Source organism: Triticum urartu, chromosome 7 (assembly GCF_003073215.2).
Source record: "Triticum urartu cultivar G1812 chromosome 7, Tu2.1, whole genome shotgun sequence".
NCBI classification, from domain to species: Eukaryota; Viridiplantae; Streptophyta; class Magnoliopsida; order Poales; family Poaceae; genus Triticum; species Triticum urartu.
In genome coordinates this window covers 709,633,135-709,705,223 of record NC_053028.1, presented here as the reverse complement: position 1 = coordinate 709,705,223, position 72,089 = coordinate 709,633,135, and the positions used below count along the sequence as shown (strand labels likewise).

The 72,089-nt window shown below is 43.3% G+C and overlaps 2 protein-coding genes and 1 pseudogene across 2 annotated transcripts; all 3 read right to left on the bottom strand.

The window, feature by feature from the left end:
- Nucleotides 1-22,511: 22,511 nt before the first annotated feature.
- On the bottom strand, nt 22,512-23,373 carry LOC125520912 (probable E3 ubiquitin-protein ligase ATL44). Its single transcript, XM_048685953.1, has one exon. It carries the CDS (start codon nt 23,264-23,266, stop codon nt 22,643-22,645), a length of 624 nt encoding a protein of 207 aa, XP_048541910.1. The 5' UTR covers nt 23,267-23,373; the 3' UTR covers nt 22,512-22,642.
- A 10,708-nt stretch (nt 23,374-34,081) lies between these two features.
- Nucleotides 34,082-43,691, bottom strand: LOC125519564 (probable E3 ubiquitin-protein ligase ATL44). Its single transcript, XM_048684330.1, has 4 exons — nt 43,676-43,691; nt 43,131-43,322; nt 39,747-39,750; nt 34,082-34,445 (listed from the first exon to the last, which is right to left on the bottom strand). The coding sequence occupies exons 1-4, from the start codon at nt 43,689-43,691 to the stop codon at nt 34,082-34,084; spliced, it is 576 nt and encodes a 191-aa protein (XP_048540287.1).
- A 16,090-nt stretch (nt 43,692-59,781) lies between these two features.
- Nucleotides 59,782-60,917, bottom strand: LOC125524300 (annotated as a pseudogene).
- Between the last annotated feature and the right edge of the window lie 11,172 nt (nt 60,918-72,089).

The following is a 72,089-nucleotide window of genomic DNA, read 5'->3' as shown; positions in this document are numbered from 1 at the left end:
GGGGAAAGTGCGATTGTTTAGTCCTCTTTAATTTGTTTTTCATAGGATGCATGATATTTTAATGAACTAAAACGCTTTGACTTATCGCATGATTTACAGCTAGCACAACGAAAAACACGCTAAATAAATTTGATTAGTAGCTTACTCCATCTCGGAGAGCGTGTCTTTGTATGTTCATCTACCACCAGGTTCAGAGTAGCATTTTCCATGTAGGAGACGTTTTGAAGTCAAACTTTTTCTTCCAGCGGGTCACCATTTTCGTCGCTAAACAACAATAAGAGGCTAAGAAGATGGAGAGGAACATATGCAAGTTGGAAGACACTTTTTGACCCAGTTGGCCATCTTTCTAGCTTGTGCTTGAATGATAATAATAGCTAGTCTTAATTAACAAGTCGATTAACTTAACAACTTATATCGTCCTGGTCGTGGAAACCAGTATCTATCTATCTATCTATCTATCTATCTATCTATATGATGAGTTGTCGTTTTATAACTCATCCATTGATCGCAAGTTATCTGTTAGGTAGTCTCTCCGTAAGTGCTTCATTTATTAATTAGTCGACTAATTTAGTCAGTCCTGCCGCTCCAGCCGACCGGCTGGCTACTCCCACTATGAGTACCCCCAATGCATCGACTTTGACTCGCTAGTGCGGCTGCATGTGATAAGACATGCATGCACGTATGCCGCACGTACGTGTGCTGAGGGTGCACAATACTATACTTTGGATTATTTCGAGTCAAACAATTGCCATGCACCTACCTAATCCACGAGCGCCATATAGGGCTTGTTTGGTTTAGCAGGTGTTAGCAGGGATTAGAGATTGGCCTCGAATTTAGCTCAATCGAACATGCACTTAGTTTCAACATCCCAATCGTAGTCGATTAATTCCTACCAAACCGAACATGACCTTGTTTAATTTCAACATTCCAATGAGCACAAGATTGCTAATTTGTCGCATCTTCCGGAATGTTGAGTGCTCACCTTCATCTGTCCTCCTTCGGGTGGACGAAGAGAGGATTTCCTGGGCGCTGGCTGGAGGACGGCATTTGATGCGAGAGTAGCTTTCTTGTTTCATCGCGTCTTTTTTCACGTCCTTTTCCTTTTTTTCTATTTCTATTTTTGGGGGTTCTCTGCTCCTGCTCTGTACAGTTGGCGTTTCTTTCGCCGTTCTTCTAATGAAATGCACAACTCGCATGCGTCCTTTCAAAAAACAATGATCTGCTGCACATGGATGCACTACATACACAAACATCCATACATGCTCTGGTCCCATAAACCCAAAAAACCATGGGCATTCCAATCACCAGCTAGCTGATGAATCTTTGTTCCAAGAAAAGGTGAATCTTTTGGGACCAGATGATACACATAAAGGCTATCCATCCATCATGAAAGCCAACAAAAGTGCAGAGATATTTAGAACGGGATGCAGAGTATGTATATAATATCTTGTGATGATCTTATCGCAAACATTAGCTGGCCAACTACTTTGCCAAAAAGTTCATGTTTCCATATTTCTTCCGCATTTATGCACATCATTCTACTGTACACTTCTATGTAGACATGGCAATCCTATTACAAGCACCTGGTTTTCTGTTCAATCCCACGGGGAAGGTGATTCCGCTTTCGCTGATTCTCCTTATCTTGGATGGCTTTTTTGACACAGAGAGGTGGAAAACCATGGATCAACAAGTGTCACTGCGTCAACGTCTCCATGGACTCACGGGGAATAAAGTCGCGTTGCCTCCTCAAGAACCAACAGCTCATAACATCAACCATGATTTATCAAAACGGTAGTATGGATTATAATACAAGTATTATAGATGAGCACTTCAGTTATCGGCCAGAGAAATATCCGTACGTCGTGCATACCTCCAGAGAAATACAAATAATAAGCATATGAAGAGAATTATCACGTTGGTAATCGCTAATAATAGTTTATCATATCCTAAGTTTCAGTAATTATTGTGGCACTCGCTGGCACTTGATCAACTGACTGAATCCTATCAAATACAGATAATTAACTTTGAATGGCGACCAAGTTACCCTCATGATGAGTTTTCTTTGCACCTGAACTCCACCTCCATCAGTCGAGCTGCTAGCATGTTGTACTCCAACCAATGGCCAATTGATTATGCTGGAAACTAAATGTTGCATTGGATGCATGGGTACCAAGAGTAGAGTACCCTAATCAAATCAAGAATGTCATGGCCTAAATGCGGTGCGCGCCATTCCACTATTCATTGCTTCCCGGGCTGTTATTGTATGTCTTCAAGAAACAAAACTAAAAAATTTCTCGCTGTATTTGGTTTGCCAATGTCTTGGTCCTGCTTACGATGACTACTATTATCTGCCCGCAGATGGGACCCGCGGTGGTATTCTTATTGCTTGGGACTCTTCCAAGGTTGAGGGAGATTCTCATATCTTTGGGGAGTTCTTAGTAACGGTCCGGTTTTCATATGGTGATTCCTCCCCCTTTTGGATTGCTTCATTTTAGAGACCACAAGAGGAAAGAGACAAAGTTTGCTTTCTTGAAGAAATTAAAAAAACACGCAGTACCGCGCAAGACTCTTGGGCAATCATGGGAGACTTTAATCTGATCCTTGAAGCCAAAGATAAAAATAACGGAAATTTAAATAGACTCATCATGGGTAAGTTCAGACGGGTGATTGATGATTTGCATCTCAGTGACACATTTTTAAAAGGGTGTGCCTTCACATGGTCGGATGATCAACAAAACGCCACCCCTTGCAAGACCGATAGAATTCTTGGGTCGGCGGAATGGCACACACAGTTTCCTGGCTGTTTTTTTAAAGGGGCTTTCATCATCTATGTCAGACCATTGTCCTTTGCGGCTAGCCACAGTTGTTAAGGCATATAAATGCAAAAGGTTCTGCTTTTATATCTTTTTGGGCACGAAAAGAACGCTTCCTGGAGATGGTTGAATATTCCTGGAATAACTCAATTGGAGGGGACATAACAAATCCTATTACGCGGTTTCAAACTAAGCTAAAACTGAAGGCCAGAGCTTTGCAAAGCTGGAGTGCTAAAATGTTTGGTGACATACAGGAGCAAATTCTTTGGGCTAAGACCATAGTGAACCTTTTTGATCAAGCCGAAGATGTTAGAATGATATCTTACAGGGAGAGATGGCTGAGGAGAGAGGTGAAGACGAAGTTGCTTCAGTTGTGCGCAATTGAAAGAACTATAGCCCAGCAAAGGTCCAGAATTACGAGGCTACATCTGGGGGATGCAAATACTTCATACTTTCACATTCAAGCTAATCACATAAGAAGAAAGAATTTTATTGGTACCCTATCTGATGGTTTATCGATTGTTCCTTCTCATGAGAGCATAGAACAAACTCCCTGTAGTCACTTTATAGAAAGGTTCGGGACGCCAACAGTTAGGCAAAGCATTTAGGTCCTCGATTTTCTAGGCATTAATTCAGCAGATTTGAGCAATCTCGAGCTTCCTTTTTCAGAAGAGGAAGTTTGGAAGGCGATCAAGGACACGCCAAAGAAAAAAGCACCTGGGCAGGATGGCTATAACATGGTTTTCTATCAGAACTGTTGGTAAGTGATTAAGAAACATATGATGGAAGTTTTTGACTGTATTCATTCACTCCATTTTCAGGCTTTTGACAAGATCAACAGTGCCCATCTTGTTTTGATGCCTAAACGTCAAGGAGCATGTGGGCCTAATGATTTTCGTCCAATTAGCTTAGTACACAGCCTGGCAAAAATAGTCTCCAAGGTGCTGCTCAGAAGACTGGCTAATGTCCTGCCAAACACATAGGCGAGAATCAGGGCGCGTTTATGACGGTGTTTGCATGATAATTTTAAGATGGTACGGGAATCAGTCAGGCTACTGAAGGAGAGATAGTGCAAGAGACTATTACTTAAACTAGACATCACCGAATCCTTTGACACGGTCGCCCGGCAGTTTTTGCTTGAAATTCTTTGAAAAGTTGGTTCTGGTCCAAATTGATGTGCCTGGATTGCTATGCTCCTCAGAACGGCATCGACTAGGATTCTTTTGAATGGCATTCCCGGGCAAACTTTTTGGCATGGTCGTGGTCTTAGACAAGGGGATGCCCTATCTCCCATGCTCTTTATTATTGTCATGGGCACTATATGCAAACAGTTCGACAAGGAAGAGGAGTATGGGATTCTTGAATCTTTTAATAACAGATATGCTATCCCTCAACGTATGACTGTTTATGCTGACGATGTTATTCTCTTCCTTAAGGCGACACATGAGGAAGTAGTGGCAGCTAAGTGTTTGTTGAACATCTTTGGATGTGCTTCAGGGCTGCACTGCAATCTCAGCACGAGTTCAATATCCCCTATTTGTTGTGATGAGGATCAGGTTGCAGATTATGGGAGCACCGTTAGTTGCAAAATTGCTCCCCTTCCAATTAAATATTTAGGGCTGCCTCTCAGTCGAAATAAGCTTCACACAGAGGATTTCCAGGGCTTGATTGATAAATTGAGGAATCAATTAGGGACATGGCGCACGGGTTTTCTATACCAGAGTGGTCATTTAGTTCTTGTCAAAGCGGTGTTATCGGCCATTCCCATTTTTCACTTAATGTCCCTTGATCCTCCCCCATGGGTGTTCAAGGCTATCGACAAAATCCGAAGAGCTTTCCTTTGGAAGGGCGCTGATGTGGTAAATGGCGGCCACTGCTTGGTAAGTTGGAAACAAACTTGTCGACCAAAAGCTAGCGGGGGACTAGACATTTTGGACCAAGAAATCATGAATGTTGTGTTGGGAACGCAGTAATTTCAAAAAAATTCCTACACACACGCAAGATCATGTTGATGTATAGCAATGAGAGGGGAGAGTATCGTCTACGTACCCTCGTAGACCGTAAGCGGAAGCGTTATGACAACACGGTTGATGTAGTCGTACGTCTTCACGATCGACCGATCTAGTACCGAAGATACGGCACCTCCACGATCTGCACACGTTCGGTTCGGTGATGTCCCGTGAACGAACGATCCAGTAGAGCTTCGAGGGAGAGCTTCTTCAGCACGACGGCATGCTGACGGTGATGATGTTTCTCCCGGAACAGGGTTTCGCCTAAGCACCGCTACGATATTACCGAGGTGGATTATGGTGGAGGGGGGCACTAGACACGGCTAAAGATCAATGATCAACTTGTGTGTCCATGGGGTGCCCCCTCTGCCGTATATAAAGGAGTGGAGGAGGGGGAGGGTCGGCCCTCCTATAGCGCGCCCCATGGGGAGTCCTACTTCCCACAGGGAGTAGGATCCCCCCCTTTCCATGTAGTAGGAGTAGGAGAGGGAAGGAGCAAAGAGGGAGAAGGAAAGGGGGGGCGCCCCCCCCCTTCCTAGTCCAATTTGGACCAGAGGGGGGGGGCACGCCCCTCCTCTCTTTTCACTAAGGCCCATAAGGCCCATTAAACTCCCCGTGGGGTTCCGGTAACCCCCCGGTACTCCGGTATATGCACGAACTTCACTCGGAACCCTTCTGATGTCCAAACATAGTTGTCCAATATATCGATCTTTATGTCTCGACCATTTCGAGACTCCTCGTCATGTCCGTGATAAAATCCGGGACTCCGAAATACCTTCGGTACATCAAAACACATAAACTCATAATACCGGTCGTCACAGAACGTTAAGCGTGCGGACCCTATGGGTTCGAGAACTATGTAGACATGACCGAGACATGTCTCCGGTCAATAACCAATAGCGGAACCTGGATGCTCATATTGGTTCCTACATATTCTACAAAGATCTTTATCGGTCAAACCGCATAACGATATACATTGTTCCCTTTGTCATCGATATGTTACTTGCCCGCGATTCAATCATCGGTATCTCAATACCTAGTTCAATCTCATTACCGGAAAGTCTCTTTCTCGGTCTGTAATGCTACATCCCGTAACTAACTCATTAGCTACATTGATTGCAAGGCTTATAGTGATGTACATTACCGAGAGGGCCCAGAGATACCTCTCCGACAATCGGAGTGATAAATCCCAATCTTGATCCATGCCAACTCAACAAATACCATCGGAGACACCTGTAGAGCACCTTTATAATCACCCAGTTACGTTGTGACGTTTGGTAGCACACAAAGTGTTCCTCCGGTATTCGGGAGTTGCATGATCTCATAGTCATAGGAACATGTATAGTTATGGAGAAAGCAATAGCAACAAACTAAACGATCATCGTGCCAAGCTAACGTATGGGTCAAGTCAATCACATCATTCTCTAATGATGTGATCCCGTTAATCAAATGACAACTCATGCCTATGATTAGGAAACATAACCATCATTGATTCAACGAGCTAGTCAAGTAGAGGCAAACTAGTGACACTCTCTTTGTCTATGTATTCACACATGTACTAAGTTTCCGGTTAATACAATTCTAGCATGAATAATAAACATTTATCATGATATAAGTAAATATAAATAACAACTTTATTATTGCCTCTAGGGCATATTTCCTTCAGTCTCTCACTTGCACTAGAGTCAATAATCTAGATTGCATTGTAATGACTCTAACACCCATGGAGTCTTGGTGCTGATCATGTTTTGCTCGTGAGAGAGGCTTAGTTAACGGGTCAGCAACATTCAGATCCGTATGTATCTTGCAAATGTCTATGTCTCCCTCCTTGACTTGATTGCGGATGGAATTGAAGCTTCTCTCGATGTGCTTGGTTCTCTTGTGACATTTGGATTCCTTTGCCAAGGCAATTGCTCCAGTATTGTCACAAAAGATTTTCATTGGACCCGATGCACTAGATATGACACCTAGATCGGATATGAAATCCTTCATCCAGACTCCTTCGTTTGCTGCTTCCGAAGCAGCTATGTATTCTGCTTCACACGTAGATCCCGCCACGACGCTCTGCTTGGAACTGCACCAAATGACAACTCCACCATTTAATAAAAACATGTATCCGGTTTGTGACTTAGAGTCATCCGGATCAGTGTCAAAGCTTGCATCGATGTAACCATTTACGACGAGCTATTTGTCATCTCCATATACGAGAAACATATCCTTAGTCATTTTTAGGTATTTCAGGATGTTCTTGACCGCTGTCCAGTGATCCACTCCTGGATTACTTTGGGACCTCCCTGCTAAACTTATAGCAAGGCACACATCATGTCTGGTACATAGCATTGCATACATGATAGAGCCTATGGCTGAAGCATAGGGAACACCTTTCATTTTCTCTCTATATTCTACAGTGGTCGGGCATTGAGTCTGACTCAACTTCACACCTTCTAATACAGGCAAGAACCCTTTCTTTGCCTGATCCATTTTGAACTTTTTCAAAACTTTATCAAGATATGTGCTTTGTGAAAGTCCAATCAAGCGTCTTGATCTATCTCTATAGATCTTGATGCCCAATATATAAGCAGCTTCACCGAGGTCTTTCATTGAAAAATTCTTATTCAAGTATCCTTTTATGCTATTTAGAAATTCAGTATCATTTCCAATCAACAATATGGCATCTACATATAATATCAGAAATGCTACGGAGCTCCCACTCATTTTCTTGTAAATACAGACTTCTCCAAAAGTCTGTACAAAATCATATGCTTTGATCACACTGTCAAAGCGTATATTCCAACTCCGAGAGGCTTGCACTAGTCCATAAATGGATCGTTGGAGCTTGCACACTTTGTTAGCACCTTTTGGGTCGACAAAACCTTCTGGTTGCATCATATACAACTCTTCTTTAAGGCATCCATTAAGAAATGCAGTTTTGACATCCATTTGTCGAATTTCATAATCATAAAATGTGGCAATTGCTAACATGATTCGGACGGACTTAAGCATCACTACGGATAAGAAGGTTTCATCGTAGTCAACTCCTTGAACTTGTCGAAAACCTTTTGCAACAAGTCGAGCTTTGTAGACAGTAACATTACAGTCAGCGCAGTCTTCTTCTTGAAGATCCATTTATTCTCTATGGCCTGCCGATCATCGGACAAGTTAACCAAAGTCCATACTTTGTTCTCATACATGGATTCCATCTCAGATTTCATGGCCTCAAGCCATTTTGCGAAATCTGGCCTCATCATCACTTTCTCATAGTTCGTAGGTTCTTCATGGTCAAGTAACATGACTTCCAGAACAGGATTATCGTACCACTCTGGTGTGGATCTTACTCTGGTTGACCAACGAGGTTCGGTGGTAACTTGATCAGAAGTTTCATGATCATCATCATTAGCTTCCTTACTTACTGGTGTAGGAATCACTGGAACTGATTTCAGTGATGAACTACTTTCCAATAAGGGAGAAGGTACAATTACCTCGTCAATTTCTAATTTCCTCCCACTCACTTCTTTCGAGAGAAACTCCTTCTCTAGAAAGGATCCATTCTTAGCAACAAATATCTTGCCTTCGGATCTGTGATAGAAGGTGTACCCAACAGTCTCCTTTGGGTATCCTATGAAAACACATTTCTCCAATTTGGGTTCGAGCTTATCAGGTTGAAGTTTTTCCACATAAGCATCGCCAGCCCCAAACTTTAAGAAACGACAACTTGGGTTTCTTGCCAAACCACAGTTCATAAGGTGTCGTCTCGATGGATTTAGATGGTGCCCTATTTAACGTGAATGCAGCTATCTCTAAAGAGTAACCCCAAAACAATAGCGATAAATCAGTGAGAGACATCATAGATCGCACCATATCTAGTAAAGTACGATTACGACGTTTGGACACACCATTACACTATGGTGTTTCAGGTGGCGTGAGTTGCAAAACTATTTCGCATTGTTTCAAATGAAGTCCAAACTCATAACTCAAATATTCACCTCCACGATCAGATTGTAGAAACTTGATTTTCTTGTTATGATGATTTTCCACTTCACTCTGAAATTCTTTGAACTTTTCAAATGTTTCAGACTTATGTTTCATCAAGTAGATATACCCATATCTGCTCAAATCATTTGTGAAGGTGAGAAAATAACTGTATCCACGACGAGCTTCAATGTTCATTGGACCACATACATCAGTATGTATGATTTCCAATAATTCTGTTGCTCGCTCCATTGTTTCGGAGAACGGAGTTTTAGTCCTCTTGCTCATGAGGCATGGTTTGCATGTACCAAGTGATTCATAATCAAGTGATTCCAGAAGTCCATCAGAGTGAAGTTTCTTCATGCGCTTTACACCAATATGACCTAAACGACAGTGCCAGAAATGAGTTGCACTATCATTATCAACTCTGCATCTTTTGGCTTCAATACTATGAACATGTGTATCAGTACTATCAAGATTTAGTAAAAATAGACCACTCATCAAGGGTTCATGACCATAAAAGATATTACTCATATAAATAGAACAACCATTATTCTCTGATTTAAATGAATAACCGTCTCGCATTAAACAAGATCCAGATAAAATGTTCATGCTCAACGCTGGCACCAAATAACAATTATTCAGGTCTAAAACTAACTCCGAAGGTAGATGTAGAGGTAGCGTGCCCACGGCGATCACATCGACTTTGGAACCATTTCTCACGGGCATCGTCACCTCGTCCTTAGCCCATCTTCGCTTAATCCATAGCCCATGTTTCGAGTTGCAAATGTTACTAACTGAACCAGTATCAAATACCCAGGCACTACTGCGAGTATTAGTAAGGTACACATAAATAACATGTATATCTAATATACCTTTCACTTTGCCATCCTTCTTCTCCGTCAAATACTTGGGGCAGTTCCGCTTCCAGTGACCAGTTCCTTTGCAGTAGAAGCACTCAGTCTCAGGCTTAGGTCCAGACTTGAGTTTCTTCACTTGAGCAGCAACTGACTTGCTGTTCTTTTTAAAGTCCCCCTTCTTTCCTTTACCCTTTTTCTTGAAACTGGTGGTCTTGTTGACCATCAACACTTGATGCTCTTTCTTGATTTCTACCTCCGCAGCCTTTAGCATTGCGAAGAGCTCAGGAATCGTCTTATCCATCCCTTGCATATTATAGTTCATCATGAAGCTCTTGTAGCTTGGTGGCAGTGATTGAAGAACTCTGTCAATGACACTATCATCAGGAAGATTAACTCCCAGTTGAGTCAAGTGGTTGTGGTACTCAGACATTCTGAGTATATGTTCACTGACAGAACTATTCTCCTCCATCTTGCAGCTATAGAACTTATTGGAGACTTCATATCTCTCAATCCGGGCATTTGCTTGAAATATTAAGTTCAACTCCTGGAACATCTCATATGCTTCATGACGTTCAAAACGTCGTTGAAGTCCCGATTCTAAGCCGTAAAGCATGGCACACTGAACTATCGAGTATTTATCAGCTTTGCTCTGCCAGGTGTTCATAACATCTGGCGTTGCTCCTGCAACGGGTTTGTCACCTAGCGATGCTTCCAGGACGTAATTCTTCTATGCAGCAATGAGGATAATCCTCAAGTTATGGACCCAGTCTGTGTAGTTGCTACCATCATCTTTCAACTTAGCTTTCTCTAGGAACGCGTTAAAATTCAACGGAACAACGGCATGGGCCATCTATCTACAACAACATAGACATGCAAAATACTATCAGGTACTAAGTTCATGATAAATTAAAGTTTAATTAATCAAATTACTTAAGAACTTCCACTTAGATAGACATCTCACTAATCATCTAAGTGATCACGTGATCCATATCAACTAAACCATGTCCGATCATCACGTGAGATGGAGTAATTTTCAATGGTGAATATCACTATGTTGATCATATCTACTATATGATTCACGCTCGACCTTTCGGTCTCTAGTGTTCGGAGGCCATATCTGCATATGCTAGGGTCGTCAAGTTTAACCCGAGTATTCCGTGTGTGCAAAACTAGCTTGCACCCGTTGTATGTGAACGTAGAGCTTATCACACCCGATCATCACGTGGTGTCTCGGCACGACGAACTGTAGCAACGGTGCATACTCAGGGTAAATAAGATGCAACCTTGAAATTTAGTGATAAATCATCTTATAATGCTACCGCCGAACTAAGCAAAATAAGATGCATAAAGGATAAACATCATATGCAATCAATATAAGTGATATGATATGGCCATCATCTTGTGCCTTTGATCTCCATTTGCAAAGCACCATCATGATCACCATTGTCACTGGCTTGACACCTTGATCTCCATCGAAGCATCGTTATCGTCTCGCCAACTATTGCTTCTACGACTATCGCTACCGCTTAGTGATAAAGTAAAGCAATTACAAGGCGATTACATTTCATACAATAAAGCGACAATCATATGGCTCCTGCCAGTTGCCGATAACTGTGTTACAAAAAATGATCATCTCATACAATAAAATTTAGTATCATGTCTTGACCATATCACATCACAACATGCCCTGCAAAAACAAGTTAGACGTCCTCTACTTTGTTGTTGCAAGTTTTACGTGGCTGCTACGGGCTGAGCAAGAACCGTTCTTACCTATGCATCAAAAACCACAACGCGGTATAGTGATTACTTTTTTATCTTCAGAAAGAACCCTGTTCATTAAATCGGATTCAACTAAAGCTGGAGATATAGACACCCACTAGCCACCTGTGTGCGAAGCACGTCCGTAGAACCAGTCTCGCGTAAGCATACACGTAATGTCGGTCTGGGCCGCTTCATCCAACAATACCGCTGAATCATGAATCTACTAGTGAAGGCAAGCAATATGTATATACCCACGCCCATAACTCATTTCTTTTCTACTCGTGCATATAACATCTACGCATAAACCTGGCTCGGATGCCACTGTTGGGGAACACAATAATTTCAAAAAAAATCCTACGCACACGCAAGATCATGGTGATGCATAGCAACGAGAGGGGAGAGTATCGTCTACGTACCATCGTAGACCGTAAGTGGAAGCGTTATGACAACGCGGTTGATGTAATCATGCGTCTTCATGATCGACCGATCTAGTACCGAAGATACGGCACCTCCGCGATCTGCACACGTTCGGTTCGGTGATGTCCCGCGAACTCACGATCCAGTAGAGCTTTGAGGGAGAGCTTCGTCAACACGGCGGCGTGATGACGGTGATGATGTTGCTCCGGGAACTGGGCTTCGCCTAAGCACCGCTATGATATAACCGAGGTGGATTATGGTGGAGGGGGGCACTGGACACGGCTAAAGATCAATGATCAACTTGGGTGTCTATGGGGTGCCCCCTCCCCCGTATATAAAGGAGTGGAGGAGGGGGAGGGCCGGACCTCCTATGGCGCGCCCCATGGGGAGTCCTACTCCCACCAGGAGTAGGATCCCCCCCTTTCCATGTAGTAGGAGTAGGAGAAGGAAGGAGGAAAGAGGGAGAAGGAAAGGGGGCGCCGCCCCCCTTCCTAGTCCAATTCAGACCAGAGGGGGAGGGGCACGCGGCCTACCCTGGAAGCCCCTCCTCTCTTTCCGCTAAGGCCCATAAGGCCCATTAAACTCCCCGGGGGTTCCGGTAACCCCTCGGTACTCCAGTATATGCCCGAACTTCACTCGGAATCCTTTCGATGTCCAAACATAGTCGTCCAATATATCGAACTTTATGTCTCAACCATTTCGAGACTTCTCGTCATGTCCGTGATCAAATCCGGGACTCCGAACTACCTTTGGTACATCGAAACACATAAACTCATAATATCGATCGTCACCGAACGTTAAGCGTGCGGACCCTACGGGTTCGAGAACTATGTAGACATGACCGAGACATGTCTCTGGTCAATAACCAATAGCGGAACCTGGATGCTCATATTGGTTCCTACATATTCTACGAAGATCTTTATCGGTCAAACCGTATAATGATATATGTTGTTCCCTTTGTCTTCGGTATGTTACTTGCCGGAGATTCGATAGTCGGTATCTCAATACCTAGTTCAATCTCCTTACCGGCAAGCCTCTTTACTCGTTCCGTAATGCTACATCCCGTAACTAACTCATTAGTTACATTGCCTGCATGGCTTATAGTGATGTACATTACCGAGAGGGCCCAGATATACCTCTCCGTCAATCGGAGTGACAAATCCCAATCATGATCCATGCCAACTCAACCAACATCATCGGAGACACCTGTAGAGCACCTCTATAATCACCCAGTTACGTTGTGACGTTTGGTAGCACACAAAGTGTTCCTCCGGTGTTCGGGAGTTGCATGATCTCATAGTCATAGGAACATGTATAGTTGTGGAGAAAGCAATGCAACAAACTAAATGATCATCGTGCTACTCTAACGGATGGGTCAAGTCAATCACATCATTCTCTAATGATGTGATCCAGTTAATCAAATGACAACTCATATCTATGGTTAGGAAACATTACCATCATTGATTCAACGAGCTAGTCAAGTAGAGGTAAACTAGTGACACTCTGTTTGTCTATGTATTCACACATGTACTAAGTTTCCGGTTAATACAATTCAAGCATGAATAATAAACATTTATCATGATATAAGGAAATATAAATAACAACTTTATTATTGCCTCTAGAGCATATTTCCTTAATGTTGCGCTTCAGCTTTGCTGGGCATGGAAGGCGCGTACATCCAATAATCAGGCCTGGGGCATCATGCTAAATCCCTTGGAGAAGCATGAGAGTAGTTTGTTTAATGCTGCAGGACGGGTAGAGTTAGGCAATTGGCGAAGATGTTTGTTTTGGACCGATAGATGGATAAATGGTACAACCATTGAAGATATTGTGTTGGATGTTTTCAGTTCGGTGCCGCCGGTCGTTAGGGAAGGAAGAACAGTAGCAGAAGCAATGATCAATGGAAGCTGGATTAAGGGCATAAAGGGACAGATTAATATTCACATTTTTCATCAGGTTTTAACCTTGTGGGAGGAGATCAGTGAAGTTCAGATCACGCAAGGGGTTGAAGACAAGTGGAGTTGGTTGTGGGGTTCTAAGGGAATCTACTCGTTGAAATCCGTCTATAAAGCACACTTTGCTCCATCAATTAAATGTAGCATGGACTGCACCATTTGGAAGGCTTGGGATCCCCTGAAATGCATTTTTTCCTTTGGTTAGTGGTCAGGGGGCGGGTCTGGACAACAGACCGCCATGCCAAGCAAGATTTAGCACATATTGATACATGTTGCTTCTGCAACAACACGCAAGAATCAACCCATCATCTCTTCATCAGCTGTAGCGTAATTAACATCATTTGGTGTTCAGTGCTTCATTGGGCAAATCTAAGCGAGGCCATTCCCCAAAATGCTGCCTCTCTCCAAAATTGGTGGAAAGAGGCCAAAACTTGAGTCCAGGACTCCAGCAAGAATTCCTTAAATACGATGGTACCACTAATTATTTGGAGCATTTGGAAAGAAAGGAATGGAAGAATATTTGGAAATTCCCATAGGCCGCATCAAAGAGTCATTGATCCAATCAAAATTGATGTGGGGCAATGGGCGGAAGCTAGTCTAGGTCGTTTTGTAATTCATTAGTTAGCTTTAGTTCTTTGTTGGTAGTCTGGTGGACGAGGCTAGGTAGGTTGTTTTGGTTTGCCATGACTTCACTGCTTCTCTCCTCTGGTTTGTTCCAATTTGTAAAAACGGATCGTGTGCTTTCTCTCTCTCTTCAATATAATACATGCAACTCTCCTGCATGGTTAAAAAAATAATCGAGAACGTCAATAGATTCCCTCCAGTTGATATTCAAAGAGACCAAATTAACCAAAGCTATTCTTACTCCAACAATACTCAATGGTATGTTCAAGGATGAACAGCAAGAACGAGCTGCCATTCGTTAAGTACAAGGTAGCATTTCTTTACAAAAAGAGAGAGGATATGATAGCATTGGAAGATCAAACTGTATGTTGTTATAGTGAATGCATAGGAGTATCCAAAATCTAAAACATCACCTGACAAAATGAACAAGAAAACTATAGAGGTTTTCCATATGAGAAAAGAAGTTCAAACCAGATACATTAATTGATTACAAGCTAACAAAATGATAGCAAAAACCAAGTGGTATAATAAGATAAAAAATTATGACAAGAACGCGGCATCCCTGCCATCTTGTCGCAACTCCCACACCAACTATTTTTCACCACCACCGCGACAACAATTGACGCCGTCGGTAGTTGCACCGCCGTGGGGTGATGACGGTGTGCGTCCAGAGCTAGGTGTTGACGTAGGAGAAATGAAATTAGTGGTCGTACCACAGGTGCACCCACAGGCCCTCCCCATCCATGAACTCTGGAATGCATATTCTGCACTCCGAAGACAGTAAAGCATGCTGATGCTGATTGGGTGGTTGGGGGAGGTGTGGACCGCAGATTGGGTGGGGGGGGGGGTGTCAGTGACCTTATTCTTGAGGCCCTTGGGGGGAGTAGGATAGTGGTCAAAAGAATAGATGCTTGAGCAGCGTCGTCGGCACGTCCAACGGAATATGGCAGCGAGGCCAAGATGAATACGAGGTTGCATGTCATGGATGCCCATATCAACACCATGTTTGTGTTCACCGCCATCACCGATACAGATTGTTGAAGTTCATGTTCCATGGGCATCATCCTCACTGGTCACGACCATGTCTCCTGGGCCAATTGCAACAAGCGTGGTGGTGTGGCACTGGAGGATCACAATAGCGTGTATGGTGGGGGTGGCAGCTACTTGTTGGGGTGTGGATTCTACGTGTCTCACTTTAACTCTGATTTGACTATGGTCGTGCATACGAGAATGTGTGCCAGTGGTGGATTTTCTATCCTGAGTGTATGCAAGTATTAGTAATGAAAGGGAAGGGCAGGGTTGCGAATAGGTTAGGAATGGAATGGTCAACTGTCAAGTCAAGGATGACTTCTTTGTCGGCAAAACGGTAGAGGGTGAAAGCACGCCAGTGATTTTCTATGCTAGTCTTCTTTTCTAATGTCTCAGGAAACTTGTCACCATAGATGACATCATCTTTTATTTCCTCTTCCTTACCAGGAAGGCACGCTTCTCTTATTCCTCCGGCCTTCACCTCCTTTCATGTTCAAAATAGAACCTATCCTCCTTTGTGATCTATTCATTTTGGCATGGAGGAGCGACCCATATCCTCCCTCCTCTTGGAAGCCATGTGTCGCCTAGACCGTTATCTCTTCCTTCGGTTTGGCTCCACGAAGGCACCGTCTAGACTAGAAGCTGCACTCATATTCAAAAGAGTCATGTGGTAGTGGCAGGCGCAGGTATGATCACTGCATGCATGCCACTTTAGGATGCTTCTTCCTGCATGCGTGGTGGGTTTCCTACGTGGAAAGTATTCAGTAGAATCTGACGAGTGGTGACACTCTAGGGAGTGAGTGGTACGCTGGTAGTTACTAATCTTCTTATTAGAGACCAACCACAACCATTAAGTATGTGAAAAGATGAGACATAATTAATTTAATCTATGATTTTGACTTGTGCTTTCCTTTATTCCGAAGAAACTTTGGTGCCAGCTTGTTTCCTACTGTAAATTAAATCTGTTAAAGGGGTGGCCAGTCTAGCTGAATTTGCATGTAATCTTGATTAAATTGCCAAAGATGCATATTTATTTACTGCTTTTAAAAGTTACCGATGCATGAAATCATCAAAACAATAAGAGATAGATGAAATTTTGAGAAGAAAAGGCGGCGCAGAAGCAAAGGTGTGCCCACTGACTGGTAGGAATGTGCCCACGTTGTAGTGGCAGGTGCTGCTGTTGGTCCTTCCACTCTACGATATTAGAGCATCTATAGTCGGGCCCCTCAGGCACCTCAAACCATTCTCAAACTCCTGGACAGCCTTTCTGGTCACTGGCCGGTCACAAAAATCTAACACAACATGATGCCTCAAACGGCCCTCAAATGCCCGCGCTGTCTGGCGCCCCTTATATCCAACTCAGATATGGGACAAATATAGGGTGCTCGGGCATTGCCCTCCGGAGGTCCAAGATGGACAAAGGGTAGCAATTTGGGATCGACCTCGGCTCTCCCCCACTGGCGCGGCGAGGAAGCCGGCGCTGGCTCCTCGCGGCCCGCGCTTGGCTCCAGGCGGGCTCCAAAGTCCATGCCTCCCCCCTGGCCCCTTCGTCTGCTGCTCCCCTGAGCGGGCAACGGTGGGCGCTTGTGTCTGCCCTGCCAGCCCGGACACGCACACCAGAGTTGGAGGCATGTGCCGCCCACCGTGAGATGCAGCGGGCAAGGGAGAGGGACGCAGCGGAGAGCTCTGTCCGCTGCCGCCGCAGGTAACCCGCGGAGCCCGATGTTGACAAGCGGCTCCTCGCGTGGGTCTACTGCTGGTCGCTTACGACAATGGAGACAGATGGTCGGTGGCTCCACCGGAAGAATGCGAAGGCTCTCCGCCTAGTTATCGAGCAGTCCGAGCGCGAGGCTAGGGAGAAGGCGACGGAGGTGGCTTGGCTGGGAAAGCTCAAGCGCCAGCAGGACCGGGTCATCCGGCGCCTCAAGGGCCTCATCATCGTCTCCTCTGACGACGGCGGCGGCTCCTCGTCTGATGATTTGGACAATCCTCTACCAGCCACCGACAGCTACATCTGCACCAGCGACCGGAAGGGGAAGGGGCCGGCCCAGAAGTGGTACAGATCCGCTTTCCTTCAATTTAATTTCAAATTTTACATTTAGTTTGAAGTTGTTCGTTGTTTATGTGAACTTTGGTGGTCGTTTGAACGTTCGGTCGTGATCTTTTGGTGAAAGTATTGTGCTTGATCTTTTGGTGAAAGTATTGTGCTTGCCTATGTCCATTTGCTGATCTACGTAGTTTGATCGACATTACATGGTTTAGTATGGATATAGGAGATCGGATATGAGATAAACTGATGTGGACGACTCTATTTGAGGAGTGTCCGGTCACTGCCCGTGAAGGCGTCCTGGTGCGTCCGCTATAGATGCTCTTATACTGACACTCGTGACAAGTTAACTATGATTTTTTAGTTAGTATTTAGACATATTTTAGAGTATAGATTCATCCATTTTGCTCCGTATGTAATCCATATTTGGAATCTCTAAAAAGACTTATATTTAGGAACGAAGGGAGTATATGATGAATTCCATCGGCAGTTAGTGCAGCTCGCACTACCTATGTACCAAAAATTACATTTATCTGAGTGCATGGGGATCGAAGAAAAGAGCTGAAATGGAAGGAAAAATGAAATCAAATATTTAACCATCACCATCTTATCTTATTTCATTGTTCGGGAAAGAGATAATATCTTAATGAGTGAAAACACTTGTTATTTTGCACAATTAGTTTCTTCCCCTTGCATATGCATAGAAGAGGGAAAAAACTAAGAGCGTCTCCAATAGATGAGGAGAGCCGCGTACCGCCTCGGGTCGTACCGCATCTCCAATAGACGACGACTTTAGCAATGGCATCATGCTGATCCAGGGCACGACGCGCGGTGGCTCCCGGTGGTTGTGCTTTGTGGCGTGGGTGGAGCTCCGCTGGGTATGGCTGGCGACCGGCTAGCCGTGGCTAGAGGATGGAGGAGGGGCTGGGCGTGGTCGGTGGCGGTGGCGGTAGCGGCGTCCAGCCAGGATCCGGTCTTGGCGGTGGCGACGACGATGGTTGGCTTGGATCCGGCCATGGTGATGGCGGCGTCTCCACTGGGGATGATGCCTAGGTGGTTGGTCTTTGTGGCAGTGCCGGTGGCAGCAGATCTTGCGATCCCATGTCGGGGCTCGTCACAGCATGCGAGTGGCGGCTGGAGCTACCACCAACGATTGCCGTTATATGGGGCGACAGTGACTGGCGTGACTGTGGGTGCTCCCTATAGTGCCCGAAATCGGGGTGGCAGCCCCTCTTCATCAATAGCGGCAGACTCAGTGTCATGTGGGTGACTCAGAGTCTGGATCTCGAGGTGGTGACGGCCTTCTGAGGCTGGTGGCGGTATGGAACGCCCCTTCCATCAACATATCGAGTTTGATGCGGCTCGGCAGGTGACACATGAGCCTCTTTCAGAGTTGTGGGACAGTGCCTATCGCCGGCAAGTGAAGCCGTCATTGGATGTGCTACGGGCGAATGCTACGCACGACGCCTTATGTCGTGACGTCAAGTCATGCCTGCCAACGGTAGGTGATGCATGGTGGCTTTGCCAAAGGTGGCATGTTTAGCCTGTTGCTATTGGGTCGAAGGTGGAGCGATAGTAGTGGGAGGCAGGCGGTATGGGACGTCATTGTATACAGGCCAGCTCCCTAAAGTGATCGACAGAGTTAGTATGTAGAGCTTCTTAAGTAAATATATATGTACGTAATTTAATCTTAATTGTCTCTGCCAATCAATCAACCTCTTTTCATTCATCTTTTCCGGCGTCGGTCCCTAAGATGGAAGCATATGGAGACACAAGCAAGAGCTTTTGACTCAACTGGTCATCCTTTTAATCTGTGTATCATGTAATTTAATCTCAAGAGTATTTACTAAGCGTTTTCTCGATGGATTATGGGATACATGATTAATGTGTGATTAGCTTAACAAAGCATATCCCATCAAAACAAAAACTTAACATAGCATACCGTGTCGTGGAAAGCAGCGATTATATGTCTATGGTGGGTGATGGATATAATGCTTATTACCCATCCCCTGTTATCGGGTAGGTTGTCTTTCTGTACATGGTTGATTATTTAGTCAACTAACTGAGTCAATCATGCCGCTCTCACCGGCCGGCTACCCACACTCTATACTTTTATCTATTGTGCATTCATTTTCATTTAGCTAGTGCGGTTGCATGTGATCAGACATGCATGCATGTCACACATATGTATGGTGTGCACCAGAACAACTACTCAAACTTGACGTCACTTACAAGTTTAATTTGAAATATTGTTGGGAGGTGTGCATTGAAATTCACAGGTGTCGAGTTAATATGTTGAGAAAATATAAGTTGAAATGGAATTCGTATGCATGAGGATAACTGAAATAGCAAAACCAAAAAATAGGGACATAAAGGACTAGGTGCGCCTAGTTTTCAACTCTTCAAATTTGAGGACTTATGGTTTGAGAGAAAGTTTTGGAGCATTAAGTTTTAGGAGAAGGGTTAGAGATGCTCTAAGGCCTCTAATAGTTGGTAATGTGATGGACTAATATATGGATGATATCACTTCAGTTACTGCTAAAATTATAGTCTAGTATTATGGAGCTACTCCCTCCCTTTCTAAATATAACTTCTTTTAGAGATTCCACTATGGACTACATATGGATGTATATAGACATATTCTAGAGTGTAGATTCACTCATTTTTCTATGTATATAGTCCATATTGAAGTCTCCAAAAGGACTTATATTTAAGAACGGAGGGAGTACCTTATTTATCTAAATATAAAATTATATACATGATTTATTTGTCACTAAATTTCCTCATTCTGTCATTGATATATTGTATCGTAGTATGATATCACTGGCATCTCTCTCATCTTTAATTATAGTGCCACATCTTCTTGATACTTGATATGTGCTTATGACACTACATTGGTATATTCGTTAATTAAGTGTCAAAATCCAGATGATTACAAAACCAGGTGCTATAAATAAGACGAATGCTGCATGTTTGTCTCTTGAAGCCGATCTCTTTGCCCCCCCCCCCCCCCCCCCCCTCAGTTATTGGTGTGCTGCACATGCACCACACTGTACATGCACGCTTTAGTCCCCAACACCCAACCAACAATGGTCATTTCAATCACCACATGATTAATCTTTGGCGGGAGAAAGGGGGAATCTTTGAGGCACGATAGTAAACCACACAAAAAGGCCTCATGAAAGTCGGCCAGGTGGAAAGATATTTGGATAACAGCAGATGTATATGCATCTTCTTATCCCCAACATTAGTTGGCCAACCACCTTTGCCCAAAGGTTTATGTTTCCACGGTTTTCCACATATATGCCCATGATTGCACTGTTCATCTACTATGTTATTGTGTAGATGTATCGGTCATCCAGGCACCTGGTTTTTTTTCTAGCTCACGGATATATAAACGTCACTTGACTTGAACATATTCCTTCTAAACGAATTGTAACCCGCCACCAAGTTGTATGGTCTTTGGCAAGCATTTCCATGGTACCCCTTGTCTCGAGTAGCCTTCTTGACCTCCATACTTCGATCGAGATATTGGGCATAAAATGCCATTCTTTAAAAAGGAAAAAAAGGAGATCCTAGCGAGAAAAGGCGGGGAACAGATACCCAATAGGATAGGATCCTTGGGAGGAACTTTTGGTAATGGCCTTGGCATCGAGAGGTGGAAAACTATAAAACAAGGTTTACTTGTCTAGAGCTCAGTTTTTCTCTGCAGCAAGACCCTGTTTAGAGTTTTGGTTGAACTTCTTTAGATATCAATTTGGGGCGTGTGCGTGTGTGTGCCTATGTGTGTGTGTGTGTTGTAGAGAATAAATGGCATACAGACGCGTCACCATTCTAGTGTGTGGTCCACCTGGTCAACACCGAGCTTGTGCTATTCAACTCTTGGGGACTGACAACTCCTGGTCTGGCGGATCATTATCGGGCGTAGAATTTCTTTTCTTCCCAAAGTATATATAAAGCTGCCACGAAGATAGAGATGGCACCCACATTGCCGGCTAGGACATGAATTTTGACACGCGACAAAGACTATTCTTTCAGGAACAACAGCAAAAAAAAGTGGATATGAGGAGTTGTTCTTACAGTTGGCACCTTGATCTCCATCAGTCGAGCTGGTATTGTGCCTGTTTGCTTCAATCAATGGGGGGATTGATTCTGATGGAGACTAAAAGCTTAATTGGCTGCATGCGGTCAGGGACCAGATGAAAACAAAAGAATTGACAACAAACAATAGATTCCTTTCCGCTCCTACCCACACAGACAAATGTAAGCTATTGTCACACTCGATTTATCATTTATGCCCAATGATTTCTTCCATACTTCCTCCATATCAAAATATAAAACATTTTTGTAGTTAGATTAGCCTAACAAACATCTTATACTTTGGTATAGAGGTAGTATTACAAAGAGACGGATGGCTGTCGCATAAAGGAAAAATTTACACCTACACGCTTTGGTTTTTATTTGAAAAATGCTTGGCATCAACTGGCTGATCGCATGCGAGCATCCGCCGGCTCACTCATACGACGCGTGTCCTGACCACGCAGTTATTTTTTTGTTCTTTCTTTCGGTCAACGTGGCCCCTGCTCATTGCTCAGTGATGAGTTTATATGGCAAGGTCTCTATTGCAAAATCTTTGTTGTAGAAAAATAAATTTACAATGAAACCTCTATTGCAGAAAAAAATTAACAAGGCCTCTGTTAAAAATTTCTTGCAAAAATTTGTGCAACATGATACGTGTTGCAGAATTTTTCTGCAATACAATCTGTGTTGCAATGATAAAGGTGACGCTCGGTCGCTCAATGCCTTAGATTCGAGGGCTCGCGGGGCGATCCACCGGCCTAGCACCTTTTTATTTAGAACAAATACACCCTTTAGTTCGTCACGTTGGTATTAAACAATGAACAAAAATGTATACACTTTACATCCAAGCTACAAAATTGAGCTATTCCAATGCATTGGATCGACGAACAGGCTACGTAACTACCAAAACAGCAGAAGAAGTAAAACAAAATGAAGCTCAAGAACTGTGTACAACAGACCTGAATAATTAATTATCAGCTGATAATAAATACACAACTAACTAAGACGTCATAACGAATTACTTAGCCTAACTAGCAAAACAAAAGGAAATGAAACATGATTAATTAAAATAAAGTAATTAAGGGAAGACCGTGGTGCTATCTTCACCACCAGCCGGCGCCGCCACCTCGCCGCACCTCCCGCACATGTTGTTTGCCGCCACTACAACCACCACCGTGGGTGTCGCCGGCGGCTGCACGGGCGCGGAAACGATGATGGGGGAACGGCAGGAGGGGCATGTGGCACAGGTCCGGAGCCAGGCATCGACGCATCCAACATGGAAGTGGTGGCCGCACCGTGGGAGCACCCGCAGGCCCTCCCCTTCCGTGAAGTCCGCCAGGCAGATCGCACACTCAGAGGACGAGCACGCCCCTGGCGTCGGAGAAGCGGCGGCGGCGAAGGAGACGGTGGGAAGCGCGTCGATGGCCTTCTTCTTGAGGCCCTTGGGCGGCGGAGGAGAGTGGTCGGAGGATGAGGCAGAGCGGCGTTGCCGGCATGCGCACCGGGAGACGAGGGCAAGGCCGAGGACGCAGACTAGCGCGCACAGGAGCGACGCCAGGATAACCGCCATGTCCGAGTTCACCGCCATCACCGGCGCCGTCTGCTCCTGCTGCTGAGGTGGTGACGACGACGACGACGATGTCTGGCCGGTGCCGGCTGACGCGAGGGCGGTCCGGTGCAGGAGGCTCGCCGGAGCGCGCATGGTGTCGCTTCTGCTGCTGGCTATGGTGCGCCGTATAGTCTGGACTGTGGACTCTGTATATTAGCTTAGCTTTGACTCTGGTCTCTGGCGTGCGGGTGTGCGATGCTCTGCTTGGGGTTTTATAGCGTGGAGGGGCCATGGAAGTGACCGTGGTGGTGGGAGGGGAGGGTCGGCCGGCGAACAGGTAACGCCGGGACCCACGGATTAGTGGCGGGCGCAAATGCCACTTTGGAGTGTTTCTTCCTGCATGCTTGGCTCCTTTTAGCTTACTACCAGTGCTACGCGGATTCGTGGAAATTAAGCAAATCATTGTTGTGACACTAGTGATCAGTGCTGGAGTTAGCAGCTAAGGCTCCGTTCGGAATCCCTCCGCTCCGTAACTCCGCCGCGGAGCGGAGCGGCATACAATACAAATACGGAGAGCGGCAAATTGGCTGCTCCGCGCGCTCCGCTTTCTGGTGACGGAGCGGTGGACTCCGAACACAACCTAAATATGTCAGCTTTCCTAGAGACCATCCATGCGTGCTTGTGTGTGTGAAAAGACGAGACACGCTTTACTTCTTTTGACTCGTGCTTTGCTCCCTAGAAGAAGAAGAAAACTGGTAGTGCCAACTCATTTCGTATTGTAAAGCGGATCGGCGAAAGAGATTTGAGACACCCCTTTTGACTAAAATTTGTATGCATAACATGACTACAAATAATGCATACTTCTATTGTAAGTAAGTTTATAATTTTAGGGACATAAAGGAATCTCCAAGGCTGACACTCAAACCAGACACCGCATCCGTCTATGGACCGATGGGGACCAGTCCACGGATACTAATGCGTGAGCCGACCATCCAAATCTAGCCGTAAACATCCGTTTCTATGTGTTTTAAAGCCCGCAAACTCAAGATAACTGCATATCAAGTTGTAGTTTATCTCAAAATGTTCAAATGCGGTAGTAGTTCTAGTTTAAATATTACAATCGAACATTGTTTTCAAATTAAAGTAGTTTAAATTTGAATTCAACTAGCACATATGTACTAGTTTTCTTCTTTAACCGCCCAGAGATGCTCAATCACATCTTCCTTCAATTGCTCATGAGTTGCTCAATGTCGAATTTGTTGATGCATTTGAACAATCTCATCAAGCATGGATTCCGCTCTCAAAGTTTGATAGGATCACCATGTTCTCAAAACAAGAGCTGAGGCAGCGTCATCACCCTCATCCTCCACGATCATGTATGATCACACAACATGTCATCATCTCCCACAAGGTTTCCGGGCCCATTGTTTAGTAGGTCCATGTACAATTGCAAAACGGGCATGGAGAACTCTGAATGCCTTCCCAACATTCTTTCTAGCCGCTTCTTGTCTTTGGGAAAATTAAGACCTTTTTTCTGACAAAGTGGCTCAAAGATAGTTTTGACAGAAGTAGCCCAAGGAGGAGATACCGTCAGCCAGATAGTAACCCATGTCGTATTCATGGCCAGTGACAATATAATTGCAAGAAGCCCTTCAATCGGCCTGGCAAACAATGAAGTTAGTTGCAGCATATTGATGTCATTGTCAGACCTGGGCATTCCAAAGAAAACATGCCAAATCCAGAAATCCTGTTATGCAACTGCTTCAAGAATGATGGTGGGAATTTTAACATGACCCTGGTATTGCCCTTGTAGAGCTATTGGGCAGTTCTTCCATCGCCAATGCATGTAGTCAATAGATCCGAGCAAACCTGGCCACCCTCTTGCTTCGGGCATTGCCAAGATCATGTCGGCGTTTGTGACAATTTGTTGCCTCAAGTACTCAGATCCAATCACCGAGATCATGGCAGTAGCAAATCTAACCATGTTATCTCCGCATGTGCTCTCAGACATCTATATGTATTCATCGCACGAATCAGCGGCCCTATCATATGCAAAAGAGCATCTGCAATGCGTCGATGCACTTATTGTAACCAGATAACCAGACCATCAAGATGAAGTAGTAATCAAAGTATCAGATGCCATAGTAGAGACGATCAAAGACATTTTTCGCATCCGAAAGCGCCGGTGAAAATTGTCAGCGAATAGAGCATCGCAGGCAAAGTAATCATCCATCGGTGTCAAATGGTTGCATGCCCTCTTCTGACTGAGCACTCGATGACCCTTGATCGATCTTTTTGAATTGAGAACATGACGTTCTGCACGCTCCGCGTTTGCCAGGACCGCCTACATCATCGCCGTCTCATTCACGTAGTCCTCCTTGTCGGACGACACAATGTTGTGCTCATATGTGTACTCAATATTCGAATTCATTGCTTCAAAGAAGAAGGGTAAAAATAATTAGCACGGGCATTTCACCAAAGACTTGTTGGGCATGGTGAGTACCATAGGGGCGGGTGATACCTGCGCAGTGGACGGAGGAGAGGTGTGGACTGGCGGCAAAGGAAAAGTGGCATGGGAACCAGGGTGTAGCAGTAGAGGTCATGGAGCTTCGGGAAGTGTTTGGCAGACGGCCTGGGAGGTGTTGTGGTGGCATCGGCGATAGGCAAAACAGATGCAGAGAAAGAGGGAAGGATGGAGATACGAGGTCCGGGAGGGGTTTTGGGTGAGCCGGTGGTGTCGGAGACCTACGTGGCTGCTGTCCAGACCGCCGTAAAGCCACCTAGTTTGCTTTCAGTTTGCGGGAAGAAGGACGTCCAAATGGGTCAGTGGACGAATACAGGCCCGCGTTAGATCGCAAAACAAGTCCGAACCATACGATCTGAATGGTTGTGGGCAGTTCGAGGGTCCAATTTAGAGATGCCCTAAGTTGTGTACTGAATTATCAGAAAAGGCTCGTGTGTTTTCAGAATGATGCGTGGCCACTGGCTAAGAAGAAAGTGCGGTAGAATCTAGCTACAGCTATCTATGAATGCAGGTCTAAGTGGCATTGCGCTAGTAACTAAAACAAGTGCATGCATGTATGCACGACGAGACACACGCATGCTTTTACTTGTGCTTTTTGACACTGGTGTGCTAAGAATAAGTGGCAGCGCTCTAGTCGTAACTTAATAGAGACATGCTTTAAATCCTCTTTTCAAATGTGCTTTTGTTAAAAGTGAAAGTGCAATGCGAAAGAGCAATCAGCTCGTTTCACCACCCAAGAGCAAAGACCATGGGGAAAACGATCAAAGTGTGGTAGTGGTACTACCTACCTATCGCCTATATATTGAAGATCTTATTATGCTTGTTGAGGTAATCTGATTAAGATATACATGATCCATTCATAGCTAGTGCGACAGCTCACCATCAGGGATTGTATAGGCGAGTTAGCTTGTGGAAGGAAAAAGGGAAGAATATTCGCAAAAAAAGGGGGAAAAGGGAAGAAAAGTAGGGTTGTTTAATCCCCTTTTACTTTATTTTACACAGGATGTATAGTATCTTAAGTAAAACACTTTGGACTTTTGCACATGAAAAACGCGCTAAATAAAATTGGTGAAATGCTTATTTCCATCTCAGAGAGTGTGTTTGTGTATATATATTCGATCGTAGACCCCAAGAATAACTGAGTGTAGCTCAGTGGTAGGGACATAGTCCTGTGTTCTAGGCCAGCCGATCCCCACCACAGGGAGCAGATATTTCAAACGGTGTTTCTCACTCCTATAAAAATATGCCAGGGTTTTTTCCTATGTTTAGACCCCGGATATGAGCATGTATAGTTGCTGCTTTAAATTGAAACTTCTTTCTCTCGCTGGTCGCCATTTTCGGCGCTAAACGACAATAGGGAGCTAAGAAAATGGACAAGAACATGCAAGTTGCAAGACGATTTTGACCTAATTGGCCATCATTTTAGCTTGCATGGATGATACTAGCAGCTACTCTTAATTAATCTGTCTAGTAACTTAACAAGGTATATGGTGCAGGTCCCGGAAAGCAGCATCTATGTATCTGTGGGGAGTTGTCGTTTTGTAAGTGATCGATCGCCTGTTATCTGTTACTCCGCTGCTCTAGCCGGCCGGCCTGCATGCTACTCCGACCATGAGTACCTCTCATACATCAACTTTTTTTAGCTTGCGGCTGCATATTTGGACATGCGTGCATGTATGCCGCACGCGTGTGTGTGTGCGCGCGCGCACGCGCGCGTGCAGTACTAGAAATTGGATTATTTTGAGTCAAACAAGTGTGAAACACCTACACAATCCATGCACCTCATTTAGGGTTTGTTCCGTTTCGCAGCTGTTAGCGAGATTGATAGGGAATTTAGCTCAATCGAACATGCTCGTAGTTCCAAAACCCCAATCCCAGCAGATTCTTACCAACCCGAACATGTCCTTAGTTAATTTCAACATTCCAATGTTCATAAGATTATTCACTTGACCATGATCTGCTGCACTTGCATGCACCAAGCAAACATACGTCCATGCCCAAGTCCCAAAAACCCCAAACCATCTCCTTTAACAGTAGCTAGCCGTACATTCCAATTACCAGCTAGCCGATGAATCTTTGGCCGTAGAAAAGGTGAATCTTTGAGACTAGATGGTACACATAAAGGCCATCCATCCATCATGAAAGCCCGCCAAAATGCAGAGATATTTAGACACGGGATGCAAAGCATATATACTATCTTCTACTTATGAACTTATCCCAAACATTAGCTGGTCAGCGACCTTTGCCAAAAGGTTCACATTTTCATGATTCTCTCAAATATATGCCCATCATGCCACTGTACAGTTCGGCAGTTCCTATAGGGACATGCCAATCCTAATGGAAGCACCTGGTTTTAGAAAGATGATTCCTTGTTTCGCCGGTTCTCCTCGTCTTTGATGGCTTTTCTGACACCGCGAGGTGGAAAACCATAGGTCAGCAAGTTTCATTGTGTCAACATCTTGATGGTCTTGCAAAAAATAAAGTAGCATTGACTTCCCAACCTCCAACGGCTGCAAAATCAACCGTGATTTAGCAAAAATATCGCCTGAACTGTAATGCAAGTATTATAGGTGAACCCACTAGTTATCAGCTAGAGAAATTTTTGTATGTTTTCTATCCCTCCACAGAAATGCAATTTTGTTGTTGAAAAAGGGGCAGACTCTGACCTCTAAATCATCATGATGCACACAACCATCTTTGTTAAAAGAAAAGGATAAAGTTCAACAAGTACGCAATAGCAATTAAAATGAGAAAACAGAAAAATGACCACAAAATGTCGTATTAAGATCACATGACTTAACCACATAATCTATTAGTGACATGCCAGCCAAACTAGTTGAATAACGATTGTGAAACCGTCTCCATACGGTTGCACCCATAGGCCATGAGCTCCCAGTGTCCCCGTTTTGAGGTGATGATCACATACGGATCAATGTGTTGGCCTTGCAGATAAGCTGCACAAAGTTAATAGAGAAAGACCCACTAAAAACATAGTCATTCCAGCAATTCCAATTTCCCCCAAGTAAGGCACAAACCCCTATACGGATATAACCCTTAAGGTTTTTGTTGATACCAACAAACCAGATTCCAAATAAATTTGGGATATTTGTTGGGAGTGACATATTACATGCAACAAGAGTCGCACGCCAAATCAAAGTTGTGAAAAGGCGGAAATAGAGAAATGTTAAATTATTTCATCTTGAACACAAAACAACACTTTATACATCTCTTATGGTTTCTTTTAGCCAAATAATATTTGGTGAGGATCACTTCGTCTGTACAAATCACATAAAATTTTATCTCTAAAGGAACTTTAATTTTCCAAATATTCTTTCTCTGGAACATCGGCCACATATTTACAAGATCTGCATACATAGTCCTCTGTACAAATCACATAAAATTTTATCTCTAAAGGAACTTTATTTTTCGAATATTTTTTCTGCGAAAAGTCGGCCCCATATTTATAAGATTTGCATACATAGACTTAACAACAAACACGTTGCTGGTCTTAACTCTCCACCAAAACATTCGGCACGTGAGCTAAGTTGACCAACATCATCATACAAATTAAAGGAGCCATGCATCAATTTATCACCAATTATGGCCCTCCTGAATTGGATGTCCATAGGTGTCGATCCAAAAACATATTGAACTGTACCATCTCCTTTAACACTATATTGTAAATTGAAGGGTACATAGTCGCAAGCGGATTTTCACCTAGCCAGGTATCTCCCAGGAACTCATCGATTGGCCATCACCAACTTCATCAAGCCCTTCCAAAATAGAGAATCGGTTGGTTTGGCATCCACTTCGGGAAGGCTTCCAAAACAGATATATTCTTGCAATATAAGTGTTTATTATGGAGGAGCTCTTGCGAGACACCCTTCCCCATTTTGTAGCTTGAATAGCTATTTTCTATGCAAGCACTTATTTTTAATTTTGATATTTTTGATGTTTCCGATGCATATCCATCCTAGGTCCTTTGGCCTACACAAGATATATGATTTAGCCAGTTGATACTTCCATTTGTGCTCATCATACATTTCTAGAAGAAGAAAAATATCATGTTTTTAATCGCTATTAATAGTTGATAAGATCCTAAGTTTCTGTAGTTATCATGGCACTTGTTTGCTCCTGATCAGCTAAATGAACCTTATTACCGTGCTGATGAATTGTCTTCTCACGTAAACTCCACATATGTTAATCGAGCCGCTATCATGTTGTGCTTGCGAAATAATTTTTCCATAGACTAAAATCTTCAGTGGATGGGCCCGAGAGGAGCACCCTAATCAAATCCCGAAAGGATGTAAATACCCTCCAATTTATGTTCATCCAGACCAAATTAATCATGAAGATCAAGAACAAAGAATCTGAAGTGCTAAAAAGCCATGATGTATTTTCACCAAGTTTTTCTTTATCTACATTTGTACACCATCTAGCTACACAATATTACTCTCTTAAACAGCACTTCATTGTACTATTTTATTTATCATGTATGTCACCAAGTCATGAAATTGACCAAATGATCTGTATTACCTACTATATTATTCTTGCTTCACTTACCAAAACCTGATAAACTATCAATAACAAATATGAGCAACAACATATGGCTAACGACGGGCTTAAGCTCGGGCGCGGCGTGCTGCCGCACCTCCGCCTGCTAGTATTCTAAAGGCCGCCAGGCCCATGTGGTAGGGGCGGGGTCTCAATGCATGCATGCCACTATAGGATGCTTCCTCATGCAGGTGTGTCATGTTTTTCTACATGGAAGGCAATAGTACAATATGGTGAGTCGTGATGCTGTAGGGAGTATTACAACGGGTTGTTACTAAACTTCTAATTGGAGACCAACCACAACCATAGTATGTTTGGAAAGATGAGGCTCTCTTAAGTTAATCCATGATTTTGATTTGTCTTACTGTAAAGTGAATCTATGAAAGAGGTGCTTCGTCGGCAAGCTGAATTTGCAGGTAATCTTGATGAAATTTCCCAAGTTGCACATTTGTTTACCATTCTTAGAAGTTACCGATGCACAAAACAAATCATCAGAAACATAAGGGATGAACAAAAGTTTGATAAGAAAAGGATGCGTCGAAGCAGTGGCATGCGCTGCTGCAGTTCATGCCACTTGGGGATATTTTGCTTGCACCCGTGACAAGTTAACTATGCTTATTAATTAGTGTTGCTCTGCCTAGAAAAGTACATGGTATAATCAAGCTTGTCACCACAAAAAAGTAAACCATACTATAGTGACGATACTATATGAGGAGTAAGTCAAGTAGCAGCCAAAACCAGTGCATGTGTGGAAGATTAGAGACAGACACACTTGTAATCTCCCTTTAATTTGTGCTTTTCGCAAAAGTGAAAGTGATTAGCCGAGAGCTACCTAGCTCGTCGTTTCACCACCAAATTAAAGACCACAATCAAGGGAGGAAATGCTCAAAGTGTGTGTACCTACCACCTAACGCTCAGTTATGCGCGCTGAACTGAGGTAGTCTTCATATCACTAATATATATAATAAGATACTATACATGATTCATTCCATACGGGGTTAGTGCGGCTCACACTGCCTATTTAGCCAGGATTACATATATCTTACTGCATTGGGGGTTGAAGAAAATGAGCTCGCTAGAAAGTAAATGTAGTGTCATTACATATTTTACCATCCCCAACTTTTCTTATTCCATAAGGAAAGACATAAACATCGTAATGAATGAAAACACTTTGCTTATTATCCCACTAATTAATTAATTTCTTGCACAAAGAAAGCGCTTAATTTTGCCCAATTTCATGCTTTGTGATGGATGTATGGGTGTCTATTCCATCACAAAGCTATGTAGCTAGTGTGTGTGCATGTAGTTAGGAGGTAAAGTATACAGGAATGCTCCCTAAAGATGAGTGGCTGAGTTAAGTATGTAAACCTATTTTTGGTGTCCTTGCCGATCGATGGACTACTTTTCATTCAATCTTTCCGGCACCGGTTTCCATTTTCGATGAAAGTCTCAAAGAGCCAAGAAGATGGTGGAACGCACCAGACCTTTTGACTCAAGTGGTTATACTTCTAATCTATGGATCATGTAATTAAAATAATATTTACAATGTGTTTTTTGACGGATCGTGGGATACATGATTGGTGTGTGATTAACTTAACAAATCATATCGGGTTGTGGAAAGTAGCAGCTATATATCTAAGGTGGGTGATGGATATAATGCAGATGATCCATCCCGTGTTATTAGTTAGGTTGTCTTTCTGTACGTGATTGATTAATTAGTCAACTAATTGAGTCTCTCTTATGCATCGACTTACATTTAGCTAGTGCGGTTGCATGTGATCAGACATGGATGCTTTCCACATGTGTGATGTGCACCAAAACTACTACATACATCACTTGGAAGTTTAATTCGAAACAATGTTGGGACGTGTGAAGTTTTGAATTACTATGATGTGTAAATATAAGTTGAAATGGAGTTTGTAGGCAAGAGGTTAACAGAAATAGCAAAAGAATGTTTTCTATTGACCTAAGTTTTAGGAGAAAGCCTAGGTGCGCCTAGTTTTTCACTCCCCAAATTTGACGAGTTAAGGTTTGAGAGGAAGTTTGGAGTAGTAAGTTTTGGGCGATGCGTTAAGATGCTCTAAGGTCTTTGACTATGGGTAATATGATAAAGAAATATATGCATGATACCACTTTAGTTACTTCTGAAATTATAGATTAGAGTGATATCTTATTTATCAAAATGATTGTGTATATGATTTATTTGTCACTAAGTTTCCTTTTCAATTGTTAAGATATTGTATCATAGTATGATATTATTAGCACCAGTCTCATCTTTAATTATAGTGCCACATTACTGGATATGTCCTTATGAGTTATGAAACTGTAGCGGGGAGGCCTAACTAACACAGTTTATTGATTCATTTAGTTTCATAACCCTGATGATCACAGAACTAGGTGCTAAGTAATTTACCCCGGAAATCCACTATCTATAAATGAAACGAATGTGAGACATTCATCGCTCAAAGTCACACTTAACTTTTCATACCATTTGATTGTTTGACAAATGACCCTGTTAGTTGTTCACTTGCTGCACATGCACCACACTATACATGGAGACTCTAGTTCCCAACACCCAGCCAGCCATGGATATTTCACAAAATAGATGATTAATCTTTAGCAGGAGAAAAAGTTGAATCTTGGAGACAAGACAGTACACTGCACATAAAGGCCTCATGAAGGCCGGCCAAGTGGAGAAATATTTGTATAGAAGCAGATGTATACGCATCTTCTTATCCCCAACTTTAGTTGGCCACCCACCTTTGGCAAAAAGTACATGTTTCCATGGTTTTCCACATACATGCCCGTCGTTGCATAGTGTCATCTACTATGGTATTGTGTAGATGTACCAGTCATGTAGGCACCTAGTTTTTCTTCTTCTGGCCCACATGATATATAGGCATTACTCATTCTATGACCAAACAAATAGTCACACTGAGTAGAATCAAAATCCTAGCTACCAACATATACAGTCTTTCGTAGTGTTTCTTGGGCACCGCCCGCCTCCATGAGCCCTCCTAACATCAAGATGTGGAACACTATGGATAAAAATTTGCTTTGTCCTTGTTTAGAGTTTAGATTTTTTTTTCAACAATGCGTAGTTTAGAGTTTAAGTTATTTTTTCTGATACTCATTATGTGTGTATGTCTTGATGTCGAGACTATGTCGTAGACATTAAAAGACCTACGGATCCATCGCAGTCCTAGTATGCGGTCGTCTGGTCAATACAGAGCTTGTTATGTTCCACTCCTGCGAATTCCTGACTTCTGATCCAGTGGATTGTTGTCCTGCAGAAATCATTCTTCCCTATGATTTGTCCTTGCACTTTTTCGTTCAATCTCCACCGGTCGAGCCGGTACCTAGTCCGTTTGCTTCAATCAATGGGGAATTGATTCAGATGGAGACTAAAAACTTAATTTGTTGCATGTTGCAATGATTAGGTTAAAACAAAACAAATTGATACCGACAATATATTGCTGCCACTCACACAGAACATATTAAAAGCTATTGTCGCACTCTATTTATGCCCAATAATTTGTTCAAGCATAATTACAAAGAAGAGATTTGATGTCGCAGAAAGGAAAACTATATGTAGTTCACACTTTAGTTCACCGTATGTGGTTGTATCGTATATTATGCACTTTACAACAAAGCTACTAAACTAGCTGGGTCGACATACAATGACTCATTTACCAAACAAAGTAGAGGAAGTTGAAGAAAATGAAGCACAAGAACAATACTGCTACTACTCTACTTAACTAAGTACAACTCATGTAATTAATTACTAGCTGATGGTAAATACTCGACTAACTAAGAAAAATTCAATTAATTCCATAGCCTAACTAGCAAACCGGTGGAAAAGAGAACAAAGGAGGAATAAGATAAACTGATTAAGGCAAGAACGTGCTATCTCCACCACCAGCCAGGGCGGCCGCCTTGTCGCACCTCCCGCACCTGTTGTTCCCTGCCACTATGACCACTAGCGTAGGTGCAGGGGCTGGAGCAGCAGCGATGGAGGCGCAGCAAGAGGGGCAGGTGGCGCAGGTCCGGAGCCAAGCGTGGATGCAGAGAACATGGAAGGTGTGGCCGCAGCGCGGGAGAACACGCACGCCCTCCCCCTCCGCGAACTCAGCCAGGCATATCGCACACTCTGTTGCTGCCGGCTGCAGTGAAGCGGCTGCGGCGAAGGAGATGGTGGGGAGCGCGTTGATGGCTTTCTTCTTGAGGCCCTTCGGGAATGGGTTGGAGGAGGAACTGTTGGGGAACGTAGCAGATATTCAAAATTTTCTACGTGTCACCAAGATCTATCTATGGAGAAACCAGCAACGAAGGGAAGGAGAGTGCATCTACATACCCTTGTAGATCGCTATGCGGAAGCGTTCAAGAGAACGGGGTTGAAGGAGTCGTACTCGTCGTGATCCAAATCACCGGAGATCCTAGTGCCGAACGGACGGCACCTCCGCGTTCAACACACGTACAGCCCGGTGATGTCTCCCATGCCTTGATCCAGCAAGGAGAGAGGGAGAGGTTGAGGAAGACTCCATCCAGCAGCAGCACAATGGCGTGGTGGTGGTGGAGGAGCATGGCAATCCTGCAGGGCTTCGCCAAGCACCGCGGGAGAGGAGGAAGGAGATATGCAGGGCTGCGCCATGGAGAGGTCCAAACTCGTATGATGGCAGCCCCAAATACCTCAACTATATATAGGGGAGAGGGAGGAGGGTGCGCCCCCTCTAGGGTTCCCACCCCTAGAGGGGCGGCAGCCCTAGATGGGTTTGAGGGGGGCGGCCAAGGGGAGAGGGGGGCGCCCCCTAGGGTGGGCCTTAGGCCCATCTGAGCCTAGGGTTTCCCCTTCTCCTCCTTTGCTGCGCCTTGGGCCTTGTGGGAGGCGCACCAGCCCACTCAGGGGCTGGTCCCTTACCACTCTTGGCCCATGCAAGCCTCCGGGGCTGGTGGCCCCACTTGGTGGACCCCCGGGACCCTCCCGGTGGTCCCGGTACGTTACCGATAAACCCCGAAACTTTTCCGGTGACCAAAACAGGACTTCCCATATATAAATCTTTACCTCCGGACCATTCCGGAACTCCTCGTGACATCCGGGATCTCATCCGGGACTCCGAACAACATTCGGTAACCACATACAAACTTCCTTTATAACCCTAGCGTCATCGAACCTTAAGTGTGTAGACCCTATGGGTTCGGGAACCATGCAGACATGACCGAGACGTTCTCCGGTCAATAACCAACAGCGGGATCTGGATACCCATGTTGGCTCCCACATGTTCCACGATGATCTCATCGGATGAACCACGATGTCGAGGATTCAATCAATCCCGTATGCAATTCCCTTTGTCTATCGGTACGATACTTGCCCGAGATTCGATCGTCGGTATCCCGATACCTTGTTCAATCTCGTTACCGGCAATTCTCTTTACTCGTTCCGTAACACATCATCCCGTGATCAACTCCTTGATCACATTGTGCACATTATGATGATGTCCTACCGATTGGGCCCAGAGATACCTCTCCATCACACGGAGTGACAAATCCCAGTCTCGATTCGTGCCAACCCAACAGACACTTTCGGAGATACCTGTAGTGCACCTTTATAGCCACCCAGTTACGTTGTGACGTTTGGCACACCCAAAGTATTCCTACGGTATCCGGGAGTTGCACAATCTCACGGTCTAAGGAAATGATACTTGACATTAGAAAAGCTTTAGCATACGAACTACACGATCTTTGTGCTAGGCTTAGGATTGGGTCTTGTCCATCACACCATTCTCCTAATGATGTGATCCCGTTATCAACGACATCCAATGTCCATGGTCAGGAAACCGTATCCATCTATTGATCAACGAGCTAGTCAACTAGAGGCTTACTAGGGACATGGTGTTGTCTATGTATCCACACATGTATCTGAGTTTCCTATCAATACAATTCTAGCATGGATAATAAACGTTTATCATGAACAAGGAAATATAATAATAACTAATTTATTATTGCCTCTAGGGCATATTTCCAACAGTCTCCCACTTGCACTAGAGTCAATAATCCAGTTCACATCGCTATGTGATTAACACTCAAGGTCACATCCCCATGTGACTAACACCCAAAGAGTTTACTAGAGTCAATAATCTAGTTCACATTACCATGTGATTAACACAAAATGAGTTCTGGGTTTGATCATGTTATGCTTGTGAGAGATGTTATAGTCAACGGGTCTGAATCTTTCAGATCCGTGTGTGCTTTACAAATCTCTATGTCATCTCCTAGATGCAGCTACCACATTCTATTTGGAGCTATTCCAAATAACTGTTCTACTATACGAATCCAGTTTACTACTCAGAATAATCTGGATTAGTGTCAAAGTTTGCATCGGCGTAACCCTTTACGATAAACTCTTTTACCACCTCCATAATCGAGAAAATTCCTTAGTCCACTAGTTACTAAGGATAACTTTGACCGCTGTCCTGTGATCCATTCTTGGATCACTCTTGTACCCCTTGACTGACTCATGGCAAGGCAAATTTCAGGTGCGGTACACAGCATAGCATACTGTAGAGCCTACGTCTTAAGCATAGGGGACGACCTTCGTCCTTTCTCTCTATTCTGCCGTGGTCGAGCTTTAAGTCTTAACTTCATACCTTACAACTCAGGCAAGAACTCCTTCTTTGACTGATCCATCTTGAACACCTTCAAGATCATGTCAAGGTATGTGCTCATTTGAAAGTACCATTAAGCGTTTTGATCTATCCTTATAGATCTTGATGCTCAATGTTCAAGTAGCTTAATCCAGGCTTTCCATTGAAAAACACTTTCAAATAACCCTATATGCTTTCCAGAAATTCTACGTCATTTCTGATCAACAACATATATTCATCAGAAATTCTATAGTGCTCCCACTCACTTATTTGGAAATACAAGTTTCTCATAAACTTTGTATAAACCCAAAATCTTTGATCATCTCATCAAAGCATACATTCCAACTCCGAGATGCTTACTTCAGTCCTTAGAAGGATTGCTGGAGCTTTGCATACTTATTAGCATCTTTTAGGATTGACAAAACCTTCCGGTTGTATCATATATAACCTTTCCTCAAGAAAATCGTCGAGGAAACAATGTTTCGACATCCTATCTGCAAGATTTCATAAATAATGCAGTAATCGCTAATATAATTCCAACAGACTCTTAGCATCGCTACGAGTGAGAAAGTCTCATCATAGTCAACTCCTTGAACTTGTCGGAAAACATCTTAACGACAAGTCGAGCTTTCTTAATGGTGATACTTACCATCATTGTCCGTCTTCCTTTTAAAATCCATCTGTACTCAATAGCCTTACGACCATTGAGCCGTTCTGCCAAAGTCTACACTTTGTCTTCATACATGGATCCTCTCTCGAATTTTATGGCCTCAAGCCATTTATCGGAATCCGGGCCCACCATCGCTTCTTCATAGCTCGTAGGTTCATTGTTGTCTAGCAACATGACTTCCATGACAGGATTACGTACCACTCTGAAGTAGTACGCATCCTTGTCATCCTACGAGGTTTGGGAGTGACTTGATCCGAAGTCTCATGATCAATATCATAAGCTTCCACTTCAATTGGTGTAGGTGCCACAGGAACAACTCTTTGTGCCCTGCTATACACTAGTTGAAGTGACGGTTCAATAACCTCATCAAGTCTCCACCATCCTCCCACTCAATTCTTTCGAGAGAAACTTTTCCTCGAGAAAGGACCCGATTCTAGAAACAATCCTTTATTGCTTTCAAATCTGAGACAGGAGGTATACCCAACTGTTTCGGGTGTCCTATGAAGATACATTTATCCGCTTTGGGTTCGAGCTTATTAGCCTGAAACTTTTCCACATAAGCGTCGCAGCCCCAAACTTTTGAGAAGTGACACCTTAGGTTTCTCTAAACCATAGTTCATACGGTGTCATCTCATCGAAATTACGTGGTGCTCTATTTAAAGTGAATGTGGTTGTCTCTAATGCCTAACCCATAAACTATTGTGGTAATTCGATAAGAGACATCATGGTATGCATCATATCAAATAGGGTGCAGTTATGATGTTCGGGCACACCATCACACTATGGTGTTCCAGGCTGTATCAGTTGTGAAACAATTTCCACAATGTCTTAATTCTGTGCCAAACTCGTAATTCAGATATTCATCTCTATGATCATATCATAGATATTTTATCTTCTTGTTACGACGATCTTTCAACTTCACCCTGAAATTACTTGAACCTTTCAATAATTCAGACTCGTGATTCATCAAGTAAATATACTCAACATCTACTCAAATCATCTGTGAAGTAAGAACATAACGATATCCACTACACGCCTCAGCACTCATTGGACTGCATACATCAAAATGTATTACTTCCAACAAGTTGCTTTCTAGTTCCATTTTACTGAAAACGAGGCTTTCAGTCATCTTGCCCATGTGGTATGATTTGCATGTCTCAAGTGATTCAAAATCAAGCGAGTCCGAACGGTCCATTTGCATGGAGTTTCTTCATGCATATACACCAATAGACATGGTTCGCATGTCTCAAACTTTTCAAAAACGAGTGAGCGCAAAGATCCATCAACATGGAGCTTCTTCATGCGTTTTATACCGATATGACTTACGTGGCTGTGCCACAAGTAGGTGGTACTATCATTACTATCTTTTGGCATGAACATGTGTATCACTACGATCGAGATTCAATAAACCATTCATTTTAGGTGTAAGACCATTGAAGGTATTATTCAAATAAACAGAGTAACCATCATTCTCCTTAAATGAATAACCGTATTGCGATAGACATAATCCAATCATGTCTATGCTCAACGCAAACACCAATCTCGATGGTAGAGGGAGCGTACGATATTTGATCAACCTTGGAAATACTTCCAACACATATCGTCATCTCACCTTTAGCTAGTCTCCGTTTATTCCGTAGCTTTTATTTTGAGTTACTAACACTTAGCAACCGAACCGGTATCTAATACCCTGGTGCTACTAGGAGTACTAGTAAAGTACACATCAACACAATGTATATCCAATATACTTCTATCGACCTTGCCAGCCTTCTAATCTACCAAGTATCTAGGGTAATTCTGCTCCAGTGGTTGTTCCCCTTATTACAGAAGCACTTAGTCTCGGGTTTGGGTTCAACCTTGGGTTTCTTCACTAGAGCAGCAGCTGATTTGCCGTTTCATGAAGCATCCCTTTTTCCCTTGCCCTTCATGAAACTAGTGGTTTCACCAACCATCAACAATTGATGCTCCTTCTTGATTCCTACTTTCGTGGTGTCAAACATCGCGAATATCTCAAGGATCATCATATATGTCCCTGATACATTATAGTTCATCACTAAGCTCTAGCAGCTTGGTGGTAATGACTTCGGAGAAACATCACTATCTCATCTTGAAGATCAACTCCCACTCGATTCAAATGATTGTTGTACTCAGACAATCTGAGCACAAGCTCAACAATTGAGCTTTTCTCCTTAGTTTGCAGGCTAAGAAAATCGTCGGAGGTCTCATACCTCTTGACGTGGGCACGAGCCTGAAATCCCAATTTCAGCCCTCGAAACATCTCATATGTTTCGCGACGTTTCAAAACGTCTTCGGTGCCTCAATTCTAAACCGTTTAACTGAACTATCACGTAGTTATCAAAATGTGTATGTTAGATGTTCGCAACATCCACAGACGACGTTCGAGGTTCAGCACCCTGAGCGATGCATTAAGGACATAAGCCTTCTATGAAGCAATGAGGACAATCCTCAGTTTACGGACCTAGTCCGCATAATTGCTACTATCAACTTTCAACTAAATTTTCTCTAGGAACATATCTAAATAGTAGAACTGAAGAGCGAGCTACGACATAATTTGCGAAGACCTTTTGACTATGTTCAGGATAATTAAGTTCATCTTATGAACTCCCACTCAGATAGACATCCCTCCAGTCATCTGAGTGATTACATGATCCGAGTCAACTAGGTCGTGTCCGATCATCACGTGAGACGGACTAGTCAACATCGGTGAACATCTTCATGTTGATCGTATCTACCATACGACTCATGCTCGACCTTTCGGTCTCTTGTGTTCCGAGGCCATGTCTGTACATGCTAGGCTCGTCAAGTTAACCTAAGTGTTTCGCATGTGTTCCGAGGCCATGTCTGTACATGCTAGGCTCGTCAACACCCGTTGTATTCGAACGTAAGAATCTAACACCCGATCATCACGTGGTGCTTCGAAACAACGAACTGTCGCAACGGTGCACAGTTAGGGGGAACACTTTCTTGAAATTATTATGAGGGATCATCTTATTTACTACCGTCGTTCTTAAGCAAATAAGATGTATAAACATGATAAACATAACATGCAATCAAAAGTGACATGATATGGCCAATATCATATTGCTCCTTTTGATCTCCATCTTCGGGGCTCCATGATCATCATCGTCACCGGCATGACACCATGATCTCCATCATCATGATCTCCATCATTGTGTCTCCATGAAGTTGCTCGCCAACTATTACTTCTACTACTATGGCTACCGGTTAGCAATAAAGTAAAGTAATTACATGGCGTTGTTCAATGACACGCAGGTCATACAATAAATAAAGACAACTCCTATGGCTCCTGCCGGTTGTCATACTCATCGACATGCAAGTCGTGATTCCTATTACAAGAACATGATCAATCTCATACATCACATATATCATTCATCACATCCTTTTGGCCATATCACATCACATGGCATACCCTGCAAAAACAAGTTAGACGTCCTCTAATTGTTGTTTGCATGTTTTACGTGGCTGCTATGGGTTTCTAGCAAGAACGTTTCTTACCTACGCAAAACCACAACGTGACATGCCAATTGCTATTTACCCTTCATAAGGACCCTTTTCATCGAATCCGATCCGACTAAAGTGGGAGAGACAGACACCCGCTAGCCACCTTATGCAACTAGTGCATGTCAATCGGTGGAACCAGTCTCACGTAAGAGTACGTGTAAGGTCGGTCCGGGCCGCTTCATCCCACGATGCCGCCGAATCAAGCTAAGACTAGTAACGGCAAGTAAATTGACAAAATCGACGCCCACAACTACTTTGTGTTCTACTCGTGCATAGTAACTACGCAATAGACCTAGCTCATGATGCCACTGTTGGGGAACGTAGCAGAAATTCAAAATTTTCCTACGTGTCACCAAGATCTATCTATGGAGAAACCGGCAACGAAGGGAAGGAGAGTGCATCTACATACCCTTGTAGATCGCTATGCGGAAGCGTTCAAGAGAACGGGGTTGAAGGAGTCGTACTCGTCGTGATCCAAATCACCGGAGATCCTAGTGCCGAACGGACGGCACCTCCGCGTTCAACACACGTACAGCCCGGTGACGTCTCCCATGCCTTGATCCAGCAAGGAGAGAGGGAGAGGTTGAGGAAGACTCCATCCAGCAGCAGCACAACGGCGTGGTGGTGGTGGAGGAGCATGGCAATCCTGCAGGGCTTCGCCAATCACCGCGGGAGAGGAGGAAGGAGATATGCAGGGTTGTGCCATGGAGAGGTCCAAACTCGTATGATGGCAGCCCCAAATACCTCAACTATATATAGGGGAGAGGGAGGAGGGTGCGCCCCCTCTAGGGTTCCCACCCCTAGAGGGGCGGCAGCCCTAGATGGGTTTGAGGGGGGCGGCCAAGGGGAGAGGGGGGCGCCCCCTAGGGTGGGCCTTAGGCCCATCTGAGCCTAGGGTTTCCCCTTCTCCTCCTTTGCTGCGCCTTGGGCCTTGTGGGAGGCTCACCAGCCCACTCAGGGGCTGGTCCCTTACCACTCTTGGCCCATGCAAGCCTCCGGGGCTGGTGGCCCCACTTGGTGGACCCCCGGGACCCTCCCGGTGGTCCTGGTACGTTACCGATAAACCCCGAAAAATTTTCCGGTGACCAAAACAGGACTTCCCATATATAAATCTTTACCTCCGGACCATTCTGGAACTCCTCGTGACGTCCGGGATCTCATCCGGGACTCCGAACAACATTCGGTAACCACATACAAACTTCCTTTATAACCCTAGCGTCATCGAACCTTAAGTGTGTAGACCCTACGGGTTCGGGAACCATGCAGACATGACCGAGACGTTCTCCGGTCAATAACCAACAACGGGATCTGGATACCCATGTTGGCTCCCACATGTTCCATGATGATCTCATCGGATGAACCACGATGTCGAGGATTCAATCAATCCCGTATGCAATTCCCTTTGTCTATCGGTACGATACTTGCCCGAGATTCGATCGTCGGTATCCCGATACCTTGTTCAATCTCGTTACCGGCAATTCTCTTTACTCGTTCCGTAACACATCATCCCGTGATCAACTCCTTGATCACATTGTGCACATTATGATGATGTCCTACCGAGTGGGCCCAGAGATACCTCTCCGTCACACGGAGTGACAAATCCCAGTCTCGATTCGTGCCAAACCAACAGACACTTTCGGAGATACCCGTAGTGTACCTTTATAGCCACCCAGTTACGTTGTGACGTTTGGCACACCCAAAGTATTCCTACGGTATCCGGGAGTTGCACAATCTCATGGTCTAAGGAAATGATACTTGACATTAGAAAAGCTTTAGCATACGAACTACACGATCTTTGTGCTAGGCTTAGGATTGGGTCTTGTCCATCACATCATTCTCCTAATGATGTGATCCCGTTATCAACGACATCCAATGTCCATGGTCAGGAAACCGTAACCATCTATTGATCAACGAGCTAGTCAACTAGAGGCTTACTAGGGACATGGTGTTGTCTATGTATCCACACATGTATCTGAATTTCCTATCAATACAATTCTAGCATGGATAATAAACGTTTATCATGAACAAAAAAATATAATAATAACTAATTTATTATTGCCTCTAGGGCATATTTCCAACAGGAACTGGGGCTGGAGTGTCGGCGTCGGCATGCGCACCGGGAGGCGAGAGCGAGTCCGAGGACGCAAACGAGTGCGCACAGCATGGACGGCAAGATGACCACCAGGTCTGAGTCCGCCGCCTGCTCTGGCGGTTGATGTGGTAAGGCAGGCGAGGACGCCGACGTCCCTCCCGTGCCGGAGGGGGCTAGGGTGGCCGCTAGGTTTTTTTATAGATGTGTTGGTCGATGTGTTGGACGGAGGTCGGAGTTCAGACGGTGGTAGCGGAAGGACCAGTGGGCCCCTGGACAGGTAACCGGGCCCATGTGGTAGTGGCGGTTACGGGTCCATGCATGTCAGTCCAGGATATTTCTCCATGCACGCGTGGCAACTTCGTTTGTAATATTATCCGTTTGGTTTGGTACATGGAAGGATATTTGTCCATGCCAATCCAGGATCTAGGGACACTGTTGTACTGAGTGGTAGTGATCAGTGGCGAAAATAGTACTCCCTCTGTCCGGAAATACTTGTCCGAGGAATGAATGTATATAGATGTATTTTAATATTAGATACATTCATTTATGTCCATTTCTTCGATATGTATTTTCGGACGGAGAGAGTAAATAAAAGTCTAATTATAGACCAACCACTGAACCACAGTATGTGTGAATAGATGAAACACGCTTTACCACTTTTAGATGGTGCTACGCTCCAAAAAAGAACTAAATTGTGGTGCTAAGAGCATCGCCAAGCGGGAACATTAAATCCTTTCCATATATCTGCATGGACAACCCCGGCAAGTGCCGGGACACGAGAGAGGAAAAAAGCTATCCAGCCAGACTCCCAAATCGTCTTCATATGTTCAGGATGTCCGCGCATATGTGAGGAGGAAATGAGGGTGTTGGGACAGGTCACCATGTTGAATTCAGACCACTCTTCTTCTTCTTTTTTCTCTCCTTTTTGTTTCTCCATCCCCACCAATTATATGTTTGTGTCTGGACAATTCGAGGGATGCAACTCCATCAACAGACAAATGAGGGTTCAATGTGTACATGCCAAACGTTGTCCGGTTGTCTCTGCAGACATGTAAGGAGTCAGATTAGGCAAGTCCGATTGCCGATGCTCTGTGTACTTTGCTTATTTGGAAGTGAAGCGGAAAAAATAGGTAGATTCCAGGCCCCCTTTTGACAAAAATCATGTGTTGATCATTTTCAATTAATTATTATTCTCCTTTTCTTTTTTACAGCGGTGAAGGGTGCCATTACACGCCTACATGCATGGAACTTCAAGGATTTGTTCGATTTAGTAAGGATTATGTGTGGATTCAGTGGGGGTTGGCAGGGAACTTAGCACGATGCTCTGCTAATCCCCTTTTTTTTAGTAGGCAAGGGCATATATTAAAATTGTCCAGCTCTTATTAAATCATCCTTACAAAAATAGAAAGTAACACATATATTTCTGGTTGTATTAGTGTCGTCTTCTTTCCACTCTCACCGGCGGCGTATCATGAGAAAAGCTTGGGAAGAACCTTGAAGCCAGGATAACATTGTTCATGCAGGCTCGAGGAAGTCGCCGTTGCGAGCCAGAAGATGTCGTCAACAATAAACTGGGGGTTTGATCGAAGTGGGGGTGGTTGGACAACCATCCTAGATATGTCTAGATAGAACCAGGGAGGCCTAACCTCGCTAGCTTCCCGACAAAACCGAAGTTGGTTGTGCTTCAAGAGGAAGCCAGAAGTCAGAAGGCCTATGTTGGTTTGGTATACTCTATGAAGTGATGGTACTTGTACGAGAGGAGTGAGTGGCATGGCTCTAATAGCTAAACGAGTGCATGAATGCATTCAAGATAACAGACACGCTTTAACTGAGGCTACTGCACGAGGAAGAAGAAGCCAAGTGGCAGATAGTGCTAGGTATCCAGTAACTGGACCAGGCGCATGTATGTGGAAGATCATGCTTTTGTGAAAAGTTGAAGTGAGATACGAAAGAGCTGTGGAGCTCGACGGCTTCATCCACTTGAGCAAAACAACGCATGGGGAAAACGATACAAAGTTTGAGCACACACCTAGCTATCGCCTATCGGCCGGAGATCCATATATATCATGCGCATTGAGGTAATCTTAATAGTTTATCACTAATTAAGATATACATGCCTGATCTACCCATCCATTCATAGTTAGTGCAATGACTCGCTGTCAAGGACTATATATCATCGATTTAGCTTACATGGCAAAGAAAAGGGAAAAGATAAAGGGATAGAAAGTACCGTCTTTCAACACCAACCGCTTGCTTCATAGAAATTAGATGCTTTGCTTGTCTGAATTTTACCCAAGTGGGTTTCTCTTACTGCCCCAGGGCTTGTAATAAAGTAGCTGATGCTTTAGCGTCGTTTGGTGTAGATATGGGTCTTGAATCCCCAGCCGTATGGCCAGATCAAGCTCCTGACTTTGTGCACGGATAATGGATTTGTTGCCAGTGACATCGCTGAGCTGTTTGGTTAATGGAAACAATGTTTTTCGTCTAAAAAAAAGCCGCTTGCTTTGCGGGATGGGAGAGATCTGGTATCTTAAAGAAAAAACTTGACTAATTATTCCCAGCTCCCACAAGAAAAACAAATTAACTAATTTGCAGAATTGCTTTGTGGTACACATATGCATAGTTGACCACTAGGATTGGTGAGTAAAGTTACCCTGATTGGTGAGTAAAGTTACACATATGCATATTATCCTTGATAGTTGTGTGGAAAAAGTAAATGCAAATAACCATGACAAAGATGGATGTTTCACCAACGTTGGGTATGCAAATTTGATAAGGAATTCTTTGAGCTCTTTGACTGCACCAAGAAAAAATACGAGCGCAGGCAATTTCATTATAATAGAAATGTACTAAAAAAGATTACATTTGTTGGAAGACTTTGAATCAAAACGCATCCAGATCAATGCTAAGTGGCCGCGTTAGTAGGAAGTAATTAGAGGCCTGCTTCAATCTAATTTTCTTGGTGCAGTACCAAAGTGGAAGTGAAATGCAATAGAGTTATCGAGCTCGTTTCAACTCCATGTACCCACCTAGGTATAGCCTACTGGAGATCTTATTATGCGTGTTGAGGTAATCTAAATATTGTTCACTAAGATATGCATGATCTATCCAGAATTAGTGCGACTGACTCACTATGGAGGATTACATATCTACCCATCTAAAGCATTGTTTAATCCTTCTTGTTAACTTTTTTCGGCTGGTCACCGTTTTCGGCGTTAGACAACAAACAGAAGAAGATGGAGGGAGAGGACCTTGTTTACTCAAATGGCCATTGATGATACTAGTAGCTTGGCCTAATTAATCAGTCGATCAACGTAACAATGTAGATATAGTGCAGGTTATGGAAAGCTTCTATCTCTCTATCTATCTCTGCGGCAACTGGTCATCTATAATCTATAATACTATAATAGTTCATCCCCACTAACCTATTTAACTAAGCATGCAGCCTATCCACATCAGCAACCATTCTTCTATGGACACATCAGCACTAACCCTCCATTTGCTAATCCTTTTGATTTTGCATGCATGCCATTTTTATTCTGCACTCATAATCCTTCAAGCCACCATAATTAAAATCCTGTAGTCGTTTTTGATTAGCCACGGCCCATGGGGTACTGGGGTAGCCCAATAGCGTTGGCTCCACTTTCCTTGGATCCTTGGCTCCCACCTCCCAGTGAGAGCAATTCACGTCTCCACACTAAGGAAAAAAAATCAACAGATTTCTCTGTGTGATTCTCTTCCGCTTCCGTAACCGAGGGATGAGCCAGTCTAAAGTCTAAACAGTTTCCTTCTTCAATTGGTCCGGTTTAATCCCAATCATAAAACCGCACAAGGGGCCGCATGTGGCCATTGGGTTCACCTCTTAATTCCCTGTCTCCTCTCCTCTCCAGATCCATCCATCCATATCTCTCCCATCTTTCTCTCCGCTCAAGCCCTCGACTACATCACGGTGCACCGCGCCTCTGCCCCCACCTCCTTCTGCCGCCCGCCCGCGCCTTGCCGCTAGGTTAGGTCACCCACGAACTACTGACGCACCACGCCGCGCCATCAACCTACGAATCTATGATCGCGGAGAAGTTGCAGATCATGGGAGAGAGGCCACGCTCTGCCTAGAGATGTCATATGTGGTGCCATCTTCTTGCATCGCCTGTGTGGAAATTGGTAGGTGGCCGATTTGGCCTTTCTTTTTGCTCCCGTGGTTTCAAAATTAAGCTCACCTTCTATCCTATTTCTGTTAGTATTTTTTGAATTGTCCTATTTCTATTAGTGAGTTTCGCGATTGACATCTTTGCTGATTCGCTTGGTACAAATCAACCAACAACAGATTGGTCGCCAGAGGCGGAGCTACCTCAAGTTACCGGGATGCACAGGCATTAGGGTCGGAAGAAAATCTTAGTACGGGTTACCATCTCTATAGTGTGTGCAGAAGGTAGTAACAATGACAGTGCATCAGGTGTAAAATTGCAAGAGAAAAACACAACCTCGTAAGCTGTGATAGTGGACAGCAGGTCTGATCGCTGGTGGGCAAGGCAGGTCTCGGCTCTGTACGACTGAAGGCTTGCTAGGCTAATTTGAGAATGAGGGTCACAGCGCGGCAGAACTGGATCCCTGTCAGGCTATAATTGGTACAAGATTGGCACGTTCGTAACCACAAAATTCGTTTGATTTCTCACAAAGTGGCACATGTTTGCGTGGATGCTTCAGCTCTCTATAACCTAGGTGACAGCAAGGCATCACATGGCCAAAGCACGGACGCTGCAGCCTGCACTCAATCCTACAGCGGTCGAGCATCCGTGCAGCGCCGACCTGGTAAGCTCCACCAGCAATCCTTGTCAAAAGACATCACAAAGAACACACCCTAATCATATTAATGATTAGTTAGAAGTTGTTTTTCCGAAGGTGTTTATATTCATACATTTTTTCCTACTTCCCTTCACAAACTTTTCGTGAAGTGGAGAATCCAGTTTATTTAATATTTTAGTGGAAGATTTATTTATTTAGTCTCTGCCAAATACAGGTACATCGGTTTTTTTTTTGCGGGGAAATACAGGTACATCGTTGATCACAAATGGACACATATCTTCCCAAACGAAAAGCAACATCACAAGAAGTCCAACCTCGCACTTTTGAATTTCCGTAACCATCGAGAAGAAAATAGCAGGAGGTTTATTCCCAGGTTACATTTATTATTTTCACTTCATAATTTGATGTCACATCTGGTTACTTTACATGTACTACTATGCTGGATTATAGGTAGGATGAATTATTCTACTACCGTCAACTTTCCCTTACGAGTGGCATCAATAATTGTGAGTGTATTAACTCAGTAAGAACTTGATCGTCCCTTATTTGTTATCATATGGTGGTGTGTCGTTTGTTTTTCTGAATTTTATATGCAAAGAATTTTTAAATACCTTACCGTCAGAGGGATTGAACTAAATATGTTTGCACCCTTGTTAAATTAAGTTGTGTACCAGGGTTGATTTTCTCCAGCTCGGCCCTGTTGATCGCCACTGCTGTACACGCAACCAGAATGTCTACCATGTTGACCGCCAACACCAGTACGCAAGAAGAAACCTTCCCCGGTGGCGGTGAGGAACATGACGAAGTTGTCGGTGCATGAGTGTATCTACGAAGTGAGGCCGGTGGGCTATAGCTTTGTGGTGATCTTTTAGCTGTAACTTCGAAGTTTTCTTCCCTTGCAAAAGAAGTGGAGCTGGTAGCCTACATATTATTTTTGTCAAATAAAAGACATTTGTTCATTGTTTTCCTAATTCTTTTATGAGAATTAATTTACCAAGTAAAACACTAAATTTAGGCAATATGTCCCGCAGCAACGCGCGGGGAATCATCTAGTTTTATATATGATTGATCCCCTGTTATCAGTTAGGTTGTCTCTCCATGCGTGCTTGATTAGTTAGTCAACTAATTGAGTCCATTCCGCTGCTCTAGCCGGCCGGCCTGCATGCTACTCTCACTATGAGTACCTCTCATGCACCAACTTTGACTAGTGCGGATGCATGTTGTCAGATATGCAGGTACCTCACAAGGGATAATTTGGGTTCGAATAAGACTGCAGACACCTAATCCATGGACACAATTTCGTGTCAAATATACCAATGATCACAAGATTGTTAATTTGACCATGACCCGCTGCACCTGCACCACACTAACATGCGTACATGCTCTGGTCCCCAATCTCAAAACCATGGGCATTTCAATCAACCGGTAGCTGACGAACCTTTGGCTACAGAAAAGGTGAATCTTTGAGACTACATAAAGGGCATCCACCCATCATGAAAGCCGGCGGAAGTGCAGAGATATTTAGATCGAGATGCAGATTGTACATAATATCTTCTTCCTATATGATATTATCCCAAAGGTTAGCTAGCCTGCCACCATTGCCAAAAAGTTAGAACCATGATAAGTGTCAAACGTGTGACACGAGTGCATGGCAACTCCAAACGTTTGTGATGCTAAGAATAGTGACGCGAGGATGGCAACTTTATTTGTCAAGCATGACAACTTTCTTTTTAGATGGCAAGTTTCAGTTTTTCTTTTCGGGTGGCAATTTTAGTTTAAAAACGTTAGGGCCAAAGTGTTTCGTATCACATCGTGTGACACTTATCATTTAGGAAAAGTTAAATGTTTCCATGTTGCTCCCGCATATATGTACATAATCCTACTCTATATCTATGTAGATATGCCAATCCTACTGCAAGCACATTCTTTTTTGTCCGCACACATGAGAAAGAAGATTTACTGTTTCGTCGGTTATCCTTGCGGAACACCATGGATCAATGAGTGTTTTGGCGTCAACGTCCAGGTGGTCTTGTGGGGAATAAAAGTCACACGAATCAATGAAGGCCACACAGCTCACAAAATCAACCACGATCTAGTAAAACACACCTAAATTGTACTGCAAGTATTACAGACAGAGACGAACCCACAAGTACTCGACGAAACCAGTAGGGCCACAAGAGAAATGCAAATAAGCATATATTTTTTAGAAAGAGGATGTATCTCCGGCCCCTACATCTGAACAATGCATGCAACTATTTTAGTAATTATTCACAGAAATCTTACAAAGTAATACATTAGTACGCCTAAAGCCACCATCCAGACAACACTTGTTGCTACTCATATCCCCTTTGATGAAGTGGTGCCGAATGTCCGAGCCAAATACCAAACAGACTTTGCACCAAAGCCTAACATCTAACGCCGGATACCCCAGCCTAGCCACATACAGGGACTGGGTCACACACCGGTTCAGCGCACTCGCAGCTATCGAGCTCGTTTCACCTCCAAGAGCAAAACGATACAAAGTGCATGTACCCACCTACGTATAGCCTACCGGAGATCCTATTATGTGTGGTGAGGTAAACTAAATATTTATCACTAATACTATATACATGGTCTATCCAGAGTTAGTGCGACTGACTTACTATCAAGGATTACCTATCTACCTATCTAGAGCATTGTTTAATCCTCATTATTAACTTTTTTCGGCTGGTCACCATTTTCGGCGTTAGATGACAAAGAGAAGAAGATGGAGGGAGAGGAACATATGCAAGTTGCAATAAAGACCTTTTTGACTCAAATGGCCAATGATGATACTAGTAGCTTGTCTTAATTAATCAGTCGATCAACTTGACGATGTATATATAGTGCAGTTTAAAGAAAGCTTCTATCTCTCTATCTATCTATGGTGCGGCATCTCGTCATGTTATATATGATTGATCCCCTATTATCGGTTAGGTCGTCTCTCCATGTGCTTGATTTGTTAGTCAACAAACTGAGTCCATTTCCACTGCTCTAGCCGGCCAGCCTGCATGCTACTCTCACTATGTGCATCTCTCATGCACCAACTTTCACTAGTGCGGCTGCATGCTATCAGACATGCATGTACGGATGTACCTCACATGGGATTATTTTGGGTCGAACAAGACTGCAGACACCTAATAATCCACGGAAGCAATTTGGTGTCAAAAATCCCAATGATCACAAGATTTTTTAATTTGACCATAACCCACTGCACTTGCACCACACCAATTAACATGCGTATATGCTCTGGTCCCCAAACTCAAAACCATGAACGTTTCAATCACCAGGTAGCTGATGAACCTTTGGCCACAGAAAAGGTGAATCTTTGAGACTAGACGGTACACATAAAGGGCATCCACCCATCATGAAAGCCGGCGGAAGTGCACAGATATTTAGATCAAGATGCAGAGTTTACATAATATCTTTTTCCTATATGATATTATCCCAAACGTTAGCTAGCCTGCCACCTGTGCCAAAAAGTTAGAACCCTGGTAAGTGTCACACGTATGGCACGAGCGCATGACAACTCTGGACGTTTTTTATGGTAAGTTTAGTGACGTGAGGGAACTTTAGTTGTCGGGCATGACAACTTTCTTTTCAGATGGCAAGTTTCAGTTTTATTTTCGGGTGGCAACTTTAGTTGTAGAAAACGTTAGGTCCGAAGTGCTTCATGCCACACGTGTGACACTTATTGTTTGGGAAAAGTTAAACATTTCCATATTGCTCCCGTATGTATGCACGTCATCCCAATCTACATCTATGTAGACATGCCAATCCAACTGCAAGCACATTGTTTTTTCTTTGCGCACATGAGAAAGAAGATTTACTGTTTCCTCGGTTGTCCTCGGCAGTGTCGGCACTGAGGAGGAACACCATGGATCAATGAGTGTTTTGGCGTCAACGTCCCGGTTGTCTTGTGGGGAATAAAAGTCACACGGATCAATCAAGGTCACACAACTCACAAAATCAACCACGATCTAGTAAAACAGTCACCTAAATTGTACTGCAGGTATTACAGACGGAGACGGACCCACAAGTCCTCGACGAGACCAGTAGGGCCACAAGAGAAATGCAAATAAGCATATGAAGAGAATCATCACTTTTTGTCATCATTAAAAACAGTCCGCGTACATCTCCGCGTCGTGTGGCAAAAGTAGAGGATCAGCTGTTAATTTTCAACAAGTGTCGTGATAGTTGGCTCTCGATCAACAAACCCAATCATATCGGCTATACATCACTAGTCATCAACCCATGCATCTGCACGGGCTAGCACTTCTTATATTAAATGCAACAAAGTGGGTACCTATTACAAATGTTGGATAATAATATAAAAATATTATAATTGATTGTTATTATTATATTGGTAGACAACATGTTTACGAATTCAGAACTTCACTAGTGCAGAACCGGGCAATAGCACCGGTTCGTAAGGCCCTTTAGTGCCGGTTCGGTAACCGACACTAAAGTGTGGACACTAAAGCCCCCCCCCCCCCCCCCCTTTAGTACCGATTCAGCACTAACCGGTGCTAAAGGGAAACTACGTGGCACGAGGCGCGCCATGGTCTGGGGGACCTTTAGTCCCGGTTGGTAAGTGTTTTTTTATTTTTATTTTTGAAATAAAGCAAAAACAGCCCGCCTACTGGGCCGACACAGCCTGCATACGACTAGAAATCCAATCTCTAGTTGGGCCAGGATGTAGGCCCGTACGGCCCAGTAGGCCCCACAGGGCAGAAGACTTGCAATAGGCCCACAAAGGCCTACTTAGAGAGGAGCTCGACATGGTAGCTGCGGTGGGGCTTATAAACCGGTACGAGCTCCTCTCAACTAGCGAGGTGGGACTAAACATTGTGCACTGCGGGTGGCAGCGCACCACCTTTAGTACCGGTTGGTGGCTCCAACCGGTACTAAAGACCCCCCCCCCCTTTAGTACCGGTTGGAGCCACCAACCCGTACTAAAGGCCACCACCTTTTTAGTACCGGTTCATGGCACGAACCGGTACTAAAGGTTCGCCACGAACCGGTACTAATGAGCGCCGCCCGCCTGGCCGTTGGAACCGGCACTAATGATCATATTAGTGTCGGCTCAATTACAAACCGGGACTAATGAGTTTTACATTAGACCTTTTTCTACTAATGCTTGTTGCATGTATCGTGTATTTGTTACATATAAGTTTCCAATAGGTATATAATCAAGTTCCCTGTTGTTGAAACTTAAACCCATTCGCTACCTGAAAAACATAAATCTTTGTTTTTGCCTCAGAATTAGGATCGAATCTTATCTTAAAACCACATCAGGGATTACATTTTATATGTGTACAACATTTAAGCAGAAGTCTTCCCTCGGGAACATTGGATTGCACCTAGTTTTATTTGATTATTAAAGAATTTGTCTCTATATAAAACGATGAAACAATGGACATAAATGGTTTTCTATCAACATATGTGAAACTGTAGCAAAAAATACATGTAAGAGATTCTATTTTCTCATACCATTATGAGCCATACATTATTCAGATTTTAAGTTGTGGTCTTAACCTATATATTCTTACAAAATTTCTTCTATGAATAACATATAGTAGGGGAACTGTGTGATAGATTATTCGGATTTAAGTTGTGCATACCCAAAAAATCTTAAAGAATTTATTTTATGATTGTGCATGTTTTCTTAATACTTTCTATTCCTACAATCATGTGTTTATATGAGATCTTCATGGCGAATGATATATCAAGATTTTTTTTGGTTACTGTAGTAATTACGGAGTTTTGAAGATGTGTTAATGGGTATAATTTTTTATTACTGATAGGGCCAAAACAAAAACATGCATAGACATACCGTAGTAATTACGCAGGTAATTCTTATTAGCAATCCACACCATGCGATGAATATCATGTGAATTGGTCTAATTCATCAATCGCAAGCATGCCATTCAAAGTAAATAATCAATGCAAGAACTGATTTAGCCTCTAGCGGCAAACAGGAGGAGCTCCTCAAGCCAATCGGTACACGCCATCACTTCATGATTAGCCAGCAGGAGCCGGCCACCATGTAGAGGAGTCCATTGTGATTTTGATTGGCAAAATATTGTTTTTTGAATACGCAGAATATTTTATTGATGGAAGCTTTTATGAGCAATCAGCAGGGTCATGTGGATTTATTTCTTTTTTTTTTTACTTTTATGGATGGAGGCTTTCCCTTTTTTCTGGACGTGGGACTTTCCTTTTTACTATTCGATTGAGGGAACGGATGATTTATTGTGTCCAAAATTTAAAAAGTGGCCGCGCGCTAATTGGAGAGAACGAGCGGCCGGGCTTTCTTGCCATGCATGAGTTGTATTTTTGTCTGTTAGTGCATGCTGTTATCAGTATTTAATGTGTTCACAGTGGTTAGTCCAATTTGAAAGAAACAGCTTCACGTACAATTATTTTGGTTTTCCGAATTTTTAAAAAGCTATATCTTTCAAACCGCGCGTTGGAATTCAGATCCGTCTTCACTGTTGAATTCTTTGCGACGAGATCTTTGAAACTAGATGACCCATGAGTATGTTTCGACGAAATTTTTTTGATGCCAACTTTGGCGCTATATTGTGCAACTTCAGTACTACTTTGTGCAAGTTTAGTACTGCATGGTGCATTTTTTTTCAAACCCAGTTTTTTGGAGCTGCATCCACAGTAGTTGTAGTTGCACACATAGTAGTCCTAGTTGGCACATGCATGGCCACGGAGTTGCATAATCTGGTCCGCATAGTCGCATATGAATTGTCATAGCTTGTAATGTAGTCTAGTTACACACACATTGATGTTCAGTTGGCTTGTAACATAGTCTAGTTGCACATACATTGATGTTTAGTTGGCAGGAAGACTAGTTACACACACATATGATTAGTTGGCTTGTAATATAGTCTAGTTGCACACACATTGATATTTAGTTGGCAAGACACTAGTTGCACACGCATTGATATTTAGTTGGCAGGACTAGTTACACACACATATACTCGGTTGGCGCGGCAATATATTCTAGTTGCATAATGCAGTACTTTAGTTACACCATATAGCACCAAAGTTGGCAATAAAAAAATTCGTTGAAACAGACCCATGCGTGATCTAATTTCGAAGATCTCGTCACGATGAATCCAAAGGTGAAAACGGATCTGAATTCCAACATGTGGTTTAAAAGATATGACTTTTTAAAGATTTAAGAGGCGAAAATAAATGTGTTTCACAGACTAGTCTGTACGTATTTGTTGTACGCATTTAATGCTAACAAAAACATGCATTAACTGACAAAAAAACACACACTAGGTAATTGTTATTTATAGATTATTAAGAAGCAAAACTTGCAATTTTAGGCCGGCCACTCGCAAAGTGTAGCGAGCAGCCGGCCGCTCGCTAGACCGGTCCTTTATTGTTTTGGACGCGGGTCAACCTTGTCACTTGGACTTGTTTCAGTTTTTTACGGAGAGAACATTAAATGTGCGGGAAAGATGGTAGCTTTCCTTTTTTTCGGGAGGATATCCTTTTTTATTTTAAGAACGTTAAAAGCTGCACGTAATCAGCGGGTCGTTTAAATTTCTTCCCCTTTTATACGTTGGATTTTTTATGGAGAGGCTTTCATTTTTATAAATGAGACGGTCCATTATTTTTTTATTTTGATGCGGGTAATCAGCTGGGCCGTGTAGATTTGGTTCTGTTTTTTATACTGTACATTTTCTGCATGGAGAGAACTTGAATGGTGTGGGCAGATGGAAGATTTCCTGTTTTTGGACGTGAGGCTGTCCTTTTTTTTATTTTCGTGAACATATGAGAACTTTAAAGGTGCGCGTAATCAGCGTGTCGTTTGGATTTACTTTCCTTTTTATGTCGGACATTTATGGAGAGGCTTTCCTTTCTTTTTACGTGCGGCAGTCCTTTTTTATTTGGAGGCTTTATTTGTTTTGTATACTACTAACATTGGATGTGTCACATGGCTCTTTTTTGTGGTATGGGACCATCTACGTTACACAAGTTTTCTTTTCATCCTGAACGTAAATTCTACAATCTAAAGATGTAATTAATTTTGATGATGTGGATTAATGAGAGATATTGAATGATGCCTCCAATTAATAAATATAAGATATAAGGTTTGTCTACGTTTCAGTCGACTAAGACTTGATGAAGTCTCAGTCGACGGACGTAAGCACGTATACAATCAGATGTTACGACTGATCCTCACGTATGTAGTACTACATCGTTTGTCTTTCTGTTTTAGGTGCGTGGCTGGTTTTCTATTTGGGCTGGGTCTGCTCCTGTTGGGTTATGTTTCTTAGCTTGTGTCCTCTTTTTGTCGGGCTTGCTCCCTTACTTGGGCCTTTTGTCTTTTCTACAACAGCAAAATACAGTAGTAAAAGATATATTTGCTACAAAAATTAAAATATATAAAATAGTTCCATGCCACAGAAAAGGTGTACTGTGCATGTGCTTCTTACAGCCAGCAAAACAGTTGCCTTACATACGCCATTAGTGTTTGTTCTGCCAGCTCATGTCATGTTTCAGCTTTTTTCATAGATCCAAAAGAAAACTATGAAAATTATTTTTAAAATGAGAAGCAATCTATAGTGTGAAATTAAAATTGTTTGTGTTTTCATGTATTTAAATGGTCATCCTATATTTGTATCATCTTGTATTTATACAAAAATATTGATCGTGTATTCATAAAAATGTTCATTGTAATTATGAAATGTTCATCACGCATTTATCTGATTTTTACCGCATAATATAGAAGTGTCCATCACGTATTTAAATAAAATAATTATCATGTGTTCTACGGAAATGTTCACCATGTATTTACAAAAAAATGTATTAAATGTAAATCATGAAAAAAAATAAGACAATGATACGATGGTTGGCCCCCTCCTAGTGGCAGCACCCCCGTAAAACACCACCAATTTGCAGTACAGGCAACACTTGCGATTGTATGCCTAGTGGCAAACATAGGCGTGATGGAAGACATCCAATTCCTAATGCGGAAAGACTCACACAGAAATACAAAATAATTAATGTATCTCTAATACTAGTTGCCATACATGCAGCTGCAATCGAGGGCCATAACTACGGTTGCATGCCTAGTGTGAGACATGCATCTCTCCCCCATCTCTCACTGCCCTTCAATAAAACAAAGGTCGCTTTAGTCGGATGGGTAGGCATGCAATTGTAATTGGTGGTGATACTTGCGGTTGCATGCTAGTACCAGACATGAAACTGCCCCCTTCTGCACCGCCCCTCGGCAAACAAAGGTGAGTTGCAGTTGGGTGGGTAGACATGCAGCTGCAGCTAGGCGTCACAATTATAGTTGCATGTCTAACATACACTTGCAACTACCCCATCTCATGCCTCCATTTTACAAAACAAAGCCTAGTTGCATCCGCATTAGGGGACATGCAGTTGCAGTCGATGCGCTACACGTGTAGTTGCATGCCTAGTGACAAACATGCAACTCCCCTCTTTCATGCCCCCATCAGACAAAACAAAAGGCCAGTAGCATTTGTTTAGGGGGGCATGCATTTGTAGTTGAGGGCTACACTTATAGTTGCATGTCTAGTGCCAGACATGCAATTGCTCCCACTCCTACCTCCATCTAAGAAAACAAATCTTAGTTGCGGGTGTGATGAAAGACATGCAATTGCAGTTAGGGGGCACACTTGCTATTGCATGCCTAGTGTACATGTGCAACTGCCCCCGTCGTCTCCCACTGTCTTCTAACAAAATGATGTCCAGTTGCGGTCGTGATGGAAGGCATGCAATTGCAGTCTGGCGCGACACTTGCAGTTGCATGCCAAGTGCACGCGTGCAACTGCCCCAGTCCCTCTCCCACCATCCTCCGACAAAAACAAGTTTAATTGTGGGCGTGATGGAAGACATGTAGCTGCAGTGGGGGCGACACTTGCAATTGCATGCCTAGTGTACATGTGCAACTACTCCCCCTCCCGGCGCCTTCCAACAAAACAAAGTTCAGTTGCAGTCATGATGGAAGACATGCAATTGCAGCCGGGGCCCGACACTTGGAGTTGCATGTCTGGTGTACATATGCAACTGCTCCCCCTCTCTCCCACAGCTCCCCAACAAAACAAAGTTCAGTTGCAGCCGTGCTGGATGACATGCAGTTGCAGCTGGGGCTGATACTTGCAGTTGCATGTCTAGTGTACACATGCAACTACAGTTGCGGTAAGGGCGCTACACTTGCAGTTGCATGCCTAGTGTACACATGCAACTGCCTCCCCCTCCCGCCACTCACATACAAAACCAAGTTTTAGTTCTGGTCGAAGGTGGCACATGCAGTTGCATGCCTATTGGAAGACATGCGGCTAACCCTCCCCACAAAACACAACTAAGTTGATGTCGCCTTGAAGGCATGCAGTTGCATTCGAGGGCGACGGTTGCAGTTTGTGCCTTGTGGCAGACATGCAATTGCGCACCCCCACCCCCACCCACAGACACACATGCGATTGCAGTTGCACACCTAGTGGCAGAGATACAACTCGCCACTTCTAATCCCCCAACAAAACACCAGAAGTTACACTTGAAGCCGGCACTCATAGTTTCGCACCTAGTGACAAACATGGGGTACGTATCACATCCCCCCCCCCCCCCCCCCCGGTTTGACATGAGAAAAACCACATCCGGAGGAAGAGAGGGAAAAGGTGGAGGAATACCATGATCCACTACTTTCATACTTCTTCCACACCTAAAACTTGGTAAGCAATGCTTTAATCAAGAAGAATAATTACAATTATAACTTAAAAAGAAGTAGAAAAATAGAAAGAATAAAATGATGCGACAGAAAGACAAAAATGAAAAAACATTATTATTTGAACAAAAAGGGTAATGCGTAATAAATAAAATAATTGATATACTATTATGCTGTATTTCCTAAAAAGAGAGGGAAAATAAAACAAGCAGTAGAAACTAAAAACCAGGAAAAATGATTAAAATAAAAATAGAAACGTGAGGCAAGAAAAACAAAAAAGATGAAAAAAACAATACCAATTTCAGATGCTTCAGTAAACACTGACCGCTCGTACAAGAGCAAAAGATCTGTGTGCATCCCTCGTAACTCCAACGCCGCAAATAGAAAAGAAAGATAAAAGAGCATAGGCCACGAGAGAGGCTTGTCGTATTGATTACTCTCTCACGGAAAAAAAAAAAGTCTACCATCCATTGCATACGGCATGTCCGCGCGTCAACTTTAACAAACATGAAAAATGATACCCTGCACGAATCTTTGCGTCAAGGTCTTATGGCTACCGAATTGACTGAGACCCAACTAATTCATATTCGAGTGAGAATTAGCGAATCATGAAAAAGAAAGCTAGCAAGAGTCACACTATTAGAAAGTAAAAAGGTTTCAAAAGATAAAAGACAAACAAAAAATACAACACACAAGTAAATAGAAAAGAAACAAGAAAATGTGAAAATAAAAATCAGCTTTTTGGCAATAGAAAGAAACAGCTCAGGCCATATGGAACAGAAATGAAAAAGGAAAAGGAAAAGAAAAAAAGTCCACAAGCCGAACACGTTTAAACAGTGAGATTCGCTAGACAAGTTGAAATAAAGCACAGACCAACACGTACCTAAGGCCCAGAGTGAAGAAAAAGAAAGAAAAGAACAAAGCCCAGGTAGAAACGACAATACATGTTCCAGCGACTTGTGCGAGCGACTCGAACGTACAAAAGACAGAAGTTAAAGCGCGAATCTGACGATGGACTCGACTGAGACTTCGCAAAAATTCAGTCGACTGAGTTTTAGCACATCCGTAAGATATAGGACTTTGTGGTTCACAAAAACTTCATACCAGCGATCAAATAAACTTGAATGGCGACCAAGGTACGCTGATGATGAATTGTCTTTCACCCGCGCTCCATCTCCATCACTTGAGCCCCTATCATGTTGTGCTTCAATCAATGGCGAATTGATTCCACTTGAGGGCCAGTTCTTTTAGGCGGCTTAAAAAACAAGCTGCCTCTTCCCATCCTAAAAAATAAGCCGTTTTCTAAAATTTGTTGAGACTTCTAGATTACTAATCCCATAACTAGTTCAGAAACCCCAATGAATGAGGGAGGCGACTTATGAAAAAACTGTTGAGGAGGCGGCTTATGTGACAAAATACATTGGATTGACAATCACCTGGTAGATAAAAAAGAAAGGTGGACGAGTGTACTGAAGGTGCAATAACAGTACGGACTTTTTTGCCTAAAAAGTAGGAGTAACTAACAGAAACAATCGAAAATGTGTAGGATCAAAGCTACAGCAAGAACGTGCTATCCCCACCACCAGCCGGCGCTGCCACCTCGCAGCACCTCCCGCAACCACCACCACAACCATCGTTGGCGCCACCAGCTGCTGAGCTGGTGTGGCGACGATGGGGGTGCGGCAGGAGGGGCATGTGGCGCACGTGCGGAGCCAGGCGTCGACGCAGGCCACGTGGAAGTTGTGGCCGCAGTGCGGGAGCACGCGCACACTCTCTCCGTCGGTGAACTCCGCGAGGCATATCGCGCATTCCAACGGCGACGAGCATGCCGCCACTGATGATGATGATGACTGTGCGCCGGCCGCGGCGAAGGAGACCCTGGGGAGCGCGTCGATGGCCTTCTTCTTGAGGCCCTTCGGGGGTGGGTTGGAGGAGGAAGTGGAGTTGGAGCGTCGGCGTCGGCATGCGCATCGGGAGACAAGGGCGAGGCCGAGGACGCAGACGAGAGCGCAGAGCAGAGACGCCAAGATGATAGCCATGTCCGAGTCGACCGGCGTCACTGGCCCCGTCTGCTGCTGCTCCGGATGAGGCGGCGGCAGCGAGGAAGGCGACGAAGATGGTTCGCCGGGGCCGGCTGTGACGGCCATGCTGCGGTGCAGGAGGGTTGCCGAAGAACGCATGGCGTTGCTGGCGGCTAGGAGCTTCGGCTGGAGCGGTTGTGTGTGTCTGAATTCTGACCGTGCGTGCGATGCGCTGCGCTGCGCGCGCGTCAAGTTTTATAGCGTGGAAGGCCGCCGGTGGTGGAAGGAGCGGCGGCCCCTGGACAGGTAGCACCGGGCCCACATGGTGGTGGCGAGCGCTAGTACGGGTCCATGCATGCCACTCTAGGATATTTGTCCCTCCACGCGTGGCAACTTTGTATGTATTATTATTATCCTTCTGCTTTGGAACAGTAGTAGAATCATGGAAAGCAAACACTAGAAGAAGAATCTAGTGACACTATTTGAGAACAGAGCTTAGCTCAATTGGCAAGGCGCGGGGGTTCGCAGCCAGCCCATTAGAGTTCAAGTCTTGGTTTGGACGCTTAGTGCTCATAGAGTTTTCTTTTATAAAAAATGCCAACAGGCTAGTCTAGTTCGGGTTGGCCTCGTTGTTTTTAGTGACACTGTTTTGCTGAGTGGTACTAATCAGTAGTAAAAGAAATTAGTAACAGTAATTAAACGTCTAATTAGATACCAACCACAGTATGTGTACAAGGATGAGACATGCTTTAGCTCTTTTGGCTGTGTGCTTTGCTCCCAAAGGAAAAACGTTATGGTTCCAGGCACTTTTCTAATTCTAAAGTGAACATTGAAAAGAGGTAGATTCGAATGCTCTTTTGACTAAAAGTCGTCTGGCGACCTTTTTCTTATATTATATTCAGTCTTTATTCACCGTTGGTTACCGTACCCTCAAGCATAAGGGAAAGAAATGGATGAAAATTTTGTTTTGTTACGGGGCTGTGTAAAAATGCCTTGAATGTCTATTCGTGGTCTGAAATGGTGGATCCTATGCACGAATTCTTTATTCAAAGAACAAAAATGTGGAGAAACTAGCATGGTGAAGAAATGACACATATGATTTTGTTTCATGAAACTTTGCCAGAAAAAAATACAAACGAATAATGATCGGACACACAAAAATAGCCATGTAAGCAAAATCAGCAAAATAATTGACTATGGAGTAAGTAATGCATCAAATATTTAGTATTATTTCTTCCCTAGTACCAAACGTGTGGGTAGAGAAGAGGTGGGGGGGGGGGGGGGCACATTGAACATATAAACCTTGCTATGCAACCCGCATAGCTGAGGCACCTGCGAACGCTAGTGATTTTGGGCCGCTCGATCAAATTACTGTTTATGTTTTGACCCTGCTGTCGATTGGTCAGCCATTGGTCCTTGTTCACGCATGTGCTTCATCTGGCAGTGGATGACTACTGGGGCCATTCATCTGTGGGGCCAAAGAAACAGTTGGTGGGTTTCTTTTGGGCTGCATGGTGCACAATCATTGGCGCGGTGAAAACCTAGCCCAATCCCCCCTCCCGTCCTCGAGCCCCGCGAGGCCGCGCCCCTCGTCCTTCTGGCCGCCGCCTCCCCCTTCCTTCGTCCTCGTCCCCGCTCCTTCAGCAAGCCCCTCTTCCCCATGCCGTCGGTCCCCTCCTCTTCTGTGTCTCCCCTCATTGGCCGTTGCCTCATGTCACAGAGGAGTTACAGCCAGGTCGCCGCAGTTGCCCCGTCCGCCTCAGATTTGAAGCAGGAGGACGGAGGCGGCCACCTGCCGCCGGCTCGGACATGGGAGGATAGGGAAGGGGAGGGTGAGCTCATGGCCACATGAGGGGGGGAGGGAGGAAGATGATTCGTGGGCGGGCCTGGTGAGGCCTTCCCCGCCGGCCTCTTCTTCTTCCTCGCGCTGCTGCCATATCCCTTGTCGTCCTCGTCGACTCCTGCATCGCTCTTCTTGGCTGCCACTCCTTGTCAGCCGCATCCTCGCCTAGCTGGAAGAAGCCGACGGAGGCCGACCCTCTGCAGCCACGACATATGATGCAGGTGCTCCTCGCCCCTGGCTCTTGCCCTCCTCCTCTCCCTCCCTCCCTCCCTCTCTCTCTCTCTCTCTCTCTCTCTCTCTCTCTCTTCTCTCCTGGTTTTAGGCATTTCTCAACCATTTGGTATGGTATATGGGAGATCCATTCAATTAATCATTTTATAAGACTACAGATTACTTGTGATGTTCTGCACAATCAACCTGGGAAGTGATAGGGCTGCCTTCCATTTTCTTGCTGGAATGTAGCACTGATATTGTGGTCAGTTCAGGTGATTATAAATTATCCTCATGCTCTTTTTCAGTTTCCTCGGTTATTATTGGCAGCACCCAGGATGTTATGATATCTTGTTCTGATAACAAGCTAGGAATTTTCAGAATAGGATTTTAATCAGTCAATGTTTCTTCATTTCATCTAGAAAATTGGAAGTGTTAGGATCTTTTTAAGTTTTGGGTCTGCTGCCCCAACTCTGTCGTGGCCCAGGCCTAGCCAGGCGACAGCGGACTGCAAAGAAGCCCTGGGAGGAGGACCCCGACTCGGATGACGACCCCGCTTGCTTCTTCGACTTGTGGACCAACTCCACTTATGGCTTATCCAAGGTATCTCATTGTGCAACTTCACTCTCACTGATGTGTCTCGTGCAGGAAAAACGAAGCTACCTAGCACCTGCTCTTATTTTCTTATGCCTATATGGTGTTTGTGCAGATTCTTATTTGTATGTGCCTACATGGAATGCAGATTTCTTATTTATCTGAATGAGTGAGCATTTCATTTAGCTTGTTTCTATCCATGAGTAACAATTTTTTGGAAGCATGGACGTATTTAGCAACTACTTTTCATCTACCCTTTGCTCACTTTCTGATGTGCTAGGAAATATTCACTTCGGCTATCAAGATCCTGTTAGAAACTTTGATAGATCAAAAGTGAAAGGAGTAGTTGCACGCTTATTATTAAGATAAAGGATAGCTCCACAAAAATGGTTTTGGAGGTCTATTTTAGCAAACTCCTCATTTTGGTTCTGAAGTTGTTTTCCCTTTTCAGTTTTCAGTGGAGGATCTGGTTCGGCAGATCAGTTGAACTTGGTCAATGCTGTTGGAGGAAGGAAATATAATGAGGTGTTGACTCAGGAACTGTAGGAAGAAACATGATAGAGTCCAGTAGACGGCTCGTAGAAGGGTTAGTGAATGTTTTATTCTCATTCGTTGGATATAACATTTTGCTCGAGTTTTGAGAATTATATTTGTATGTATGCAGGTTGGAGCTGAAAAAAATATAACATTAGCTTTAGAACAGGTTGCCTATGCTGAAGAAGTCCACATTGACATTTTCACCCCGCTATTGTAGGATTTATGATATGTCTGAAAAAAAGGGAATTTTAGCTTGTCATGTATGTGTATATTTCTTGTTATAGATCTTACCTGCTCAATGAAGTGCAACAAAGCGAACAAATATTATTTATATAGCTATCTGCAATGCACGGTTAGGGTTGTCTCTTTCTACAGGATATTCTTTGTGTGTATATGATCGCAGAAGAAAGAGGATTGAGGAAATGTAGATGCGGCTTTGTGAGCATCTACCGAGGTTGTCAGATAGCACTTCTATCTGAAGTCTTCTGGATTGGAGATGAAGGATGATCAGTTTGGCAACGATGTTTGTTGTTTTATTTTTCTGCTTAGTATTTGTTTCAGATATAAACTATTCTGGTTATGATTTCTACACTGCGTAGTGTTGCTTGGTTATTATGAAATTTAAAGCTAACTTACACACACCTCTTTTCACCATGAACAGATATATATGCACCTGCTTTTGGGTATTAGTATTTCCCTTTCTCTGCTATTAAGAATGTGGCCCTAATATGGAGAAAGACGTCGATCTTCTCTCGAAGACCACAAGGTTGATGTCTTCTGTTGATCAATTTTGCTGACTCAAAATGATACTTCATTCATTTTGTTGTAACGATCACCTTTGCCAGGCCAGTTGTTCTCGAAGGTACTTAACATTGCCACTTATATATATTTATGGTCCATATGTACATAATGCGTTTGTTTTGTGTTGATCGGATTCGATCTTGGTTAAGATTTTTATATTTTGCATTAAATTAGCTGCACCTGTGTATATATATATTACCTCTTATATGCGTTCTTTAGTCTTCTTGCTAGGATCGTTTGTAAACAGTGGCTGAAACAACACCTGATCCAGCTCACAAGGAGTTGTTTTCACTAAAATATAGGACCGGGAAATTGGGGAGGAGGACAATAAATATGCAAAAGGAGAGGTTGATGTCCATCCGAATGCAAAAAGGAGAGGTGCAAATTTGAGGATTAGCTTTTGTGGTTCTCGGTCTACAAGGGAATAAGAGTTCTTGTACTGACCATTGTCTTTTTATGTATGCCAACTTTGCTTTGGTTATTTCCTGGAAGCAATAATGTCTTTCAACCTTCGTTATAATGCCAAGATGCCACTACTGGGCAAAAAGAGACATCTTTATTCACACCTACATTTAGGCACAAGACATGTTCAGCATAAGTCTAGGTGAGGTTTCTTATTCCTGCACACAATATTGCTATTAGGATCCGTTAAAAGGTTACTACAATGCCCACTAAAAGCCACCTCTTGATATACAGATGCACTAGGGTGATTGGAATTCAATAACATGGATTGCCTGTTAAATTAAATAAGTATCTGTGGTCATGGTACATAGACGAGCTAAGAGAATATTTCCTGTTCAAAAATAAGGTGATTGGAACATCAGTTATGATCATCTCTCTCCATAGGATATTCTTTATGTTCTGCGTAAAAATTGATTGATTTTGGGTGAGGTACATGCATGGACTGAAATTTTCTTTTGTAGCATTTGTTCCATGTGAGACAAATAGCATGAACATGGAACAAATGCTTTGGTCAGCTATCTTAAACGTCCTTTTTTTTGTTTCAATGATGCATGACCATAGTGTCACATGAAGCTTTATATTTGATCCTTGCCATACTACTACCATCTCAGAGCGTATGGAACTGATCATTTTTGGGCACAATTTTCTTTATCTTTACATGTTTATTTAGTTCATTTATGTTTCTTTTCCAGTCGCAATGGTGGAGGATATATCCCCGCCATGAATGGATGTGTTTTACACTGAGATGGTGCGGGTCACTGATGAGGCAAGTGGCCGAGGTGAGATCAGGAAGAGATGGCGGCACAAACTTAATTGAAAAGCTCACAGGTAAAAAGGTGTGGTTTGAAGCGTTTTCCAATTTCTGTGGCTTTCCTTGTTAAATGTCTAAAAAGAGATAAGAAAATCATACTGAATGTGGAGCTTCATTTCATCTACATTTATAGCAATGATAATATTAAATTTCTTTTGCGTTAATGGGTTCTCCCTCATCAGAAATTCAGAGTATAGCCTGCAACCACCACACAAAGACTAATATGTCACTTTGGTTGGTTGTTTTTATTCTTCTCTGTTGTACAATAGAAATGAGATATGTGCATCTATTTCCGCCACGTACCGGTCACTCAGTAAGGTCTAACTTCTCGAATGATTTTCATTATTGGATCCAGAGATGTATCGACATCCTCTATTCTTGAAGATCTAAATCTATTTTACATTTGTGTGAAGAACAAAATTTTTGTTGACATTAGTAGCAAAAGATCCTTCTCAATGTTTCATGTGCTTGAGCTGCTCCTTTGAAACATAGCTGTTGAGGTGCTTATATTTTAGTGTGAATTTTTTAATATGGTTTGAAGCTATCATAATTGTCGTATTTTAAGATGAATACAAATTGTCGGAGTTAATATATATCATGACCTGCGGATCATGAACAGCAAGAAACTCCTAGACATGCCAAACAAAGCTAAACATGGATATTGCAAAGAAAGGTATGACATGGTAACCAGCACGGACAACAACAAGATAGTATAATCCTTCAACATGAGAAAAACATAAGATAGGGTCAACAAGCAGATGCTTGCCTTGCTGGTCAACGTCCCGATGGAGCAGCGGATCGAACTCGCAATACCCCTTGTAGCCGTACTCTATTGAAACGACGAAGAAACCTTGGAAAAGAACCAGCCGGAGGAAAATCACTATTAATGAATTTCCAAAATGTGTAGAGTGCATGATTTGTATGAGATGTCATGCAAAAAGTTGAAAATGAAGCTACTGCAATTGGCAATAAAATTTTCTTGGAGTCTTAGAATGCAAGTTATGAATTTTTAGAGATTTCAAGACATTTTGTTAAAGTACATCATCTTTTACACTCACTAAGCTTGATTTTGTTATGGATTTTACAACTTCAGCAGGTTGAGAACTATTCTGTGATTTTCCTCATAAATCAAATGTTAGAGTGAAAACTTTTATACACAGGGAAGTCTAGCCTTAGTCTGACAGTGTGACGAGCAAGTAAATTAAACAATATTGAATATCGCCATCTTTCTTCATAGCAAATCAATCTCTTTTTTCATCTACACGCAGGTCACGGCTAACATAATCAGGCATCAACATCAAGCAACAACCAGCCAGCAGAATGCAGCAAAGCAGCCAACGGCAGCAAGTAGAAAACGACATCAGCAACACGCAGCCAGCAACATGCAGAGACGATTTCTCACCCTTCTATTAGTGCCAAGGTCGGACGAAGCAGAGCAATGAGCTCCTTACAGCGGCAGTGGCGGTCAACATCGAGGAGGAAGTAGGAGGGACCCGTGGTCCAGGGGAGACACGGAGCCCGTCACAGGATGACCACAGCGGCAGCCGACGAAACCGAAGAAGGCGGCCTCGGTCCTGCGTGCTAGCACCCGGAATCACCATTAAAGGGACAACAGGAGCAACAATGGAGCTAGGGGAACTACCTAGGAGCAAGAACGCACCAGAAAAACGAGGTGGTTCACGGCGGCGTCCATCGTGCGTGCATGTTGGAGCCGGAGGCGTGGGTGTCGATCCGGACCGAGGGCTTGTGTACCCCGCCGATTCATGCGGCTAGCGTTGCAACAGCGACTGGTGCCCCCGGCGAGCTGGAAAAGAAAGGGGATCTAGGAAGGAAATGAAGTGAGGAGGGAAGTAGCGGGGCAGAGTAGGAGAAAAGGTGAGGGAGCAGGGGTTTGCCGGCGCGTGTCGCCGCGAGATGGTGATGTGGTCGTGGTGGTTCAGTAGTGGGGCCCTAGGGGCAGCTCTCTTCCACCATGTATGCTGAATGCATTCCATTTGAAACAACATTGAGTGTGTGCTTAATGACAAGAATAAATGCACCTCTATGACTTTCCACTAGGCATTTCATTTCGTCAGGAGCTGCAATATTGTGGCCCGTGTTTATTTATGTGTTGCTAACTTTCTAAGCAGCAATCACACACTGCTTATGCATGTATTGTTGAATTTCCTGGAGCTCTATGCGGTGGGTGCACTGATCCAATTTTCTCCTGTCAAAGTTGGTAAATGAAGCGGTATGTTAAACTTGAAGAGAAGCGTCAATCCACAATAATTTGTCATTCTCTATCTCTACAATGCACATGGCGCCCTCCACAACAAATGAAACATGGAAGCGACATCTCTACAAAAATCAGAGCCAAATCCAGCGACATCATTGCTCGAAAAACACCGTACCTATAAATGCAATATATAGCGCTTGTTATGAACTTTTTTCTTATGTTTGAAGAATATCGGTGTCTAAATATTCTAACTCGCATAGCTTCAAAGCTCGGCTTGCTCTCGCCCTTTGCGCCATTGGCGCAACGGGTCATCTAGTGAGATTGAAAGACACTAGCATGCCTGCATGCTTAAGGGCGTGTTCAGCTTACTATGGATAGGGGATTTGTAGGGAACTTAGAACAATTCCCTGCTGATCCCCTTCAATCCCTGTTGATCCATCGTAAACCGTACATGTCATAAATCGGATTGGTATACTTTATTAGGTGTAAAGGTACCTTTTTTTAAGGTACAAGGTACGATAGAATCTAGCTAGTGATGGTACCATTGTAGGTGAGTGAGTGGTATGGCTGCAGTAACTGAAACATGTGTACACATGTATGCAAGACGAGAGACACATACTTTTAGGGCCTGTTCGGAACACAGGTGTGTAAGACAAAGGAACTGGGATAAATAAAGGAATGGAGAAAGAGAGCTGATGCAAAACATAGGATTGGGAAAATAGAGGAAAGGTATATGAGGAAGTGTTCGGGACATGAGTGGGAAACATCTAGAGTTATAGGCATGGACAATATTTTATTTGGCTAATAGTAACAACACCCTTGTCTGGACTTTTTCTATTCACGATTACCCTGCATCCAGGATGGCAGCCAGAGCTTTACCTCGGGACTCCGCCAAAAAAATGAGGATATGGTGGATTTTTTTCGTCCCTGTGGAATCGGCACAGGACAGGTTGTTTTCCTCTAGTATACCGTTCTTGTTTCCTACGTTCAGAACGCTAGCAAAGGAAAGTATTCCAAAGGATCAGGTTTCCCATGAAATTCCCGCAGAAATCCCACGTACCGAACAGGGCCTTAATCGTGCTTTTGACGCTGCTTCATGAGGAGGAGGAGGAGGAGGCCAAGGCGAGAGACATATTGTATTTAGTGTGTGGAAGATTAGAGAAAAAGAGGCGCACGATTTTAATTCCCTTTTAGACCTGCTTTTGTCCAAAGCGAAAGTGTGATACGAAAGAACTATGGAGCTTGATGGTTCACCCACATGAGCAAGACAACACAGGGGGGAAATGATACAAATTAAGTGTGTGTACCACCTAGCTATCGCCTAAAAACCTAGCTATCACCTATACCGGAGATCCATATATATCATGCGTGCATGATGAGATAATCTATATAGTATACCACTAATTAAGATATACATGCATGATCTTATCATGGATTGTATATCATCGGACTCAGCTTAGGTGGTGAAGAAAAGTTAAAGAAAAGGTATATATAAGTGTGATTTTTAACAACTTCCTCTAGCTTCTACTTGTGTTATCCTAACGAGAACACTTTGACTTTCCACGATTAATTTCCAGCTCGCACAATGAAAACATGGTTTATTAATTTGCCGAACAGATTGCTTTGTGGTACATATATGTGTATATGTGTATATAGAAGTGCCCACCCAAAACTTGGTGCACAAAGCTACGATAGCAGATCGATCGATCGGCCGCTTTTGATTCAAACATTTTTTCCTGGCAGGCCGGTCGCCATTTCCGGCGCAAGCTAGACGGCGATAAAGAGCTAAACAAGATAGAGAGGGTCATGAATGCAAGTTGCAAGACCTTTTGACTCGATTCGTCTCATTGCTACTACATACACATATAATACTAGCTACTAGGCATAATTAATCAGCCCTTCAACTTAACAACGTACATATCGTGCAAATCGGGAGCTATCTATCCATGCACAGCGAGTGATCGTTTATACTATCTGAATCGATCGAGCCCGTGCTATCAGTTAGGCAGTCTCTGCCTACCTGCTTCAGCCGGGGAAGACTAGTGTAGGATCTGCCCTTTAGGTGAGATCATAGGATTAAACCCAAATTTTTATATTCAGGCAATCCGAAAAATTCTTAATATTTTAACAACATACCAGCACAGTGTGTCTACAGCTTCAAAAAAAATCAGCTCAAACCTTGATCTACAGTTAGAGATTCAAATAAGTCAAATTCAACTATGAAAAAGATGAGATGATGAATCTTGGAAGAAGAAAAAAAAGGTGAATCTTTGAGACAAGGCGCTACAAATAAAGCACATCCATCATGGAAAAGTGCACACATATTCAGATAGAAGATTCAGAGTATATATACACATCTTTTTCATGATCTTATCTCCACAATTAGCTAGCCAACTACCTTTGCAAAAAAAGAGCTCCCCGTGCCCATGCTCCTCCACATATATGCCCATCACTACACAGTTTCTCTCGAATATGTATGAGCGAATCAGTGGTGGAAGCACATGGTTTTCTTGCTCGGATCATAACAGTTTTCCCGTCGCGTCATTCTGATTCATCCCGGTCAAATTGAAACCTTACCTGGTTGCCGAGAGAGTTTTCGCGGGTGTTTCAATGGTTCTCCCTTCATGGCGGACAACCTTTCTGGTACCGAGAGGTGAGGGGACCATGGATGAACGTTTGATTTCAAATCGTTTGTGTTCTTAACACGCTTCCCTTGATTTCCCAGCGAAACTTAAGAAAGCACCGCACGGGAGGGGAATAGTATATGTGACTGGAATTAACGTGAGGAGATAGTCACACAAGAGCCCCAGAGCATAGCATGTACAGTTGTTTAAACCAGGGCCTCCGTACAATCGTGCGACGAATGGTTAAACATTTTTTAACAAATTATTGGCGCCAAATTCGAGCAATCCAACAGGGTTCTCCATCCACTTCTGTTTGACTTTTTTTTCCCGTGGGATATCCACCGAGGGAGTAAAGGAGAGAAAAGAAGCTAGGAGGAGTTCTTTTTATAGGGAAGCCACAGGAGGAGTTGAGTACGGCGGCAGCTCACATAACCTATTAGCGAGCAGTGCCAAAATTGGTCGGCCCCTTTTTTGCGGTAACAGCGTACACACAGTGCCGGCTTTGCTAACCTCCTAGAAGGTTCCTGAACAGTTTCCTTTTTCTATTTGTTTCATAACTTATTTGTCTAAGTTTCTTTTGATTTTTATTTTATAGTTTCCTTTTTATTTTATTTTCCTGTTTTCTATTTTTTATTTGGTTCGTTTTTGAAAATTCATAAATTTCGAAAAAGTTGAGTGATTCTATAAAAAAATTTCCATAATTTCAAATGGTGTTCATGTTTTCAAACAAAAATTCTGAATTTAAATAATGATGGTGTTTTAAGTAAATGATCATGTTTTTAATATATTTTAGAATTTTCAAAAAGTATTTACAAATTCAAAAGATGTTCCTGTCTTAAAAAAACAAAATTTTAAAAAATGTTCTAGAATTTCAAAAAACTTCCTATTTTCAAGACTTATTCACAAATTCAAAAAAATCGTGTTTTTGAAAACAAAGAGAGGATTTCATTAATTGTTTGTGTTTTTCAAAGTTGTTCCTTTAAAAAAAATCATAGTTCAAAATATCTTCCAGGTATATTCTGAAAATATACAATGTGAATGCAAAATCTAGCGATCAAACATTAAAAAAATAAATATTAACCATGTATTTGAACAATGTTAAACAAAAGTACAAAAAAATGTTCTTGATGCATACGTAAAATGTACAAATGTGTATGGGAAAAATAAACATATGTTGAAGAAAAAGATAAAAAAACAAATAAAAAGTGGCGAAAACCTAAGGAACATAATAAAGAAACAAAATAAACACCTCGGAAATGAAGAAAACTGAAAACCCCCCAAAAATGTGAA

Coding starts and splice junctions, on each gene's coding strand:
- LOC125520912 (XM_048685953.1), bottom strand. CDS start 23,266: ATGCGCGCTCCGGCGAGCCTCCTGCACCGGACCGCCCTCGCGTCAGCC.